Source organism: Capsicum annuum, chromosome 5 (assembly GCF_002878395.1).
Source record: "Capsicum annuum cultivar UCD-10X-F1 chromosome 5, UCD10Xv1.1, whole genome shotgun sequence".
Taxonomy (NCBI): domain Eukaryota; kingdom Viridiplantae; phylum Streptophyta; class Magnoliopsida; order Solanales; family Solanaceae; genus Capsicum; species Capsicum annuum.
The window spans coordinates 193,660,801-193,732,889 of record NC_061115.1 but is presented as its reverse complement, the minus strand read 5'-3'; the positions used below and the strand labels follow the sequence as shown (position 1 = coordinate 193,732,889).

At 35.0% G+C, this 72,089-nt stretch overlaps 2 protein-coding genes and 1 long non-coding RNA gene across 3 annotated transcripts; 1 reads left to right on the top strand and 2 right to left on the bottom strand.

Annotated features, from left to right (window-relative positions):
• The first annotated feature begins 26,681 nt into the window (after positions 1-26,681).
• Positions 26,682-27,611, top strand: LOC107872011 (F-box protein At5g07610). The gene has a single exon (XM_016718839.1). The coding sequence runs from the start codon at positions 26,682-26,684 to the stop codon at positions 27,609-27,611; it is 930 nt and encodes a 309-aa protein (XP_016574325.1).
• Positions 27,612-28,921: 1,310 nt separating this feature from the next.
• Positions 28,922-53,932, bottom strand: LOC107872594 (U-box domain-containing protein 35). The gene is given in 13 exon segments (XM_016719239.2): positions 28,922-29,104; positions 29,284-30,033; positions 30,181-30,609; positions 31,153-31,254; positions 31,523-31,971; positions 32,226-32,416; positions 32,870-32,991; positions 33,075-33,196; positions 33,680-33,912; positions 34,433-34,497; positions 34,499-34,535; positions 53,782-53,832; positions 53,883-53,932. Coding segments are annotated over 13 exon segments (2,784 nt in total).
• A 6,769-nt stretch (positions 53,933-60,701) lies between these two features.
• LOC107871058 lies at positions 60,702-64,062 on the bottom strand. The gene is made up of 2 exons (XR_007056114.1): positions 63,139-64,062; positions 60,702-63,054 (listed from the first exon to the last, which is right to left on the bottom strand). It is a non-coding gene; the product is annotated as an uncharacterized LOC107871058 (long non-coding RNA).
• Between the last annotated feature and the right edge of the window lie 8,027 nt (positions 64,063-72,089).

Sequence of the window (72,089 nt, the reverse complement as noted above, 5' to 3'; positions counted from 1 at the left end):
TGTATAAGTGAGCAACCTAGACATCCCTCAACGTGTATCCAAGGGTACGAATGGTACCCTTGAGTCGTACCAAGTCAAAAAGGTCCAAAGCCTAAGAAATTTTGCAAGTTATTTCAGTTTTATTATTTAGCTTGTCCAATCGAACATGTTAGAGTGATCACCACAGTTTTCCTTTATACCCCAGCAAGGTTTATTAGGCCGTTGCAATGAGGATATAAGTCATCATGCCATTCTCAATAAGGGCTTGAGTCATTAAACTCCATATGGCTCGCATGGTTTATGTCTGTTACGAGAATCTCCCATTGAAAAGAGTATTTTAGAAACTAAGTGTAGTGACTCACCTAGTTTATCAGATTATGCTTTATTATTAATGTTTTATGATATTTTAGATTTCAATTTATTTCAATCTCTTGGTGTGTCTACTTGCACTTAGCATGCATGATTTAAGATTATGATTGATTCAATTTTACTTATTGCATTCACCCCCACTTACTTAGTATATTCCAGAAGTGTTAACCATATATAGGTTTTTGTGGCTACATTGTTTCATAATGTAGGTACCAGTTATAGCTCATACAACATGGTCAAACAGTTCACAGCTTCCATCCAGCAGGTGATGTTTTCCCTTGATTCAAGGCTCGGGTCAACTATAGTTCCAATATTATATGTTTTATTTAGTTTTATTAATTAGAGATAGTTGGGGGTCATGTCGTGGCAACCTATAGTCAGTATTAGTAAGGGATTCAAAGATAGTCAGTCAGAGTTAATATATTCAGTTTTATCTTTCTATTGTATAATCCAGTGATGTAATTATTTCAAACAGCTTTGTATTGAACAATTTTAGCTAATGAAAGCTCTTCCACGTATTATCTCCAGTTTAATGTATTTATTCAGTTGCTCATGAGCCAGTATCATGGGTTAGCTTGGGATCACTTATGGTTCTAAGCACCATGTGATGTTCAGAGGGTAGTCTCGGGGTATTACATCACTACTATCAAAAAAGGGGAAAACTGAAGGGCTAGAACCTAAGGACCTAAAGTGGGAAGGAGTATTATACATAACTTTGACAATTAACTAAGGCTTGAGAAATAGAGTATTATAGGCATGAATTTGTAAGAAAGATATAAACTGAGTACATACATGTCATAATGTGATTTCACAAGTCATTAATGGTGTATCATGAGTTCATGGAGCTGAACCTATTGAGAAATAATGGTTACATGGGTCATGAGTTGAATAAATGGGACTAGAATTTCTAGAGCATTGTTAGGAGAGACATTTACTTCTTATGCTAGGAAAAATAGAACTGAGAATATGCATAAATCTTCATGAAGTGAATGAGTAAGAAGTATGATCATGGTGCTAACATGTAAGACATGATTACAGGGTCATACTAATAAGAGCATGCTGAAGATGTTAAGATAGGAATAAGGCTATACATTTTCTTAATTCTTCTTTAGAACTCACTAACCTTTCTACTCGAATCTCAAAACCTGACTGCTTCTACCCTCTATCATCTCCCCCTTAGATTAGTGCAACCTTTCTATGTTTCTGGATATTCTCAATATACTCTAAACTAAGCCACCTCATCCTACTCTAACTGTCAGGGTACCTCTATACACATAGATACAAAGCCCCTCTAAAAGACTATATCAAAAGATACAAAACCTGAGATAGGATTCCCTTCTATGATATTACTCCATAACTAACTACTGCACATAGTGATCACATAAGACTCAAACTTGTACCACTACAATCACTAGGAAGATCATCAACTTAAATTCGTGCATATGGTAGGTCACCCTACTAGATCCATTGTATAAAACTAATACCATCATCCCTGTATAGTCACTATCTTTATTTTATTTAGCAACCACAATTCAAACTTTGTAGGCATTTGGCTATGAAAATTAAAAGTTTTTAGAATCGGAGTTGAAGTTGGAGTTGTGTTTGGCCATGTCTTTTTAAAAAAAATTTTGTAGACTTTTTGAAAGACTTTTTGAAATATAATTTTGTACCCCCAATTTTCAGAAACTATCAAAAATGCCCAACTTAACTAATTTACCTACAAGAAACAACCAAATGTAATACGAAACAATAATATTGCCTTTGTTGTTGGTGTTGCATAAAGAGTCGCAAGAATGGATGGATTAAGCTTCCATTGTATCATGAGGAGATTTTGAGGAAGAAGAAATAATTTAAAGTTGCCTTCAATTTTGAGGTCTTTATCGATGGAAGTAGGAAGAAGTAGGCAAAGTGGTAGTTAGGCATTTAACACCGGTTGTTGGATGAAATTAATAGGGCATTTTTGTAAAAATAAAAAAATGGGTCATTTGTAACAACAAATAAAGTTGAAATTGAAGTTGGAAAAAAGTGAAAATTAGTAAAACTTGTTTATTACTTTTCCAAATATAATTTGGAATTGGATTTAAAATTTAATAGCCAAACACTCGAATTTTCACTAAAGTGAAATAATTTTTCGAAAAAAAAATGAACAAAATTTTATGGTCAAATGGGTCCATAGAGTCTAACATTAATCATGGACAGCCACTCAACTACTCCAATACTATACCAACCTTCAACTACTAGATAGTGGTCAAGAAACTCTAGTCCACCAAATTCATAATAATATATAATATAATTAACATTAGACAAACCTATCATCTAACTTTAGTCCACACGTACAATCTTATGGAATGGACTTACTAATCTTTCTTACCACCACAACATATACTATACACCTATTCACTCATGTGATGCAATATTCGAACAATTATAATAATGCTTAGAACCATAAGTAATCCCAAGCGTCTAACATTGGGGTCATTCTGCTATAGGATTCAAAGAAGAGGTATGGGAGCATATCATATCTTGGCTCAAATGCATGACTTGTATGAACAAGAGTGGATGCTTTTGAATAACTATAATTAAAAGAATTGATTAGATCCTCTCAATATTGTGGGCAATCACATATATATTTGTAGGTTCTTCTAGAAAATTTGATCAGTATGAAGTTAAGCTTGACTATTTGTATTCCCATAAAAATAAGGCATAGTTAGCGGAGACTGAGAAAATGCTCAGATTTGTATAGTTTTCTTAGAGAACACCTCAAATGCATGAGTTAGGATATGAAATAAAGGGGTTACTAATTCCGTATATCCTCTTAAAGAAAAGTACATCTAATTCCCTGAGAGTACACCCTGAGCGCCATACGGTGCTTACAGTTTTGAGGAACCATAAGCTAACCCATAAGCTGGTACCTGCTGTGAGCACAAAGTAAAACTAATAATGACATAACATAAATAGAATTTAACTGAGGAATGTCATAAGGTTTTAAGTCATAAATATGATAAAATCTATAAGGCATAACTGATAATACTGATAAAATGTTTGACAATGACAACTGAAATTTGAGAAACTGACTAACTATCTAAAATAGTCTGAAAAGCCTCTACTGACTGACTGAGGAGCTGATGGGACAAACCTCCAACTACCTCCGACTGAATGGAAATGACAAAAATGGTTAAATTAATCTAAATTAAGTAAATCATGTCCTCGAAATATGAGGACTCACCACTGCCATGGCTGATAGTCTAAAAAATCTAGGCGCGATCTGGAACTGAGTGTTTCAACCTATGGTATAATACATCATAGTGCAAGAAAAGAGTATGAGATCAGTACTTTGAATGTACTGGTATGCTAAATGAGGTAGGATGATATGCATGGTTTCATGAACATGAATATTCATTATCTAAATATATATATATATAACATGAAGTACTGAATAAAGTGCATGAAATTTATAGATACTGAGGATACGTGAAATCTGTAAGTACTGAGGATGCATGACCAAGCATATAACATGTTCTTAGTAAAATCTGTAAATACTGAAATACTAAAATTTGATAACTAAATCACTAATATCTATATGCTATGGTCAAGTTTCTGAAACTGAATTACTGAACTGATTACTAGATTGAGACTGTGGGAGGTATCATTTAATCGACATGCACCCATCTGAGCTAATCGGAGTCCAACCTGTAACCCTAATTAGAAGGGTGTTAGTACCATACCATGGGTACTAATGCTGGTTGTGTGGATCCACAATACTGATGTACTGTCCCAAAGGACTAAGGGGTCGTTTGGTAGAGTGTATAAGAATAATGCAAAATATGGTGTATTAGTAATGCTTGTGTTAGTAATGCTTATGGGTAAAAAGGTATACCAAACTAGGTACTACTAATTCACATTAAACTAATGCATGCATTAACATTTCAATATACTCTTCCAAATGACCCCTAAGGGTGTCAAGCCTAAACTGACGGGTGACCCTTGCGAGGCAGTCAAGCCTAATTTGATGAAAGACTACTTATATCCAATGCTACATACATAGTTCTGGAGTACAGGGACTACTACAAATGACTCTTCCTATCTGACGCAGAAGCCACCATCCCTTCACTCGCTCGGTACTAAATCCTACTCCCAACTGAATTGTTCTAAGTTTAACTGATTCTGATGACTGACTGAACTGATAATACTTATAACATATTCTAAAACTATTCTGAAGATACTGAGACTAGGTAAACAGCTAAGTTTTTAGGCATTCATAACCCCCAGAACTCAATAGCAATAATAGTAAAATAGTACTTAAGCTTGGAGGACATAACATGAAAGCTTTTATCAAATATTCATTTTTGTAGGCATTTCATCAAACACTTGATATTCATAGTTTAAACTAATCATGGGAATATTATGTAACTTGGCGTAATGGTATGATTTCGACATCAATAATACTTAATCATGATTTAAATCAGTGAATAATAACATTAGAACATGTGGGGTCTGATAAAAAACAATGATTTCAAGTAAACATGATATAGAATTACAATTCATGGTTCATGGTTAAAATCACAATTTAAAATTATTATTACTGGGAAGATCACAATTTTAGATTTAATAAAGGATACTTGGACTTCATGGGTGGAAGGAACCCATGGATGAATACTTAACATACCTGGGTTGATAAATTCGTGAGAGTTGATGGTGAATTTCTTGATATTTGATCTTGAATTTTGAAGGCTAGGGTTTATTCTTTTGAGAGAGAGTGATTTCAATTTGGGAAAAACTATTAAAAGTGATGTAAAACTGGTATTTAGGGACTTAAATCCCGTGCTTGGACTAAATAAGGTGAAGGAAAAATACTTAAAACCCTTAGGAAAATTAAAACTCAGAACTGGAAATCCTAATTTTGACACCCAGTACAATGCGGTACAATCGTGTTGCTCCACTAGAAAAAGGGCAATCCCCATTTTGTCCAACGGCGTGACGTGGTGCTATCAAATTATGCCACTGGAAAGGACAATTCTGAACTGGCATTTTGGTGCGACGTGGCATCATCGCGATGCCTCACTGGAAAATGAAAATTGTGAAATGATCCATCGGCGCGACGTGGTGCTCATCGTGATGGAACACTGTAAAAGGACGAATGCCATTTTTGGGGTCACCACGACGCGGTGCTGTTCGTATTGAGCTACTACTTTCACTAAAAGTGCCATAATTTCTCACACGAATATTAGATTTGGGCGAAATTGGTATCATTGGAAAGCTAATTCAATTTCCCACAACTTGGTGGGTCTTGAACTGGAAAATTATGAGTAGAGAAAAAGATATGCTCATTTGAAGTTGACTAAGGAAACATTCTTATCAAAATTTCAATTGGTAAGGGTTATTTTGATTTGTCTAATAGCTTGGAGTTATTTAAGACCCTAATATACATCAAACTAACTCATAAAACTATTAAAGAACAATAATTTACTATGCATGAGCTTGAAAATGACTCTAGCATTGGTTTGGATTTTTGGGGTATTACAATATCTCCCTCTTGGGAACATTCATCCTCGAATGAGACTGGTTAAGCTAAAAACACTAAGGAACTGAGCTTACATGCTGAATATACATAATGAAAATGTGAGAACATAACTGAGTCTGAAACATGATTCATGACTGAATTGGTTCTGTTAATGCATGACTGACATGAGAATGATATGTAGCTGAAACTGAGTATGGAAAAGAGAAATTCTATGAAGGTTGTTACCTTAAGCTGAGTCTGAGTTTGCAGAGAAAAGATGAGGGTACTTGGTCTGTATATCCACTTCTTCTTCCCTAGTGGATCCCTCAATAGACTGATTTCGCCAAAGAACTTTGACTAGAGGAACTTCTTTGTTCCTTCGTCTATGAATTTGTCGATCAAGAATTTTAACTGGAATTTTCTCGTATGAAGACTGTTCTGAACATCTACACTTTCTAAGGGAACAACTTCAGATGGGTCACCAATACACTTTTTCAACAAGGATATATGGAATACTAGGTGCACTGATGCTAAGTCTGCAGGCAACTCAAGCTCACAAGCCACCTTTCCGAAGCGGCTCAAAATTCTGAAAGGGCCAACATGTCGGGGACTAAGCTTCCCCTTCTTACCAAACCTCTTTACTCCCTTCATGGGAGAGATCTTCAGATATACAAAATCACTAATCTCAAACTCAATATCTTTCCTCCTCACATATGCATATGATTTCTGTCGGCTCTGGGCTTCCTTAAGATACTCCCTGATCATCTAAACTTTCTCTAAAGCATCAAACACTAAGTCAGGCCCTACTAGCGCGGTTTTACCTATTTCAAACCAACCAATTGGATATCTACATGTCCTTCCGTATAGACCCTCAAACGGAGCCATCTTAATACTGGAATGATAGTTGTTATTATTCCTACTCGTAACTAGAGTAGAACAAAATAAGGTAAACATTGGGCATCCTACAATTTGATCATTACAACTCGTCCTAACGACTCATCACAAGTCTTTATGACTACTATTCCCAAGTTGTACCCAGGATAGAAACTCAACAACATCAACTGGACATGTTATGACTGGGTTACATGACTCGTCAGGACACCCTACGACTCGTGGGGTCAAGTCATAACCAAGGCAATAAGCTCAAGGCTTAAGAAATTTTCAAGGGACAAAATTCGAGGTGTTTCTGTCTCCCCCCCCTTTAGGATCATTTATCCTCAGATAACAAGACAAGGCATTTCTAGCACGATTAAAACTCATACATCATTACTCTTACCTTTAAGACAGAAAACAAAATACAAAGGAAATTTTCAATCTTCCTTTAACAAAGATGTCAGGAATACATACATACCTTAAGCACGAATTTCTGGAATAGGGAATAGGAATGAATACTTGAACTTTATGTCCTCTTCATTTTCTCACATAGCTTCCTCAAACTTTTTGGTTCTGCCATAGATTCTTTACTGAATCTACTTCCTTCATCTGAAGCCAATGGACTTGCCGATCCAACATCCTTACCAAGACCTCCTCATAAGACAGGGAATCTGAAATATAAATATTCTTTAAGGGAACAACCAATGAAGGATCGCACATGCACTTCTATAACATGGACACATGGAACACCGGGAGAATGAAACTCATGCTCGAGGGTAATTCCAATTCATATGCAACTCTACCAACCCTTATCAAAACAAAGTATGGGCCAACATATCGGGGACTGAGTTTATCCTTCTTTCCGAACTGCATTACTCCCATTATAGGAGACACCTTCAAGAACACCTAATCTCCAACCTCAAACTCCAAATCTCTCTACCTTACATTGGCGTAGGACTTTTGGTGGCTTTGAGCGGTCTTAAGCCTATCTCAAATCACCTTCACCTTTTACATAGCTTGGTGAACCAAATTTGGGCCAAACATCTCCACCTTACCAACCTCAAACTATCCAATAGGAGATCTAAACCTCCTACCATACAATACCTCAAACGGATCCATAACAATACTAGAATGGTAACTATTGTTTTAGGAAAATTCAATGAGAGTCAAGTGGTCAAACCAACTACCACCAAAGTCAATTACATAAGCTCGCAACATATCTTCCAAAATCTAAATGGTTCTTCCCACTTGCCCATCCACTTGTGGGTGAAAGGCGGTGCTAAGGCTCACTTTAGGCCCCAACCCACTCTGAAAAGAGTGACAAAAATGCGATGAGAACTGAGTACCATGATTTGATATAATCGATACAGGTGCACCATGCAACTTCATGACCTCCTAAGGAATAACTTTGCATAGTCCTCGATAGAATAATTAGTCCTCACTGGCAGAAAGTGAGCAGACTTAGTCATCCTATCCTCGATGATCCAAATGGAGTCACACTGATTTCATGACCGCAGAAGGCCAATAAAGAAATCTATATTAATTACCTCCCATTTCCACAACAATAGTTCAATTTCTTAAAGTAGACCACCAGGCCTCATGTGCTCCATCTTCACTTGCTGACACTATACACTTAGCCACAAAGTTGACTATATCGCGCTTTATGTTATTCTGCTAATAGATTTCCTTAAATCATGATACATCTTCGTCGAACCAGGATGAATGGCATAATTTGATTCATGAGCCTTAGCTAAGACTCTTTCTCTCAATCCATCTACATTGGGAACACAAAACCTCCCTTGGTACCTCAAGATACCATAACCCCCAATCTCGAAGGCCATCATCTTCTACTGACCAACATCTCCTTTAATCTTCATAAAATAGGATCTAATAGGTAACACCCTAAAAATGGGTCTCAAGATGTCACATGGTACTCCAAATATAAGCATGCAAAACACTAAATACTGAAATACTGATTGAACTGGACTGAGTTTAAATGAACACAATGTCAGAAAGTACTTAACTAGTAAATCTGAACAACCAACACTGTAAGACGAAAATGTATATAATAGTTAGACAAGCCTCTAACACTACTAACTAAAAACTGACTAGGACAGACCCCCAGTTGACTTGACCTGACTGAAAACAACTAAATAAAATACTCTATGAAGCTAGAAATCTAAATAACTTGGTCCCCAAACTATGAGGACTCATCAACTGTTGGGATGTAGATAAAGATGCTCGTGGTCAATCACGCTATTGGAACTGAGCACCTAAACCTACATTATTAAATAATGTAGCACATAAACGTATATGTGGATCTGTACTTTTAGAATGTTCTGATCATATGGGGACGAATGCATAAGTAGAACATTAACTGAATGTACATATAACTTGTAAAGAGATGCATGCTGAGTGTAATGGATCACATTGGCTTGAATAATGTAAAAAATGCAAAATATAACATACTGTAGTAATGCATAAAGACAATCTTTGTGAGCCACCACACTTAGTTCTAAAAGTTGTACTTTTACTCTTTCTATTAGTGGAATAAGTAGGACTGAAGTCAAGTCTATTTTCAAATCATGCAGGCTAAGAGTAAAAGGACTCACCTTTATCATCTATAAAATGAAAGCTAAAAGTCTCATAGTTAAGGTATTATGTAAAATAATAACTGAGTAAAACTGTGAGCCTTTACACTTAATTTCTAAAAGTCATTCTGTTATTCTGTATTAGGACTTAGAAATTAGGGATTTTCTTCTAAAAGCTTTTTTGTTATTATTTTCTGTTAGGGAGGTTCTTTTAACTGACATAAACTATGTGAGCTATCATGGAGTCCAACATCTAGTTCCCCAAAGGGAAAAACCTCACGTTGAGGAGAGGTGTCATACTCTTTCCAAGGAGTACAACATAAGCTGAGTGATCGCAATCTGTATTTGCATCCATATAAATGGGAATAATCTGAATTTCTACCTATGTTGGCTCGTAGTTCTGGGGCATGTGAACTAGCACACATGCCCAACTCGATGCTAAATACTACTCCTTTTAATTCGTATGTTCATTCTACAGGAAACCCGCTTTAAAACTAACATAAGGGTTTACAATGAAAACTAGTTATGCATCTGTTTACTTTAAACGACAATCAAAACTATAAAGTGGATTCCATATCTTAGTTGATGATCAAAAGATCAAATCTTGTTCAAAATTGGAATATAAACTAATCATAGGGTGCCTAAAAGCATACTCTACTTGAAATATCAATATTCAAACTAGGGCTTAATAACCCATGTTTCAAACTCATGTCAAATTATCACAAAGTCATGCTCAATAATCAAAATCTTGAATTTCTTTAACAATTCTAGTCAAGATAGTGAAATTCAATTCTCAATGTATATAGAATCACGTCACACGCATAAACATGAAAAAGTAGAGATGCAATTCAACATTTAATCACTTGTAACATCAAAATCTTCAAATAATAATAAATGGGTATAAACCCTAGACTGCAAATCATATAATTTCATGTAAATTCACTTTAAAAATTAGTTTTGGGCGTAAGGATGAAAGAAGTATCCTTGTTCATAACCCCACATACCTCATTTGATTTATTGGATGTAGAAGCTTGAACTTTGAATCCCTAATGATGTTCTTGAAGCTTCTTCTTGAAGTTCTTGAACCCGAAAACTTTAATTCTTAGTTATCTTGAAAAAAGAATGGTGAAACTTTGGATTTCTTAGAGTTAAAGTTGAAGCTTTAGGGTTTCTTGGAGAGAAAGTTTTGTGAGGAATGAGTATATTCTTCTTAGAATAGGGTTAAATCTTCTGTTTTCACGACTTGGGGTGGGGGCAATTGACAACACTACCCTTGGGAAATTAAAATTCGCAACTGAAACCCAGTTCAGACCTTCACTGCGATGCGATAATGTTGTAATCACGATTTTCACCACGACACAGTGTAATCGCGGTGACTTACTAGAACCAGAAAATTGCCAATTTTCTCTTCACCACGATGCTGTGACTCCTCCATCGCTATACTCACAGTGACGAGGTCCAATCGCGGTGAGCTTTTGTTTAAAAAATTCAAACGTGGTTCAAACCTCATCCAAAAAACCTGAAACTTACCTACGACATGCTACTTACACCCCTTGAATAGTAATCAACTCAAAAACCATTGTCTCAGATCTCGGAAGGTCAACTTAAAAATTCTTGAAGTTAAAGGGAGTCAAATGTGACTAAGTCTCTCAACACTTAGTCTTATTTTTAGGTTCTAAGTGCCTTAAGAAAGCACTAGCGGCTGGGCTAAAATATAAACATACGAAGTATTACATAATACATGCTTCTCTTTTATTTTAATACCAAGAGATGACTATGCCACCTTCTGCACAAACACACCACTATCTTTGAGTCCAAAAGGCGAACTGGAAGAGTAGCTAAACGGTGAATGTCCTTCACCAATTCCCGCTTATCCTCATCCACATGAGTTAGACTCACCATGGATATCCTGCTAAGAGCATCAACAACTATATTAGCTTTACTTGGGTGGTAAAGAAGACTTATATAATAATCCTTGAGTAGCTCAAGCCACCTCCTTTGCCTGAGATTTAGCTCTTTTTGAGTGAACATGTATAGCAGGCTCTTATGATTAGAAAAGATATCCACATACACTCAACACAAATAGTGTGATGCCAGATTTTCACAGAGAAAACCACAGCTAACAACTCCAAGTCATGAGTCGAATAATTCTTCTCATACACCTTCAACTATCTAGAGGCATAAGCTACCACCTTGCCGTGCTGAATCAAAATGCAACCAAGCCCCCATATGGGACAAATTGCAATAGACCACAAAACCATTAGTGTCTTCAGTCAAAGTCAAGGTTGGGGCCGAAGTCAGCTTATCCTTCAAACTTTCAAAACTACCCTTACAAGCATCAGACCACAAAAACTTCACCTTCTTCAAAGTTAACTTAGTCTATGGGGTAGCTATAGAAGAGAAACTTTCCATAAACCTCTTATAGTAACCAGATAAACCCAATAAGCTCCAAATGTCAGTTGAAGTCGTGGGTCTAGGCCACTTCTTAACCACCGCAACTTTCTGAGGATCCACAATGATCCCCTCACTAGACACAACATGACTCAGTTAAGTTACAACATTTAACTATAACTCATACTTAAAGAACTTAGCATATAAATGTTAATCCTTTAGGGTCTGCAACACAAGGCAGAGGTGATCAGCATGATCTTCTTTACTCTTAGAGTATACCAAAATATCATTAATGAAGGCAATCACGAACAAATCCAAAAACTGACAAAAAACCCTATTCATCAGGTCTATGAATGATGTCGGGGCATTAGTTAACCCAAAAAACATGACCAAGAACTCAAAATGTCCATACCAAGTGCGAAAAGAAGTTTTAGGGATATCTACTTCCCTAATCTTTAACTGATGATACCCAGATCTAAGATTGATCTTAGAAAAGAACTTAGCACCCTAAAGATGATCAAACAAATCATCTATGCTTGAAAGTGGATAGTTATTCTTTACTGTCACTTTATTTAATTGTCTATTCAATTGTCGGTAATTAATATGCATAAGAAAGGACCCATTTTTTTCTGCACGAACAATACCGGTGCACCCCACGGAGACACATTAGGACGGATGAAACCCTTATTTAAAAGATCCTTTAGTTGTTCCTTAAGTTCCTTTAACTCCGTTGGAGCCATTCTATAGGGGGAATAGAGATAGGACGAGTGTATAGAAAGGATCAATCCTAAAATCAATCTCTCAGAAGAACACCAGGAAGATCATAAGAAAAAACTTTGGGAAATTTATTCATCACTGGGATAGATTATAAGAAAAGACCCTCCGAGCTAGAATCTTTAACTCGAACCAAATGATAGAGATATCCCTTGTAAATCAACATTCGGGCTCAAAGATATGATATGAATATCCCTTTAGGCACTAGATAAAACCCTTCCCACTCAATGGCCAGCTCATTTAGGAATTTAAAAGTAACCTTACGAGTTCAACAATCTAGAGATGCATAGCACGAGTGCAACTAATCCATCCTCAATATGATATTGAAATCAACTATGTATAATTCAAACAGGTCCACAAAGTCTCCCTACCATACTAAGATGCCACACAACCCCTATAGATACTTCTAGCCACCACAGAGTCACTCACCGAGGTAGAAACAGATAGTCCGAAATACACTTAGGACCAAAACCAAAATGCACAGCCACAAATGGGGTCACATAAGAAAGAGTGAACCCTAGATAAAGTAAATAATGCACATCGCGGGAGAAGAGTTTCAGCATACCAGTAATGACATTAGGTATGCTTCGGACTCCTGATAACTAATGAGAGCATAGATTTGGTTTTGACCAGTGTCAGAACTAGATGGTGCACCATTTGGTGCAGGAGCTAATGAAAAGGCAATCAGAACCTTGATTGCCCCAAAAGCAACCTTACCCAGGAGACAGTTTCTAAGAATATGCCTTGGCTGACCACATTTGAAACACTTATCCCTTCTTTCATCATAGAAACCAATATACAATTGACCAAAAAATATACAGGGAGGTTATAATAAAGTTTATTAGGCCCCACTGGCTTAAGATTAGGTACCTTGTTCCCTAGAAAAATCACCACCTTAAAAATATTGGTCACCAGACGGATTTGGGTAGGGAGCACTAGCCGTCGAATAGGAGTTAAAAATTCCCCATCTCTTCTTCTTAAACCACTTTCCACTCCATTACTGGCCTTCACCCTATTTTGAATATTGGTATTTCTTACTCTACCTCTCACCAGTCTTAGCTTGCTTCTTTTTTCTCTTCTTCAACTTGCTGCATATAAACTACAAGCCGAGAGATATATATATCCTTGTGTCACAAGGTAGCCTTACTCTCCCGTATCAAGTCTCGGGACAACCCAGAAGCAAACTTTCTCATCCTGGCCCTCATGCTAGATACCAACTCAGGAACAAACTGGAAAAATTGATGAAATTTCAAGGCATACTTTTTTACTGTGATTCTTCTCTGTTTTATGTAAACCAATTCTTCCACCTTTACTTCCCTCAACTCCAAGGGAAATAAGCTATCCAGAAATGCACTAGAGAAATAATCCCATAAGGAAGAATCACCATCATTGCCTCACAACTATTCCCACTCTTCGTCCTACTGGTATGCCACATCCTTTAATTGATAGGTAGCAAATTCTACACCTTCAACCTCCGAAGCATGCATAACCTGAAAGATCTTCTCTATCTTATCAATGAAACTTTAAGGATCCTCCTCAACCTTAGAAATAGTAAACATCAAAGGATGCAACCTCATAAATTAACCAACTTTGATGGACTCAGACAAAACCATAGTAGCACCAGCAGAACTCAACTGTTGTGACTGAGACATCGCTAACTGAGTCAATAGGTTAATGGAGCAACAGAACTCAGCATTAGCAACCTCCCCTTGAGGCGAATGAATATGAGTGCTGCTCTTCAGAGTAGGATCGGTGGGGACAGGTGGGACTCTATAAGGATATTCAGATGTAGCGACCCTTGACTGAGTTTGAACCCCAAAAGTTAGATGATCTCCGTCCACATTGTCCTCAGACGGGATGGAAAAAGTTTCATGGACATCAAATCTTCTTAAAGGCATGATCTGAAAGATAAATAAATAAAAATTAGACAGATCCAAGACCTTACTCTATAGCCCAAAATTAAGATAACAAGAAAAGAAAACATTCTTAAATGTCTCATAGCCTCTTCCTTATAAGTATAGCATGCTACATACTCATAAAAGAGACTATACTTGACACATCTTTATGGACACCTAATTGACTATGAACCTAGGCTCGGATAACACCTTTGTCACTACCCAAACTAGGGCTTGGTCGTGAAAGGTATCTCAAGTCCCACATAGACCAGAGATCACCCCCTTCGCTTAACCAAACCAAGGCAACTTCCCCAAATGTCAGATGAATTCCGAACATATAATAAGATAGTGTATAATAGAACTAATGATAATTCATGATATGTCTATACCAACCACAGGTACCCGAACAACCATCCGTCACCAAATAATCAACCAAACCACCCAAGTCTATAGTAATTCGACAAAGCCTCTAAAAAGTCGAAAGCCAATAAAATGTCAGAAAATACCCCAACAATATCCAAAACCTATATCCAAAGAGATAATCAACAGATAAAAAGGAAACTACAATATGAAATAGGGCCTTCCAAAGGACGAAAGCTCATCACATCAATATGACTCACTAGCTGATCCCGAATCCAAGTCACTGAGCAGGAGATGTTGAAGTATGTTCATTTTCTGTATCACATAGGGATACAACATCCGGGATGATTAGCGGTTTGAGTGTTAGCATATAACTCAGGGATAGAGGAACAAAATAATTCCACGATAATAGTTAAAAAACAATACAACATTCAATGCATAATATCACATGAGCATACACACACACACACACACATATATATATATATATAATACCACATGTTGGGGTAAAGAGTAAGGCTTAACATGAACTTCAAAAATCTTAACCTGGACTATGTAGCATAACTGTCATAAAACAAGGCACCTATGGACTATATGAGCCCAGCTCTCCCCTAGCTGGAAGGGCTCTAATGCATGTAATCGCATGAACAAGAGAATATCCATATCCGTATATGCTTTTATGGGGGACTAGAATCTCCCGCCATAATTTAAGGAGACTTAAGCACCAATGTATACAAAATGAGGGACTCGAACCCCCCATTCATATATTCAATACAGTGGACTCGAACCTCTTGGTCAGTTAGACACCTGGACTAGCTAGCATAGTTTCCAGTGTTAGTTCTTCGGGACCTCCACTTTCATGGCCCGATTACACATCCCGCTCTTAAGACCAATTTAAAACATTTAATATACATCACTATTTATTAACCCATTATACATATAGGCACTCCGTGGGTATCATCATACCAATCCACTTGCAAGCATATAATATGCCTTAACATTAATCTCATCAATTTAGGACTCGAACCCATTGTCTAAATAAGGATATCAAATTAATTCAACATTTGGGACTCGAACCCATTTAGAAAATCAAACCACAAGGTTACAATCTAAATTAATTTATGGCCATTAAGGCTTTCGTAAAGTCGTTCACATTTATTAACCCTCTTATACCAATGCATTAGTTCAATGCATAATTCAAACTTACGACAAGATTATTCTCATTCACAATTTCACAAACATGTTGAGGGCATACATTATCAAGCCATGATTAATGAAAAAATCATCAATTTGGGGATTAACTATGACCCCTTAGTTAAATCACCATTCCATGCACCCACATGTGAAAAACCTATAAATAAATCATGGAAGATCATAATTAAACCATGGGAAAACATTATTCAACAATATACATTCAAAGCCCTCAACCCTTGTTTCAAAACTCATGCCAATGACTCGTGAACAAAACTTTAAATCACATGCTTTTACAAAATTAACAATGAGGGAAGAGTCATATGCCTAAATCATAAGGATTTAAGGAGAGAAATCGACTCTTGGGCCCTTAGATGACCAAATTGGTAAAACCCTAGCTTGACTTGCTTAAGAGGATTTAGAGAGAGTAAAGAGAGTGTTTAATCTGTTAAATTGTTGAATGAATGCCCCAAAAGTTTTCTGTGGATATGGGTCTAAAGGTTTTTAAATGGGAAATGTCTAAATTTCCCCCTAACTTAAAAGCTAGATAAGCATCGTCTTTGTTTACGAGTCATCCATCTACTTGTAACATTACCTTACGAATCGTCACCACGAGTAGTAACTGGGACAGTCTCCAAGATCCCCAACATTATTGACCTTACACTCAACCAACCAATTCATAACATGACCTTACGACTCATAAGATCCTACTCATAACTAGAGTGAAACCAAATAATGTAAACACTGGGCATCCTAGGATTTGATTGTTATGACTCATTATGAGTTTTTACGACTAGTGTTACCAAGTCATAACCAGGATAGAAACTCAAAAACATCCACTGGACACCTTACGACTGGATCACATGACCTGTCAAGACACCCTATGACTCATGGGATCAAGTCTATCCAAGGCAGTGAGCTCAAGGCTCAAGAAATTTTCAAGGGCCAAAATCTGGGGTGTTTTGGATAGAATGTACTAAGCATATGGAAATGCACGCCTGATACATAAGGAAAATAGAATGTTACGACCTGAATCGGGACCTAGGCTATGATAAGCACCCCTAGCCTACCAAGGTTTGAGATAAACCCTTATCCTTTTATTATAAGCACAGTAAAATAAGAAATATGTGAAAGATAACCCATTATATATAAGGAGTTTGATAAATAATAAAATGAAGTTTGTAAGTCAAAACTAAATCCAGAAAGCAATAACCCAAATAAAGTAGTGTCCACGTCTTAAGAACAAAATTCAAAACAACAATCCACACCATCTACCAAAGACTAACTCTAAGAATATCTCCAAAGTTGGGACATGACTTTGACTACACCATAAAATCAAGAAATACCATTATAGAAACTTATATGAAAAGTACAAATGTCTTTCGAATGATAGAGGACTCAACATTTCTCACCAGCTACCTAATAGGATAAGAAACAACCTATGTTGCACAGGGTCATAAGAAAAGGCCTCAGAACGTACATCATGAAATGATGTAGCATCCGGGGATGGTCAGTACAATGAGTACTAGCATCAACCCAGGGAAAGGGATAAATATATACATTTACCAAAAGCCAGTCATAAAACACATGCATAAAAATCATAAATGTAATAGGATGTCGGTATAGGGGTCAAGGAACATGAGACATGACCATTTAAAAATTTAGTCATAAACTATGTAACTCACACCGACCTCCAAGCATCCATGGGCTATATGGGCTGGCTCTCCCTGCCTGAAGGGCCTAGTCCATATTAGTTGCATGGACCAAGGAATAGGATAAAGTAACCGAGATAATAACCTTTCAAAACTATAACTGTGTACCAAGTCAGTACACAGTGGTCATCCATATTTCAGGACAAGACCTCCCAACGTCGGTAAAGGTGGTTTTTAGTGTTGGTCCCTTTGAGAGTACACTTTCTTGGTAAAGCTATATAATTTCCTTTAAGCCCAATTAAAATATTTTCACATACCATTAACCAAGAAGTCTTTTATTAATGCATTCCCAAATTGGTATCGCCATATACCAATAGACTTGCAAGTTATTCCAAGTATGCCATATCGTATCTAATTAACCATTTAGACTTTAATTTCCATTTAAAATCCATAATCGCAGCCTCCAAGGGAATTTTCAAAACCTTTTCACCTTTGTACCAATTAATGTATGCAATTTTTTTAATGAATAGTTTAGACACTATGAAATTCATATTTAAAAATTGAATTATGATGTGGGTTGAGGTTTATTCCATTATCATGTCAAAATCCATACAAGTTGTGAAACCCAATTATCAAACTTCCACCATTATCATAAGACACAATTTTAGTTCACAATCATCATTTAAACCATGAAGAAAACCATTAAAACAAGAGAAAAATAATGCAAGTGTATAGCAACCGAAAACCCTCAACCCTAGCTTTTTAAAGCATTATTTAAAACATAATAATGCCAAGAAATTTCACAATTTAAAGATAATTAAAGTAAGGAAGTGTCCAACATTCCTTTTTTATGGAAGAAATTCAGAAAAAGCTTGAATCCTTAACATTAAAGCTTGAACCTTAGCTTGAAATCGATATGAAGACTTGAATTCATATTCCATACCCTTAATGATGGAATTGGTGAGAATACATTAAGAATAAATCATAATCTTTGACCATTCTTGAAACTTTAGATTGGGAGCTTGGGGTTTCGTTTGGGAGAGAAGAAGAATTAGGGATTAGAGAGTGATTATCATGCTTTGGAACGAATTTTGGGATTAAAAATGGATTAGGGGAGTTATATGGGTTGAAAGGATAATTTTCCCCTTGATTTAATGGGCGAAAAAACATGTTTTTATGAAAAGTAAGGTGGGGATCGCGTCGCAGCTCCAATCAAGGGGCAGAAGCTTTGTCGCGTGTGGCCCATAGCGCACCTCGGACAGTGTCTCACTAAAACATCCATAACTTTTTACTCTAAACTCGGATTAACAAATGATTGGTGGCGTTGGAAAGAAGATTCAAAATACTTTAATTTGGTATATAGTAGGCCACCTAATTCGTTGTATTTTAAGAGTTATAGTCATTAGAAGTTTATCCAAGTAAAATATATACTAAAACTCAATCGGTAGAAAAATTCTCAACTCAACTTTGAACTATGAGATTTTTGTGACCAATTAATATCAAAATACGTTTCCACACTATATAATTGACTATCTCACTTATTTTTAGATATAAATCATTGGGTTTGAGTCTATACACGTATGAAGGACGTTTCAAACTCTAGCCCAAAAATATGGGGTGTTACACAAAAGTAATAAATCATGCATAGATTTGAAAAATATGCTGACAAGCATAAATGGTTCACAATTGTACATGAATGACCAAAATAGAGTAAGAGTAGGTATGATAAAAAAAATATGAATACCTATGTCGTGAACTAATTATACTAGTTTAAAAAATTGTGCATAAGATTTGGGTATGCTAATGAGTATAAATGACTCATATTAAGCATGAAGTAAACTATAAAGCATAATAAGAACTAGAATGATGCTTAAACATGAAAATCATAGTTCAATGAGCCATTTTATACTTCGTTAAAATCTTATCTTCCTGTGGGAGATTCTTTTAACCGACATAAACCATGTGAGAAACATAGCGTCCAACATATGCCTCATTAGAAGGCAGCAATATACCTTGTTAGGGACATAAATTCATGACTGGTGTGATCACTAAACTAAGCCCATTTGAATAAATATAACACCTATAGTGGCACGTAGCTATGGGACTTGGGTACGCTGAACCAATGTCTGCTTGGTGATGAATATTACTCCCAAAATCATACTATTTTCTCATAATATACAAAATTCATCATGAGAAAAAAACATGTAATAAATTTAATGTGAACTTATGATCGTAGTCCTGACATGTTGAAAACTAGTCATATTTTTTTAATGTTTCATAGATCATTGATGACATGTCTACATATCATACTACATAAGCATTGATGCCATACTCGATTTTCATACTAATCATGAATAATAAACTTGAAAATTATAAGTTCATGATAAACTGAGACCATAAGGTCAAATTATGTCAAACTCATGTAATTCATGCTAAATCTTGAAATTCATATCATTTTTTGCAGTTTATGTTAATTTTTGAGGTAAAACCTCCCTAAGTCTTGTAACTTAGGCAAAAGCACAGAAATTTTATGTAACTAGGCTTATATCATGTACATGTTTGAAATTCATGCTTGTTCATATTAAATCATTCTAAATCATGCTAAGTTATGCTAAATCATTTTAAGAACATGAAAATCCTTGTAAATTCATATTCATGTCATGCACTTTCTTGACATTTAAGCTAAATCATATCAAAGGAATGAAATTATTTTCAATTTATGATTGAAATCATGAAATCATATTAAGGAGATCTAATTCTTGCAAATTGGAAAGGTTCAATACCAATTTATATCAATTTCATAAACATTCCCTCAAAATTTTAAATAGGGGTTTGACAACATGTAAATAAGAATGCAATACCATGGGAGTTCATGAATATTATGAAGCATGAAAAACTCATAAATAGTACATGGGAATTTGAATTGAAGGCTTGGGGTTAAACCCTAACACAAGAATACATATTTATGAAAGTTTAAAATTTCAGTTTGGGCACAAGAACGGAAGGATTATCCTTGTTGAAGCCCCACTTACTTGAACTTATTGATTTATTAAAGGAGATATCGAGTTTGGGGCCTTGGAGTTGAATTTCTTAGATAAATCCTTTTTTTGTGTTCTTGAGAGTTGGGAGAAAAATCTTAATGTGTTGTGGTAAATAGGGTTATATTAAGTTATAAGAGTATTTACGGGTCAAATTATCCATTTACACTAGCAAAAGTAGAGGAAAACAAAAGTTGGGATGCTTGGAAGCCTCCAAGGGTGCACGGAACCATCCCAGAGCTTTAACTCCATGGCATGGTGGCAACTACAGAGCATAAGTTTTGTGGCATGGAGATATTGCGGAACCCTACTATTTTGGGTTCCTTAGTTTATGCCACTCAATGTAGCATAGACCCTCTCTAGTAAATAGGTGATAACATTTTACTCTGGTATTGTATTAAGGAGAAATTAGATATGTTAAAAAGAAGACTCAAAGACCTTTCATTTTGTGGGTCTTGAGTCCCAAAACTCTTCATAACCTAGGAGTTATAATCATTTGAATTTGAATATAGATAGATTCTATACAAGAATCCAACCGATAATAACACATTCAACTTGGCTATGAGCTATGAGTTACACGAGGCCTTAATTTATGTCTAAAGCTCTTCATACACAAAGGAATTCATCTTAACACCTATGTACAATTAAGAATCATTAGATCTTGGCCGACACACATTCGATGAATGAGTCAGTTCTTAGCTCAGAAATTTAGGATTTGACAATATCTCTCCCTTGGTAACATTTATCCTCGAATGAAGGCCAAATCTATAATGGACATATAGATGGAGTAAATCAAGATTTACTTGTGCTATCTATACCATTTATAATAGCATGAAGTAAACTATGTTAACAAAAGGGTTCTAACTATCAATACTAAGAGATATAGAAGCATGAGCTATTAGTGCAAGAACTAGCATAGGCATGAAGGACATCAACAAAGATGTGAACTTGGCCTCTATAGGCCTCCATAAGATATGGAAATGGAAATTTTATAACATTTCAAGGAAAGGAATCATAGGAAGTATTAATGTAAGACATATGACATAAGTTCATAAAGTATGAATGATATAGTTTCAAACATAGGCCACACACTCTATGAAGCTACATGACATGAAACATGGGTACCCTAAACATCAGGTAAAAATAGGGATACCACGCCTTAAGCTATATGATTGACTTCTTATAATCTTAGCAAAACTTCCCAACTATGCTTATCCTCTTATATATTACACTTACTTAGATGCAACTTATAACTTTACAATGGCACATGTGACTACTACAGCTTAAGTGTGAGTCAAACTAGATGCTCTCACCATGTTAAAGCCTAACTTGGAGTCATAAGGTACTATAGATAAAGAAACAATACTAGTCTAAACTATGGGACTCTGTATCCTGTGTGTTTTTAGGGATCTCATCTTAATACTAATACTCCTTAAAACTTCAAAAACTAACTCCGAACTCTAATTAAGAATTCACCAGTGCATAATGTATTCTAATCCCACTATCGATAACAATTTCATAAACTATCACCAAAAAAGAGCACACTAAAATTTCTCAACTTTTACATATACCGAAACTTTCCCTCGATCTCTCTCTACACCTATAGCTTAAGATAGGATAAGTAAACAATAATATTACAGAATAAGGAACATCTATTCTCGCTCATCTAAACCATGGCATAACTATTTTCATCACCACTATTAAAAAAGGGGGAACTGGAGAATAGAACATAAGGACCTAAAGCATGAAGAAATTTTATACATAACATTGACACTTAACTGAGGCCTAGGGAATGGAGTATCATAGGCATGGATTTGTAAGAGAGATCTAAAATGAGGACACACATGTCATAATATGATTTCACAAGTCATTAAGGGCGTATGATAAGTTCATAAAGCTGAACATACTGAGAAATCATGGTAACATAAGTCATGAGTTGTATGACGTGGGACTAGAATTTCTGGAGTATGGCTAGGACTGCTGAGATAGACATTTAATTCTCATGCTAGGAAAAATAGAACTAAGAATATGCACAAATATTCATGGAGTGCATGTGTAAGAAGTATGATTATAGCGCTAACATGTAATACATGAGTAGAGGATCGTACTGATAGGAGCACGCTAGAGATGTTAAGACAGGAATAAGGCTATGCATTTTCTTAATTCTTCTTTAGAACTCACTAACCTTACTACTTGAATCTCAAAATCTAACTACTTCTAACGTTTATAATCTCCCCCTTATATCAATTCTACCATTCTATGTTTTTGGATATTCTCAATATAGTCTAAACTAAGTCATCTCATCCTAGTATAACTATCAGGGTACCTCTATATACATAGATATAAATCCCTTTTAGAAGACTGTATCAAAAGATACAAAACCTGAGATGGGGCTTCCTTCTATGATACTACTCCATAACTAACTACTCCACATGGTGATCACATAAGACTCAAACTTGTACCACTACAATCACTAGGAAGATTATCAACTTAAATTTGTGCATATGCTAGGTCACTCTACTAGATCCAGTCTATAAAACTACCACCACCATCCCCACATAGTCATTATTTTTACATCATTTAGCAACCACAATTCAAACTTAGAGTCTAACATTAATCATGGATAGCCACTCAACTACTTCAACACTATACCAACCTTCAACTACTAGATAGGGGTCAAGAAACACTAGTCCACCAAAATTCATAATAATGTATAATTAACTTAGACAAACCTCCCATCTAACTTTAGTCCACACGTATATTTTTTTTTTATGGACTTACTAATCTTCCTTACCACCACATAATGCACTATACACCTATTCACTTTTGTGAACTACCTAAAAGTGTCAATATTCTAACAATTCTATAAATGCTATACTTTTAGACTCATAGTTCTAACATTAGGGTCATTCTGCTGTAAGATTTAGAGAAGGGATATGGAAGCATATCACACCTTGGCACAAATCCATGACTTGTATGAGTGAGAGAATATGCTTTTAAATAACTGAACTTAAAAGAATTGATTGGCTCCTCTCAAAATTGTGTACAATCGGATATATATCTATAGGTTCTTCTAAAGAACTTGATCAGTATAAAGTTAAGCTAGACTATATCTATTCCCTCAAAAAATAGGCATAGCTAGCAGAGACAATGCTCTTATTTATATACATTTCTTAGAGAAAACCTCTACTGCACATGTTGGGATATCAAGCTTACTACTGCTTTGATTGTTGCAAGCTTCAATCACAGTAATCTTGATTATTCTTTGTAATGATGTCTAACAAAATCCTAGTGCTGCACCAGACTATGAGAATACGCCTACCTACATCGTGAGATGATACAGGCACCCGAGGATGATCAATGCGTGGAATGTATTGGTATGTAGAGCAATCCAAAACAACATATTCTTTATATAAAATAGACAAGAGCATAGCAAAACAATTTATAAAATAGAAATTAAAAACACATGGGCATAATTAAAGGCTTCAAACAATCTCTTTAAAACATAGACTCAATTTTTATCTTTAATTTTAAGTTAGATGGTATCCCGACATTCTCTTTATCCCACGAGCTATATGGGTCGGCATTAACTTATCAGCCAAGCTCCTAATTAATTCAAGTTTGAAGCAAGGATTGGAGCCTCTATATACTAGTATACCAAAAGCAAAAAGCAAGTATACCATGATTATTCATATTTCAGGACAGGATCAATTCCGCATCAGCAAAACAAAATTTCAGGCAATGAGACTTTCAACTCATGCCTTCTCACTTAACCATCTAACTCTCTTTATGCCCATTTTAGTTTCTTAAAAACATTCACCATTCTTGAAAATTCATCTCTTTCTCATTAAGGGCGCTATCTTATTTGGTATCTTCATACTAAGACTTGCAAGTCATATAAATCATATCTTTCTTCTCTTTAGCCCTTTATTCAAAATATATCATTGACCCAAAATAATTTAAATATCGAACAAGAGTTCTCTTTTGAAATTCGTGTACAAATTAGGTACATAACTTTCTTTTAAGACATCTCTGTAACTCTTAAAGATGTTCATCTTCTTCATAATTTCGTATAATTTTCATGAAAAAACAAGAGCATTTAGAATACAATAAAACACCCTTTGAATCCTTATAAACAACCAATGCATGATTTGATAAAAGATACATTTGAAACTCAACATTTTCATCATTCATTAAATAATCCACAACACTAGTTAAACGCATAATTCTCATCATAAAAATTATATATATATAATTTAGAGTTTAGTAAAACATGATTTTCAAGTCCATGAGTAGTAGGTCATTCTACATACCTCTTAGCTGAAGGAATTGACGTAATTTGATCTTTAAAGCTAAAGAACCTTGAACCTTTGGTAATTATTTTCTCTATTGATTTAGGGATGTTTACAAAGTGATTTTGAGTAAAGAGAGTCGTTCTTAGAGACTTAAGGCGAATGGGAAATGTTTTAAGGGTGTAAAAAGACCCAAACACTCCTGAAAATATCATTAAAATGATGTTCTATCAACGAATGGATGAGGGTGCAACCCCTAATGCTGGGAAGCAGCCTCGCAGTATGGGGCCCTCTATGTGGGTGATGCAGTGGCTTCCAGCAGCGGCCCATGCGGCACCGGGCTAGCACGTGGGATCTCCCATTCGACATATGGCTCGTTATCTCATAAAAAATTACCCCCAACACTTCTGAACACATTCTAAGGTGGTTTATAATTGATCTAAGGGTCACGGAGGCTCACTCTTGGCTCTATTTTTGTGTCGAAACACTTGGGTCATTACAAGTTATCTTGAGAATGAATATGGCTGTCACTGCAGTTGCTCTATCTTTTTCATAATCATTCAGAATTTAGTAGTTACGGCTTTCTTAATGAATGTGTCAAGTCAATGAAGGTCAACTAATATAAAATGGAGGGAGTATATACTAAGTGGAGAAAATTAAGTGGGAGGTGACAAAAAAGTCTTTAAATTAAAAATGGTGACAACTTTGACCAGATAAGGTCAAAGCTTCATTTAAATTGTGATTAAGTTAGTTGGGGTGTAAAGTGTAATTTCTAAAAACTTTTAAATTTTTTAAAAAGTTCTCCAACTCCAAATTTCAAATTTTAGAGTTCCCCCTTTCATATTTCAATCTTTCAATCTTTCTTCTTTTTTTTTTCTCCCATCTTTTTTTTTCTCTCTCTAGATTTTCCTCTTCTTCTGTCTTCTTTTCTTTCTTTCCCTTTCATTTTGTTCTTTCATTTTTAATTTTCATGGACTATTTAAAAAAAAAAAATTAAAAAGTTTGAAAAGAAATTTTTTTATTTCTTTTAAAAATGAAGAAAGAAATAATTTAGTAAATTCAGTAACTACGACAGTTGCTTCAGCAATTACGAGAGTTGCTTCAGCAACTACGGTAATTGCTGCAACAACTACTATTAGTTGTTCTGTTACAATAATTATCGAAGTTGTTGTATCAATTATCGAAGGTGCTGCAGCAACTATTCAAGTTGCTGCAGCAACTTCGATACTTACTTAATTTCTGAAAAAAAATCTGATTGAAAAAAGCCACGAAAAATGATATTTATGGTAAAAATGGAGGTGGTGGTGCTGGTAGTGACGCCGAAGAGGAGGTGGTGGCAGCAATAAAAAGAGTGTGGAGGAGGAGCAGTGGTGATGGTATAGGGATCTTTGTGTAAATATAGGGTAAGGATCTTTGTATAAATAATAAAACTTGAAGATTTTAAAATTAGTGTCATTAACACTAATTTTAAAATAATCACCTCTACTCAATATTTAAGGCTTGTGTCATGCTCTTTTTTAGTTAAGACTTGAACAGCCGTTTCTTCATACAAACATATCAACATGTCTCTTAACGCTGCTCCAATACTGTCTGATCTTATTGCTGAAAAAATTGAAGGCAGTGATGACCTTTTATCCAAGATTTTACTGCTCCTTCCTGCAAGACCTCTCTTCAGGTTCAAGCTTGTTTCCAAACGGTGGCTAACTCTCATCTCTGATCCCCGGAAGCCTAAATCTTTCCAAAGTGCACTCATTCTGGAATCATCATATGCTTTGCATGACCCTTGTTACATTCCCGTCAAAGAAAAAACAAACACTTAGATTCTTGGATTTTATCAAAGTCGACCCCGCTGATGCTGTTGAAGTTTTTAATTCCTGCGATGGTTTAGTTCTTTGTCGCAATCGCAGCGCCAATCGCATCCGTGATAATTACATGGTGTGTAACCCAACTACATGGGAATTCAAAACTCTTCCAAGCCCAAAGGTAGGCTCACCAAACTTTACTTTGGCCTTTGACCATTCAATATCACCTCATTACAAAGTTATATGTGTTGGGCTCCATTTCTTGGGTCTCGAAGAAGGTGTTGAGTTGTGTTTCCCTATCGAAATACACTCTTCAGTTACCAATTCCTGGAGGCTATCTCAAGCCCAGTTTCCCAATACTTATGGAGACTATTTGTATCATAGTAAGCGAGTTTTCTTCAATGGAGCTGTCTATTGGATATGTAAAGAGGTAAATAGCTTTTGCTATTTTGATATTGATAGGGAAATTATCCAATCTTCTCAAATCCCAGAAATGGATGAACAGTACTTTTGTGGGTGTATCCATGGGAATTTACATCTGGTTGGATCTTCAGTTGGACAGATATATCGTATTAACATCTTCGTGTTGGGAAATGACTACTCCTCTTGGAGCCTAAAGTATCGCATTGATCAACATAAACTAACTTTACATGGATCTCGGTATATGGTTTATGGTCCAAGATGTACAGGAGATTTTTCATTTCTTGATGTTTCATTTACCGTGCTTTCTCTTCTGGCAAGAGAAGGGAATCAGGAACCATATTTGGACCTCTACCAACCGCATGAAACTAAACTTTTCAGATTAAAAGATAGAACTTATTGGAAGTTGCCATTTCCTTCGGTTCATCAGTTGATTGAGAATCCATTCTGGATAGGAAGCAAAATGAGTAACATATGCCAGTAGTTATATGGGGAATGTGTCTGATGCTTTAGTTGCTTTTTTCTTGTTAGTAATAAGTCATCATGTTCCACCGAATATTATGTTTGACTCGAATTAATTTCCTTAAGATGGCTGTCACCTTTTTTATCCTCCTGAGTACAAAATGGTCAAGATTATTTACTTTGAATTATTGTGGCGGTCCTGTCCGCTTTTCCATTTCATTATGTCTGCAGTTGATGATAATTGATTCCTGATGAACAATAAGTTTGATTTGTATGACTGGTTCTGCTTATTTCATTGATAAGATTCTATTGTCTGCAAAGGGATATTTTATCAGTGCGGATGCTAGTAGAGCATTTGTTGGTTAGGTAGATGTTATCCAGGAAACGGCATGCACTGTTACAAATAAAAATTGGTGTGGCCAAAAGGAAAAATCTTCATATTATTGAACAAGCAAGCTGGCTTTATCTGCGAAAAGTGATACCTCAGAACTTCTGTACAGAACATTTCTGCTTGTCAATATCTTGCACTTAAATTTGGTTCCTTGGCTGCTAGGTGGTTTCTGATTGTGGTTAACACTTAGGTTGAACTAGTCATTGTTCTATGCCTATCTCATAGTTCGAGTTGATTGTTAGCCATGTTGTTGTCTGGCTTCATCTGTAAACAAGCAATCATATTCTACCTTTCCCTCCTAGTTTTACCTTTGATTCTTTATATCACAATGCCCTTTCTGTTATATGTTTCGTGAATGAAACTTTCTCATACATTATACCAGTAAAATTTGAGGATCCACTTCTGAAAAGCATAACCTTTCTATTAGTTACGTCTTCAAGAAGTACTATATAATGGAAGTTGTATTTCTCTAAGAAAGGGCACTCGAATAGAAACCAACTGATCATCTGGCAATGATCAAATGAATTTTCATCTTTTTTTCTTATTTCAAGCTTCAGATGCTGTTGTATCTGGTTCTTCAAATTAAGTGTGTATATATATATAAGAAGTTTCTCCTATTGTTAAATAGGGCTTGTTGAAGCACAACCTATGAATAACTTGAAAAAACATGAAAATGAGAATCCAATCATGTACATTTCTATGTTTATGTCAACCTCTAGTTAACATCTCAAGCATTTATTTGGGATTTCCTTGCCAAAAAATCTTTTCATTGTAGGTCATCGATCAGTGATCTGAATTTGCCTCGATTATTAAATTTCCAACCAGTCGTTTCAAAGACTGTAGAGGAATTCCTGTGGGGAAATAATGCAAAATGAATGTTTCTACGAGATTAATCTGTCAACTAACACTAAAAATTGCCTATACAAGCATAGAGATTTCTGTCAATGATTCCCCGACTTCCATTCTTTGATGGCAGAGAGAAGTGCATAATTTGGAAGCAGGTGCTTATGTGGTAATGGTAAATTCGTAACTGGCGAATTATCATTGACCATGAGCCATGACTCTATTGCCTTCCGGTCATAAGTGTATCCATCAGCTGCAACATAGGGGTCCTTAATCACTTCCTGTAGCAAAACTTTCCTTTAGTAAACAAAGCATAGAACAGGAAGTAGACTTTGTAAAAGCATAGAACAGGAAGTAGACTTTGTAATATGCTTAATGGTGTAACGTAAATTACTATGAACAGATTTACGCATTCAGCTAGTTTCAAAAGTAGAAAGATTTTAGAAATGTATTAGTGTACCTTGAGTAGGGGGCATTTGAAGTGACTAGGAGGTGGAGGTTGACTATATTTCAAATGTCGAGCTCTATCAGCAACCTCTTTCAATCTCTCCAATACAGGGAGAACTTCATACTTCAGGTCAGGTCTGTCTCTACGTCGAAGTTCAGTGCATTTTAGAGCAAGTACAGCCAATTCCTTTGTCTCTTGAAGAGGCCATTCACCGGCTTCTTTATCCAGCAACTCCACCAGGTTATCCTCTTCGATAGCCATTTCTACCATGTGTGCTAAAGCTATTGCTCGTTTTGCACTAAGCAACTGTAGTATGACCATTCCAAAAGCATAAACATCAGATTTTGTAGAGACTAATCCTGTCCTTTGGTACTCAGGATCAATATAGCAGAGTGTGCCAACTGGGCTCGTGTCTTTGAATGTGGTCATTGCCGAGGAAGAGTCTGACTGAACCATAGTTGAGAGGCCAACATCTCCAATTTTGCTCACCAAGTTATGATCAAGGAGTATGTTAGCTGGCTTTAAATCACGGTGTATGATCGGTTTGGGCTTCGTGTTATGAAGGAATGCAAGAGCGGAAGCAACTTCCCAAGCTATGCGAACCCTGTCAAACCATGGAAGTGGAGGTGTGTTGTTTTTCCTTGTCAACCTATCCTCCAAACTTCCGTTCTGCATGTACTCATATACTAGGCAACCACATTCAGGGCACGCACCGAGGAGAAATAACAAGTGAGGATGATGAATTTTGCTCAATACTTCAAGCTGTGGATATAACCAGAAAAAGGAGGCAGTTAGTCCAACTCAAAGCCAATATGAGTGGAGGCTGAATCTAATGCACCATCTACGTTACTCAAAACTTTTTTTAATTATTCCTTTTAAATTCTTTCTTCGTTCAGAAATTTCTCATACCTCTTGTTGAAATTGCTTAGTTCTATGAGCCTCAGCACAATGCAGAACTTTAACTGCTGCAGTTGTATGATGCAAATAGCACTTGTAGACCATTCCATATGATCCCATTCCTATCTTAAGATCCTCGGAGAATGATGAGCTAGCCGTCACAATCTCTTCCCACGTGAATTCCTGGTAGTGACGCAAAGGTAGTACCAACAATTTCTCTAGCTTTTCTTTAGTTCTAGCCTCCCGGTTGGCAATGCTCTCTGCTGCTCTTCTTTGTTCAGCTTCTCTTTCAACACATTCCATTGCATAATCAGCTTCCTTCTTTGCTGTTTCACATTTTAACTTCTCTTGTTCTGCCACTTCTTTCGCTTCCTCCGCTTTAAGGATTATCTGCTTAAGTTTATTTGCTTCCTCTACTCGAAGCTTCTGAAATTCATTCAGCTGAGAGAAAACACATTATAAGCATATTTGAAAGCAATGAGAACGGAATTCATATTATAAGTTGCCACATGAGATCATGACAATGCGATTCTATATGTAATCTCATGTTGCTTTAACTTATCATTAATTGACAATATGTATTTTAGGATACTGCATTAAGAAAGAAAACGACTTTTATGTGTGCGCATCCAGATGTTCCCCCATTATACTGCTTGATTTGTTCAGTATCCTTTGCCAAAATAGTTCATAGTGGCTATGATTAAATTGCTCTTTTCCTGATGATCGACATATTTGGAAAGATAAGTATGAGTTGGATCTAAAAGAACATTTTTACCTATAAAAACATACAGATGGAAGTTCTCAAATGCTTTAAAGAAAAATTGTATGTGTTTTGACGAGGTAGAACACAATTGTCTTTGTTGGAAATTCTCCAATATGTGCATGACAGCGGCAAGAATGCTTATGGATTACGTACTTCTAATAAAATAGTAATAGCATTTGGCGGTACTATTTGCGACACATTCAGTTTGAAATGAAAATTACCTTCTGAGAAGCATCTATTGCCTCAGTTTGGGCTATTGCATACATTCCTTGAATATGTCTGAGCTCAATTCTCAGCTTTTCTAGGTCATAATTGATGTTAACCTGCATATGTGCAAAGACTTTAGTAGCAATTCATGGAACGATGGACAATCTTTATGTAAGTCCCACAGCATTATATGGTACCAAGAATATCCTGTAAGTTCCTTATTCCATAACTAATAGAACTCCGCTAGTGCCTTGAGTTTTTGCAAAGGATGTTTTAGCATGAAAACGCATCAGGGCATGCTTAAGTGTCATAACAAACATAACTGAATGTTTGCTGCTGCATTTTAAATGAAAGAAAGCATAATTCCAAAAAGAATATGATCACCTGACTTCCAGTTGAAGAATTTGTTGGAGCACCTGAGGTGCAAGACGGACTTGTTGACCATGTTTGGTTGTCTACTTTTGCTTTTTTGAAACTTGAAGCACGATTGTAGAGATCAGTAATTCCCAAGCTACTGAAATAGCAACTATTTTCATCCTCAGCTTCTCCAATAGCAACAGATAGAGCTCTTGGATGGATGACTTCATCCAAATTTTCTCTTTTATGCGAAGGACTATTGCTTTTAATTGAAAGGGTTTGAAACGCTTCTCCAATGTCGACAGATGAACTTATAGATTGGATGTTTCTGCTGAATTTTGTTCTTTTATGGAGAAGCGTCTGGAGGGCCTGCTGTACTGGGGATTTAGCTTGATAACGTTGCGGTTGATTAGTAGGAGAGTACAAATGAGAGTAAAAAGCAGGTGCATTTGAGTTGTGGTCCCGGTCCGTCCTCTCTGAGAATTAAGGAACGAGATATTACAATTATGACAATGAAACAAGGGGAATATCCTGCATATGTTTTGCTTTGCTCCAAAGATTTGTAGGTATGACTTCTTTTGTTTAAGATTTTTGTTTATGACATATACAATAAATCTCATGTTCCAATTTCAATCTGATATTTGTCGTCTTTGGTTGCTTCTCGATTATCACTTGTTCACATTATTTTAATGTAAGAACGTGAAGAAACAAGTGAATAAGAAATTTTTACCTGTTTGTGAGCTAAAACTATGGCCTGTAGAATTGTTGGATGAACTACTTGTATCACTGCTGTCATCGACAAGGAATCTGTTGTTTTCTGTAGTCGAGGGGCGCACTGATGACAGTTTTCCCTTTGACACAGCATAAACTGTGCAAAAGGTTGGAGCAGTATCCGAGATACTTGCAGATAAGTTTCTTCCCCTGTGAATCATTCAGTAAGTTATCACATCATCATGACACTTAATAGTATGCTAATTGCAACAAGGAAATGTTGAAACGCTTCTTTATGCAGATTTTGAGTTATTGCTATGTAGAGGTCCAAAATATTAATTTTTCGTGGCTTTTGATGCACACATTTGGTATTAACTGCTGGTGGCCCTCAAAATAGAAATTTTATAAAAGCCGTGGCTCTTTCATCCTCCATGGTGAGTTCAAGTGGCAAAGGTGGAGTGACCTGTGACGTAGGTCACAAGTTTGAGCCTGCACCATGCATACTAAGCCTAGTACTTGAGTGGAGAATTTGTGAAGGGGTGAGCCCATCAGTCTCAAGTTTTAAGGCTGTGGTTGGTCTTAAGGATCAGCCCCAGACGGATTTCCCGGTCATCAGAAGAGAAAAAAAAACAGGTATGAATCGGAAGGAGACACAATTGGTACCTTGAAAATAGGCCAGGGGTTGAGGTTCCGATAACAAGCTTGTTGATAGAACATTTGGATACTACCCCTGCTATTGCATTTATAACATCATTTGATTCAATTTGAACAACTCCTACTTGAACCTGCATTTAGTTAGAGAAAATGAGCACTCTTAACCTAACTGCAATTCCTTAAGATTTTCAGGCACATAAGATATAACTCGAACCTGTCTTCGACTACACATTGTCTTGTAAGGAAGAAGCTTTTCACTTGCTTGCAATTCAACTTCCTTCCTGAAGGCATCAGCTACGTCCTCTCTTACTTGTGCAATAGGAATCAAGTTCCCCACTAGAACAAAAAAAAAATGCAGCAACTTGTAAGTTTAGACTAATTACAAGGCATGTAACAAAACACACTTTGCTCTAACTTTTCCACATTGAAAATTAGGACAACCAAAGGGGTTTATATCGGTATCTTCACATATTCCACCCATTGCCTTAAGATTTTAGTTGGAAAAACTTGTTCTCACTTCAAAATCAGGTGAAACGTGTTGGAGGGTGTTGAATAATGAAGTTTTCCATAAGGTACGATAGAGTATCTGAAGGAATTTATACAGACATTGTTGATTACTCGTCCATTCCCTTGAGGTTTTGGATTGAATATTGAGATTCTTTCACAGGAACAATCCATACAAGAAGCAGAACTACTTTTCAACATAAATGTGTCCTATAATTTCTTCTTTAGCTGATTCCATAACTTGAACAATTGTAGGCTGGTTTCAAGAATTCAATTTCTTGATTAAAGAGCAGACGAAAAAAGATAAAAATTTACTAGGAGTTGGAACAGCAGTGATCTCAGGGCGGACATGTAGCAACATGAAGCGCGTCTCTCCCTCTGGAATAAATTTATCCAATGCCCATTTCACCACATATCTGCTATTCTTGTTCCCAGTTATGGCTATTGCAACAACTGAAGAAATCGGAGACTGCATTGTTCCGTGCCCTTCCATTTTCGATATATCATTCTCCTCCATACTCTGCCACTCCTCTTCAGTAATGGAAGTTCTGCAACAATCACAAAAATGTAATTAGATCAACTTATGAAATGAACTCATTGCATTCAACTTGATTTATGTATCCAGATTCAAAAAATTATTGAGAATGGGTATCTGTACATATATATGAGAAGATTATACTCATTCTTTACTGACTAACTCTAGATTATGGATTCACATCTACACGCACATCATACAACCTTGGAAACGCGCAAGAACATGGGATTAGTTTTTATGGTTCAACTCGAACAATGTGTTCATATCAAAAGCACTTCTTCTGTACCGACTGACTCTAGATTATGGATTGATGCCTATACACACATCATACAACCTTGAAAATGCGCAAGTACATGGGATGGGTTTTTATGGTTCAACTCTAACTATGTGTTCCTATTCAAAAAAACACTTCTTCTGTACTGACTCACTCTAGATCAAGGATTCACACCTACATGCATACATCATACATTCTTGAAAACGCCAATTAGATATAATATATGTTTGCACAAAATAAGAAACAAAAGAACACTAACTCTTTCCAACTTTGTGCTCTCTTGATGTATTTTGGACTTCTTTTGTAGTTAAATGGACGCATTAGTTATATACTTTGGACCAGATGAAATTGAGTTTCTTTCTCTGTATCATACTAAATAAAGAAGGAAACATGGTTAAATATATAGGTGAATCACAAAACCTTTGACATGATCACAACATTGACTATCTCCTATCATTTGTTGCAAAATGGAATTAATTTTTAATTGGAGATTAGCAAACATGCATTAGCACTAACAAAATTAGTGAATAGTAAATTGTCTAAAATTAGGAAATCTTGGTATATTCTTGTGATCATTGCATACGAATTATAAACCGTTAGGCCAACCTCGTGTATTCTATTTTTGACTTAATAAATTTCAATTGCTTGTTTAATTAAGTCTTGATCAAAAAGATAATTGGTCTAACACTTATCTTCAGTGCACCTTTATTATGAATTAGTCGTTATATTTGTGATGGATTTTCTTGTATTATAAGAGTTAGTGTACTTGTAATATTTAAGCTTTTGACTAAGCATTACAGAAATAGTTGCATACACGTCGTATGAGGTAAAGTTTTCAAATTTATACTCCCACCTTAGTCGTTACTGGTCATTTTTTTCTAACTTGGCACATGTTAAGAAAACAATAATTGGCATAGTGATTTTATCATATTGCCTCTATTAATTAATATTTAGCAATAGATATTGAAAATTGATTTGAAGATTAATTAAGTAATTAATATTAAAGCTAAAATATGAAAACAAATAATTTTCTTTACTTGATATGTCAAAAGTAAAAATAAAAATCCATTTAGAAAATAAGTGTCTAGTAATTTTGATTTTGTGTGTACTAAAGGAATGTTACTTTGGGGGGGAGGGGGAGGAGTTTTGCATACTATGAAAATTGTATTCTTTGGGTTTCTTATGAATGTAGATTTTAAAATCATTAGTATTGCTTTGGGACTTTGGTCTAGTAGTAAGAATGCAATGCATGATATATTGTATGTTCATTAAGCACACAATTATATTCAACAATTTTAATACTGTGTCCCTTCTCTAGGGCGCCAAGTTGGTCTAAGAAATTGAACTGTCTTATGACTCTAATCTGATTAGAGAACTTCTTCGAAACAATTCACGTTTCACTTAGATCAATAATATGAAAGGTTAAGAACATACAATCTACTAGTTGAAAAGAGGAGCTGTTGAAGAGTTTATGGGAATAGTCCAACCTTTTCCAGTATCAGGTGTCCGTGCAATATGAAAGTGACACGGGTTGAAAAGTCGAAACCATTATCCATCGAGTTTAAAACTAAAGCAAATCAAAAAAAATTTACTCACAATTAACACATACAAATTCAAATTAATTTATTAATCTAATAATATTATATCACTGAAATATTTCTAAAAATCATATGGTGTTGACTGAAGGTAATGATGGATGGTGGTTGTGGTATGTTGCGCTAGTAGTAGTGGTTAACGGTGATGATTGTTGGTGGTAATTTATAACTAAACATTGTGGTGAATGATCATGATAGCTAATAGTGGTGGAGAATGATGATTGATAGCAATGATTGACGATATATTGTGATGGTTGATGATGGTGTTGATAGATGTTATGGTAATGATATTTGATAGAAATTGCAAATGATATTTTGTGTGTGATAGTAACGATTGACTATGGCGATTGGCGATAATGGTGATTGCAGATAGATTGATAATGATGGGCGACATCGGCTAATATGATCAAGTAGTAGTGAAATGGCATTATTTTGCAAAAATTCTTGGATGGGCATCTTAATAAAATATATTTGTTATATGTCTTAATCATTCAAATCTATTTATCCTTATTAAGTGGTTGTAAAATAAAATTAAAAATATACTTAACGGGGAGATTTAAATGATTACATTTCAAATTTAAAAAAATAAATACACTTAGTGGTTGAGAATTTCTTAAGGAAACATTTCATTTATATACAAAAAAAAAAGTAAATAGGTTGCATCAAAAATAGTCAAAATTTTATTTATTACTAAACTAATAGTTTTATAAGGCACATGCTAAGCTCGAGCCCAAACTCAAGAGGTTTAATATTATTTTATAATCACCTGATTTAAAATATGTAAAACAATTACAGTTCGATTAAAAAAAAGCATAAATTTATGCTAAATAAATGTGATGATTTAAACTTAGTTTTATACAAAATTAAGAAAAAAATAAATTTATTAAAATGAACCTCAAACTATTAGTTCTTCTTACAAAATGTATGGTAAAGAATATTAATTTTTAATTAGAAAAAATATTTTTAAACAATTTGGTAATGCATGATACCACTACCTTGGTTTTTAATGTCATCAATAATATGCAATGAATAAAATAGTGACATGCAACTATATGCAATGAATAAAATTGCCACAAAAATTATATGCAATTCATAAAAAATAGTTACATGAAAATCATGGTTAATTTAGCAGAAATAAAATACAAACTTGTATAATCACAACGGTTCAGAACAATTTTAACTGTTTTTATTTTTCCTCTTCTTCATTCCCTAAGTATTTCTAAAAACCTCTTCCATATATATATATATATATATATATATATATATATATTGTAAAGAATGATTATTATATAAAAGATTTTATCTAATTTTAAATATTTTATAAATAATTATTTTATCAAACTCGTGAAAAAGTAGGTTTTAATAATATATAAAAAGAACATAAAGTAAGTGCATCAACAAAGAGTAATAAACAAGATAAATTCTTCAAAATACATAAAATAAAAATGTGTGTATAATATTAATTTTTTTAAAATTATTTTAATTCTTTGAAGATAAATCAACATGCTAAAGATAGTTTTAAATTAAAAAAATAATAATTTTGTCATCGAATAAGTACCGCCAAAATTTTGTTCAAATAATCTTATTGATAGATGTGTTAATAAAAGTCATAAAATATAAGTAATTTAATAGATTAAATTATTGAATATTTGATTTTTATATTTAATAATCTTATTGATAGATGTCTTTGTGTTTTATCATAAATTGAATATTATAATGAAAACTTCTAAGAAAATTAATTGATTTGTCAAATAATTAAAAACACAAAGACAAACTCAATAAATAAAGCAGTTTATCATATTGTTATGATATACCAAGTGTAAAAGCCAAAGTGGAAAAAAAGAAATGTGTGAAAAAAATAATTTTATCTACTACTATCATAATTTTAGTTGAGGAAAGCAATTTTATCAACATGTCATTTAGAGGGAGAAAAAGAATTTTATCAGCTACATGTCACAATATTAGATGAAAAACGTAATTTACCAACCACATGTCACAATTTTAGAGGATTTTTAAAAAATAAAAATTACCACAATCTTATCAACTATATGTCATAATTTTAGAGGAGAAAAATAATTTATCAACACATGTCTCAATTTTAGAGAATCTTTTTTAAAAAATTAAAACTACCATAGTGCTATTGTTAGCACTATCAAATTTTAGTATCCTTCCTTATATATAAGTAGGAAAAATTACATAAACTATCATACTTAAGACCTTAATTACAATAAATAACAACACTTTCTCAAAATTACAAGTTATAGCAAAAGTAGCAATATTTTAACTATCACATTGAAAAACACATGGGTTTCATCCATTTTTTTATCTTTCTAAATTTCCACTCCACTTTTTCAATTCCCTCCCATATATCACTTCACTTTTTCAATTTCCTTCCTTTTTTTCAAAATTGTGCTCCATCAAATAAGGTATGTTGATATTTACAGTATTTGCAAGTTATCTTTTCATATAATTTATATTTTTTTATTTTTCATATTTTTTTCTTCTTCCGTCTTCTTTGGTTTTTTTTTCTTTGGGGGGGGGGGGGGGTTGTGATTTTTTTTTTGTTGAAAGATTGTAAAGGTCTGCTATAATGGAGGGATATTATTTGATGGAGGAATGCTATAATTTTTCCTGCGTTATTTGATGGGGTTTTGTGATTATTTTTTGTTAAAAGATTGTGGGGTTTTGTGTTAAGTTGATTTCTACTCCTATTCAGTTGAACAGAGAAGTTGGCATAAAAGAGGTGAGATCGAAGCATTGACGAGCCGAAAAATATTAAAAAATCATGAAATGAAAATGATTGAGAAAACCTTCATCTCCAAAATCCCAAAAAGTGCAAAAATATATGAAAAAGAGGAAGTCAAACGAAAAGTAAGAATATGTATTTTTCCAGCTGTGCATATGTATTTATGAGTAATGCATGTCTTTTTTTCAGTTATGCATATATATTTATGAATAATAAATATGTATTTATGACTAATGCATATGTATTTTTTTAGATATGCATATGTATTTTTGAATAATACATATGTATTTTCTAGTTATTTATACGTTTTATGGGGATGCATGCTATATTTATTGATTTGGAAATATATTTTTATTTCTACTTAGGTTTTTATAGATGCATATGTATTTATGAATAATACATATGTACTTTTTTAGTTTGCATATGTATTTATGATTAATGCATATGTATTTTTTAGAAATATATATGTATTTTTTCAGTTATGCATATCTATTTATGAATAACGCATATGGATTTATGATTAATGCATATGTATTTATGGATGATACATATTTTTCGTCATAATAATATTTTTGATGTCTACATCATGAAGAAGAAATGTATAGTTCAAGTGCAATTAGGCAAATGTATTATGTCACTTTTTGTTATAGAGATTTTGTGTTCTATATGTTTATATATACATATGAGTCAGATATATATTTCTGTAGATACATATACAAATATATATATATATATATATATATGTTCTGTACTATAAATACATACGCAGATCTGTATGTCTATGAATATTTTTTGAATATGTATAAATGATATAGATATGTGTCTTTTAAAAATAAAAGCAAGAGATAGAAGAGTAAGAAAACGAAAAAAAATAAAAATAGAAAAAGAAAAAAAGAAAAAAGAAAAATCCAAAGAAAAAGAAGTGAAAAAATAAAAAAAATAAAAGAAAAAAGAGAAATAAAAGCTAGAAATATAAGTGTAAAAATAAAAGCAAAAAGAAAAAAATAAAAAAATAAAAAAATAAAAAAATAAAAAAATAAAAAAGAAGAAGAAAATGAAAATAGAAAAAGAAAAGAAATATAGGAGAAACGAAAAAAATAAGAAAACGAAAAAGAAAAAAATAAAGAAAAATGAAAAAGGATAAAAAAAGAAGAGAAATAGAAGAGTCGAAATAAAGTGAAAAGAAAAAGAAATCAAAATAAAAAAATAAAACGATAAAAAACGAAAAAGAAAAATATGAGAAAGCAAAAAAATAAGAAAACGAAAAATTAGAAAAACACAGAAAAGGATAAAAAAAAGAAGAGAAATAGAAGAGTCGTATAAGGAAAAGGAATCTTTATAGTAAAATGTAGCATGAATTAAGGATGGTTACTTCCCTTATTTAACTCTAATTGATGGGAGTTAAAATATGAACTATTATTCAATTTGTATATGTATTTATATAGCAACATTTTACTTAAATACAAAATACAATTTGTTATTTTTCGTAATTATGAAACTGTTGCTATATAGTTATAATTATAGTTGTTAAGTTGCTACTTTTGAAAATTTCACTATAAGTATACTAGATGGGCAAGGCTCATTTGGAAAATAGAAATATACCTTTTTCGTGCAGCAATCAATTGTGGCATAACAAGACGCCTACCAGTCCATATCCATTATAACATCAAAATCTACCATTTCTAACTCCACAAGATCAGCCATCGTATCACGACTATAAATAGTTACTATGCAGTTTCGGTAAACCCTTCTAGCTATAATAGATTCCCCAACCGGTGGGGACACTTCAAATGGCTTAACTAACAGTTCGGGTGTTCTTTCGAACTTTCCAGCAACCAATGGAGTAACGTAAGATAATGTAGAACCGGGATCAATTAAGGCATATACATCGAATGAAAAGATAGACAACGTACTCATAAATAACCACATCCGGGGAAGCCTCTAAATTTTGTGCCCAAATTGATTTTTTCTAGACCTTTGGAACTGTGGTGGGGCACTAGCTGCAGAATAAGAAGATAATGGCCTAGGTGGTCTAGCAAAAAACTGTGGTCTGAACCCTCCTTGGGATGCCATGAACTGCCCTGTAGATCTGGCCCTCTTGGACTATCCTCTTTCTAATTCCTGTGTTCTTCTCCTCTGCCTCTGATCTTCCATTTTCTGTGCAAAATCTTGGATCCTCGCTATGTCCATATCTTTGTTCAAAGCGACAATAGTTCAATCTTTAACCAGATATTGATCCATCCTATCCACATATTGATGAACTCTATCATCCATAGTAGCTACAACAGTAGGAGCATATCTCGACAAGGAATTAAATCGAAGACTGTACTCCCTCACGCTCATATTCCCCTAACGAAGATTTAAAAATTGATCTGTACGGGCCTGACAAATCTCGAATGGAAGATAATGATCAAGAAATGCCTCTTTGAACCCTTTCCAAATAGCTGGGGGTGCATCAATACCCCTAGATCGTTTCCAGTCCTCGTACCAATATATAGCCTCCCCTTTGAATCTATACGCCGCTAACTCCACTGTCTCTCTACCCGTTATATGCATAATATCTAAGGCCCTTTGAATTTGATCAATAAAGTCCTGTGGGTCCTCGTTAAGATCTAATCCAGTAAAAGTGGGAGGATCCATCTTAAGAAAATCCTGTGTTCGAAGGCTAGCCGCCCTATCTGGACCACTAGGACCCATGGTAGGAATAGCTTGCCCTTGAGCTTACCCAGCAACTATACGAGTCAAAAGTTGCACTGCATTTCTAAGATCTTAATCAACAACATTAATAGGTGGCTCTGGGTATATAGTTCTCCTCCCCCTTATTTCTTCCGGAGTGGAAGAAGTTTCTGATCCATGCTTAACTGCAGCCTCACTTTGATTAGCTAGTATAGTGGGTGACTTACTAGTCCCCTCTCCGGCAGCCACATCTACTTGTTTACAGGTATTCTAGCTTCTGGTAACCGGCATCATTACTATAATAAGAGAAACAAACGGATTCATTGGTTAACTATGACTTCATATACAATATAGGCTCTATCGCACGATCTAAGACATGAAGAAAAGAACCAATTCCTAAATGTCCATAGCCTCCTATTTATAGATGCGGTGCACGACACACCGATAAACAAGAATCTACGTAGACACTGCTTTGTAGACTCACTAGGACGAACTTCTCTGATACCACTATTGTCATGCCTCAAATCCTATTGGGGCGGACTGGCACTCGTAACCAAGAAGGCCCGGGAGAACCAGCTCATCACCTTATACTTCCCATGCATACCTCTATGACAACCCGAAATTCGAACAACATTATGTCGCATATAAAAGGAAATAATTACTTGTATAAGCTCGAGCACACACATATATATGTATATACAATACTTGGCCGTTGGAGACATCATGTCTATTAACAAAACACCACCTTGATTGTATATTAGGTCTACAAAGCCTCTAAATAATACACACAGTTTAACTAAGGTCAAAACACACCCCGCCATATAACTAACTTCTATACACTACCAAAAGTGACTGGATATGACATGGAAAGCCCCAAAGAAAACTAGATCTCACCAAAAGCAGTTAAACATTCTGGCTCCTACTTTTACGGTGTGTGAGCTGAGGTACCTGTGCCTGCAGCATGAAATGCAGGTCCCCCGTGGGGGGACGTCAGTACAAAATATGTACTGAGTATGTAAAGCTGTAGATAATCACATGTGATATAGGAGCTTAATAAAAATCAAAAACTAGTGAATAAATCGTAATAGGAGAGAACCATACTTACTAGAACTTGTGACAACCTGTACATTATATTTATTCAATCACTTTACCTTCGTTCTTATCATCTTTGTAATCATTACTGTACTGTACTGTGACCATTAGGCTGCCTCTAGTACATATCAACTGGGATCAATCCATGATAGGCTTAGGCCCCTGGGATACCTCCCATAAACACATAAATAGGGATCGACCCATGATAGGCTTATGCCCTTGGGATACCACCCGATAAGAGAGAATTTCCATCACTTAGTTCAATTAATCTTTGAGATTATTGTTTTGGTCACCACCGTATTTTTGATACTTTGAAACAGTGATACATCAATAAGAGACATATAAATAGACCATCAATGCAATAACAATGAAGTAAGAACTCATTGGCACATCAATGAAGTGTTTTGGAGTCGTCAATGTCATAACAATGAAGTAGGAACTTATTAGTATATCAATGAAACGTTTTGGAGTCATTAATAGCACATGGATCTTGTTTGAGTAACCGGATACCTTCTGACATTCATTAGTGAAATAAACATGTAATATTTGGAAAACAAGTAAGTATTGGAATGTCTTGACATCTTGTAGGGTGGAAACAAGTTAATTGGTAATGTAGGACATCATACAAAACCATTATGGATCACATGTTATTGGATAACTTTGGAAACTTTCTTAATAGAACAATTGTTCACTTTCATGCCAAAGATATGGTATAGAGTATGCTTTACATACCTGACTGTCAACCTTTAATACTAGTCCCAAATGGACTTTCCGTCTTTTCAGATTACTTATCTACAATGAACATATATAGCAATCTAGTATTAGCAACCAAACGTCACAATTCAATTATTTGAATTCACCAAACTAGTGGTTAAGTTTTAAGCCTTAATTACACCATAAAGGGTGTCACTTTAACCCTCTTATACTCTAATTACATTCACATGCCATGCATATTCATACAACATCCTCCAATATCAAGTTTGGATTCATTTATTCTTGCAACCAATCCATTAAATCAAATTGAGTCATAGACAGAAATAATCATCAATTCAATAGTATATCACCATATTCACCTTCCATAACTCAATTACCATATCCACCTTCCACAATTCAATACAACCAAACCATGCAAAATAGTCCATAACCCTATTTTCATCACCTTTCAATAACAACCAATACATATAATCCTCTATCACACATATACATATGGAGAAGAATAAAGGCAAGCAACATTCATACCTTAGAATTCACCTCTTGATTGTGCAATCCTGTTTTCACAAATAATAGGTGCCTTTCGAAGCTCTCGAGATGACAAACGCAGTTATCGAATTACTTTGGAATTTCTACGGTTGAATCAAAAGTAATTTAAAGGTTAAATTTGGCTAGGGTTTGTTCTTTCTCAATGATTGATGATGAAAATGAGTTTTTGAACTCATATACATGTATATATACACATATTTCCGTCCATAATATAATAGGAAATGACCAAAATGCCTTTAAAATTTAAATAATGTCAAATCTGTCCTTTGGTGGACTATTTTGATAAGCTAAAGTAGATCGACCATAACTCTTTACTCCGATATCTGATTTGGGTGAAATTGGTATCGTTGGAAGGATAATTCAAAGATATTTCATTTAATATAAAGTAGGTCACCCAGTTCGTCCTGTACAAGGAGTTATGGTTGTTTGAAGTTGACCCTAAAAATATGTTTTGATAGGCTGAAGTAAAACGAGTATAACTCCTTACTCAGATGCTGGATTTGGATGAAACCAATTGCATTGGAAAGAAGACTCAAAGATCTTTCTTTTCATAGGCCGAAGCTCTCCCATTTCATTATATTAAGGTAGTTATGATCATTCGAATTTGACCCAAAAATTTGGTTGGCCTCAGTAGTTTGTGTGCAGGAATTTTTCCTGCATATTTACTATTCCCAAATATCCCGGCCACCGTTTTATAGTTTCGAACGTGCTCGATTATATTCGAAACCTATCCGTTTTTGGAAATCTGTATATTGTTAGAAATCTTATTCAATAACCTTCGCATGGAACCATCGACGGGCAAATTTCGGTATAAATAAAAAAAAAAATTAATTCCATATAAATAAGACCAATACACGTACTTGAATATGCCAATACACGTACTTGAATACGGGGTGTTACAAAAGGGGAGGGGAGAAAGTACAGGATTTAGTCCATTGGGCCCAAACCGATAAACCCTGTCCTAATCTAATGGGGTGTTCGGCCCATAACCAGTCCTAAACTATTTTCCTCAAACCTTTGGCAAGAGTTTTGCTTCACTTGTATTAAGTACAACTTTGGCTTCGAGAACCAAATCAATGAATAATGAAATGAAGAAATAAATAAAATGACAACAATAAATGAGTAAACAAAATGCAAATAATATAAAAATGAGACTTTTGAGTCTCTTCGCTACTTCAAAAATAAGACTTCGACTCATTTTCCTTCTTTTGACTTCTTTCTTCAAAAATAATCTACTAGCAGAGATAGGCCTCATTAGCCCGTCATGAAATGCAATAGGGAGAGAACCCAGTTGCGGTTCGAACACGTTGTCCCGAATTTATTTCACATGCATCAAACAAAATAATAGGGATTAATTATCAATTTATGAAATTAAGGGAAGAAGACAAGCAATCCGATGAACTTAACAGAATGACATTCCAATTTTAAACATGAACGGGATCAGATAAATAAATAAAAAAGGGAAACCGAGATTTTTGACCAAGAGAGAGAAAATCTAGAACAGGGGAGGAGGTGAGAATTCATGAATATACTTACTAAAAAAATAAACCCAACATAACACTAGGGAAGGGAATTTTACTTAGAATTGGTCTACTCGTGTCACAAACCACTGTAAACAATACATGCTTCACTTATTCGTAAACTCTATAATCCACATAACATAACCCACATAAGTTCAATCAACATCAAAGACGAAACTATTTGAAGCGAAGGTCTAGTAAGGCTATAACTTTCAAAAACAGAACTTTTCACATATAATTCAACAACGGCAAAGCAACAACACTTGTTTAAAATTTTCAAATCAAGAGACTCTCAAGAGTGAAGGCTGATTATGACCCTTTAGAGATGCAAACACATCACAATGAGGGTGTATTTCATTTCTAGCCTCTTTTACCTGAGGATCACAAGCAGAGATAAAAGAAAAAAGAAAAAAAGAGGGAAAAGAAGTGCACTACTACCATTATCCAGAAAAGCGCAACCAAAATAAAAATAAAGGAGAATTGGCTTCTAAAAATGGGTCCATAACGCCACAAGGAACCACGGGAAGGTTATTGTGACTTTACTATTTCGATCATACAAATGGAAGGTGAGAATAAGCCATGGTGTAGTTTATTTCACCTTCTTCATGACAGAATTAGCTTAATTTTGTCCATACAAGTTAGCAAGATAGCACATTAGGTCACTATTCAAATGTCAATTAAAGAAATCAATCTTCATTAAGTCATTTTCACTAATCATTACTGCAAAGACTCCTTGTAACATCATTTTAAACAGACATCCACTACAACACTACAACAAAACAAAATAAAATAAAATAAAAACAAAATAAAACACTAAAGCAGGATATCAAATATCTCAGCAGCAAAACAGACTTTTGTAGATCACAATTAGCAACTTTAAAGTAACACAACACTCAATACACCTATATAAAATTCCAAAATGCTATGTCATCGGATTTATAACACTGTGAAACGGTAAGTAAACAGAGAAAGTAAAGATTGAAGATATCACGAAGTGAAGTAGACGAGCAAAGAAAGGGAAGAGAACAACACATTGTGACCAAAAAATGCCCATAGAAAGATTTGGATTAAGAACTTTCAAAGACGAGAACATATCATGAATGATTCATTTTTAGTTTTGTTTTCACAAAATCGCGAGTTTTCAATTTCGTTAAGTCTCTTAGACATTGTAAACCAAATAGACTTAACAAAACTCTTACTTCAAAGGAAAAACGACAAAACTGATTTCAACGATTTCTCAAAGGAATAATCGAGAAGAAAAATAAAAATAAAAATAGGAACATGAAAGTAAACCCCACAAACAAGCCCAAGTCGACACTATCATTAATCAAAGTCAACAATCTGTAGGACTCGTAAATGAAAGCCTTGCGTATATTCCCATAACAAATATGTATGACCAGGGAACTCAAATAAAAAAGGGAACAACAGAACCTCCAAACCAAAAATTTAGAGCCAATAATGTCCAAATAGAAACGAGGAAAATAAGACTAACAACAACCTTAAAAACTACAGCAAAGACGACTGTTATTCCAATCCTTCTCCTCATTTTGACAGATTCAAACGAAATGGTCGTTGAGGAATCCTAGGACCTTCTGATATGCTTTTGGACCTTGCTCATTGTCATTTTGGCACATGAGAAACCAAAGGAAATCGAGAGGTAGCTTTGCTAGCAATGTTGTTAGCTCGATAATTGTGACACCATCCAATAGTAACAATAGACAAAACACCATCAAATAACAACTACGAACAAAAGAATCATCGGGCTAAGACTATTAAACACAATCAAAGCAACAAACTTTAACTTAGAAAGCAGTTATTCAAGCCACAAGTATACAAAATAAGGCATTAGGTCAAAAATTAATCAGTAATGTCAAGAGTAGATGACAAATTATGAAATCGAAAAAAAAAAGACAATAGAGACTAGATACAAGATAATCAGAAGAGGAATCAATCCTCACATAACAATACATCCATACATCTTTCACTGAAATAGTAGCCTATGGTATTTAGGACCTCTACAATATACAACTCAGCACACAATATCACTAAAAAAAGAAACTTACAGCTACAGAAGGATGAGATGAAGCAGAATACAATCAAAACTTAAACGAAATGGGATATTACCTGTTCGAAAGTAGCAAAATGGGACTATGACCTAACGTCGGACTCCACCACCACCAGAAAGTTTGATGTCGTGACTCCGAAAGCTCCCAGCAGTCATCGACCTTTGAACAAAAGAACTTATCTAAAAAAAAGCTATATTTCTCCTTATTAAGAAATTCTTTTTCCCTTTTCGAACCAAAAATTTCCAACCCCTTTTTAGCTCTAAGGAGAGCTATTTATAGAAGGTGAAAAAAAATCCCCTTCAAAATAGCGCTGAACTGATGTCGAAAAGATTGAAATCGGGGGTAGTTTAGGGAATTTTTTTAAGAGGGAATTCAAAATTTGAACCCCAAATAAGGTTTTCCATCAACTATTTGTACTAAATTTTGATTATCTTGAACAGATTTAAAAAACAAATCCAATAGAAATTGAGGGAAATGTATAATTCCCTAAAAACCAATGAGATTCAACCACCTATGTACGAATTCGTACCTGTTTCTCCCAAATTTACAGATTTATCCATTAGGGGGAGACTCCTAAGCACTTCTAGATAATTTTTGAGTCCTCTTCGTATAAACCATATGAGACCAGTGGTGGAGTCACAGCCGACGAAGGATGTCAGATGAACACCCTTTGTCGAAATGTTTTTTTGAGTATATAGGTTAAATATAGATATTTATGGTTATATACATGTTGTTGCACACCCTTGACAAGCTAGAGAAGCATAATATAGTGGTCAAGAGTGTGCATTTCCGTATCAACAACCCGGGTTCGAACCTTGGCAGGTGCAGTAGTGCTTTATTTTCTTTTTTTTAAACAGTTCTTTGTCCAAGGGAAAATATGAACACCCTTAACCAAAACTCTGGCTCCGCCACTATGTGAGACACGTGTGGAGAAGGGTTGGGTCAGTCTTGTTCTGGGTTTGCGAGACACGGGTCGGGTTATCGGGTTGATGTCGTGGTTGATGGAATTCAATTTTTAGAGTTGTTGTTTGTCGAGGCTCAGTCTATTGTTGTTCACCATGTTGATGTCATTTTTTCATGCTATGTTGAAGAAAGAGGAGGATATATGGATTGGGCCGGGTCAGGCTGCCAGTCTGGGCTAATTTGATTGTCCTGGGTCGTTGTTGGTGGGTAAAAGGGAATGGGGAGGTGCAGTTGGTCTGCTAAAATAAAAAGGGAATATGGTTTAATTGGTTATTTTGGGGTTATTTAGAAAATAACCCCAATTAGATTTGTGGTTATTCAAAAAAATAATTTCAACTCTAATTTAGCCCATTCTATTTAAATTTAAACCAAATTGAAAATTAATTGGCCAATTACATTGAAATTATAGCCAATTAGATTTCAATTACGGTCAATTTTAATAGATTGACCAAATTAAATTAAAATTCGATAGGAATTGATACTTCTTTTAATCTCGAGCTTCTTGATTTAATAAAATCAACGCATATTTATCTAAATAAATTATTTTGATATTTATGTCATGTCATCTTGTCCCATGCTTTATTACGGATTTATTTATTATTCCTTGTCTTGAGCCAGGGGTCTATCGAAAATAGCCTTTCTACTTCTTCGGAGGTATTGGTATGGACTGCGTATATCTTACCCTCCCCAGACCTCACCGGTGTAGGAATACACTGGGTTTGTTGTTGTTGTTGTTGTTGATAATAAATCATATTAAAATCAAGATTTTAATCATTATATTTATTTTTAAAATAATTCTTAATTAAAATCCGATATTTCATAGAATAAATATTTAAATAATCAAATTATATAATCTCGTATGATTGAATACGATAATATATAATCGCTACTTAAATTGACAAAATTACGTACAAAAAATATTTTGAAAATTTTTTATTTAGATGAAATAAATATTTTGATTTTATTAAAAATCGAAGAAATTCAAAATTAAATTTAGTCATGGAGGGCAAAAATTAGGTGTCAACACCAAACAGTATTCAATCAATAGAAACCAAATGGGTGGAAGCACCGATAATCATGAACAGAGGATTAACGTACAAGGCATTCATTCGGAAACAATTACTGGGAACAATATTCCAACTTTAAAGAAACAGGAAACTAAAACCACCGAGAGAGAATCAAGCACAATAAACTTTTACAAAAAAGAAAGACGAAACCTGAAATTGAAACACATCAACACGTTAAAATCCATCATCTTCCATGACTAAACCTAGGGACTTCAAGGCCATCTACAACTACTCTCAGCAAACAACATCATCGAAACATAACTACAGAATACCGAGACAAAGCAGAACTAATCGGAAATAAATGAAACAGAATGTTACCTGTTTCAGAGCAGCAAATGGGACTTGAGGCTTCGATAGTATCTCGACCACCACCAGAAGATTTACCGTGATTCTGAAGACTTCGAACAATACCCGATTTTATGGAAAAATTTTCTTACTAGGATATAAACTTTTTCGTGATCATTTTTTTCAACATTCAAGACTTGTCCCCTTTTTTGCTCAATAGTGAGCCGTATATAGAGAATAAAAATGGGGGTCGATCTTTGAGCTCCACCGATGTGGGATTAATTTGAATGGGGGAAATTTTAGGATTTTTAGAGTAAGATATTTTCAACACTTTTTGATGATAATCGAATTCTCCCCTGATTTTGTCTTATTTTTTTGAATTTTTCCAAGAAAATTTGAATTTTTCACATTGGGGAGAAATAAATTCTTTTCTAACCAATCAAAATTGGGCGTCTGTGTACCTTCAAGGTACAATTTCAACAACTTGGAATGGATTCTTGACAGCTAATTATTTTTGGAACGTTGATGGTTGCCACCTAGACTCTTGCTAGAAGATTCTCACAATTCTTGTACGATTTTGCGTGGAAAAGAACGCGTTGAAGAGGGAAACGGTCGGATTGAAGCTTCTCTGGGTTGGGTCCAGGTGAAATGGTCAGATTCGAATATATTTGGATGGATTTCGGAGGGTACGAATTTGGGTCGCGATGGTTGCTAAAGCTGTATGCGATGTTGGGTCGAATTTTCATCGGATTTGGGCTGAGTTGGTTGAATTGATGTTTGGTTTTGTCGTTGAGATTGTTGGTTGAAGCTGTAGCATATTGTCGATTTTTGTTGTTTGTTGTATCGGTTGTGTTGCTGTTGTTTTGTTGAGGTTGAATAAGGAAAAAACGGGTCGGGTTAGGCTATTTGTTGGACTGGGGGATGGTGGTTTAAGGATTTTGGGCTGCTGATTGTGTAGTTTTGGGCCAATTGGGTGGCTGGGCAGATTTGGGTCAATATTGGGATTATTTTAAAAAATAACCTCAATTAAAATTAGGAATTAGCTAAATCTTTTAAAATTTTGGCTGAATTGAAAATCAATTGGCCAATTGCACTGCAATTGGAGCCAATTTGATTTTGATTATAGCCAAATTTAATAGATAGGCCGAATTAAATCAAAATTTGATATGAATTAATACCTTACTTAATCTCGATCTTCTTGATTTAATAAAATTAAACAAGTATTTCTCCAAATAAATTATTTTCAGAATAAATCACATTAAGATTTTAGCCATTTGAATTAATTTTTAAGATAAGCTTTGATTAAAATTCGATATTCCATAAGATAATTATTTAAGTAACAAAATTATATAATCTCGTATAATCGAATACGATAATGTATAATCGCTACTTAAAATGACAAAATTACGCACAAATATATTTTGAAAAATTTTTATTCGAAAGAAATAAATACTTTAATTTCATTAAAAATCGAAGAAACTCAGTATTGAATTTAGTCGTGGAGGGCAAAAATTAGGTGTCAACAGTTGCCCCCTACCTTTGGGTAGGATGGATGAAAGTAACCTTGGGCAAAGGGAGGTTGATGTTCCTAATTTTTGTCCGACCACTAATTTGAATCTTAAAGAGGTTGGTTTCCGCATGAGTTTTAGAGTTATGGCCGGACCTTGGTATCAGGTTTCCTACATATCTTAGGTTTCATAAGAATTTAGGCCACTTGTAGTACATAAAGCTTGATTTAAAGCTCGATTTTAAAAAAATTCACAAGCTATATCGGTTTTGGAGTTTTTTATGAAACCGAAAAGCTAGAGAATAAAGGGATTTAGGGGGAGGTTGGAATGCAGTCGGGTTTTCTACATAGAGCCCTGCCTAGATATCTCCGAGACTCATGGAATCAGACTGCTTGTAGTTTGACTCAATCGGTAGAAAAGAAAGTCTTTTATTTCAGACGATCTCTGGCTCATGATGAGTGACAAGTTGTTCGAGTTATGAAAAAGAGTCTTGTAAACTCTTAACCATGAATGTGGAGCTCTTCACATCCATAGGTAAGAACTTACCTAGACATAATTTCCAAAACTCTCGGTGCCCTATCACTCGAATTTAAAAGAAACAGAATTTTATCCTCGGTGTAAGTTTAGAAATATCCCGAAGGTGAAGCTGAAACCAGAATATCCCAAAATTCCCACACGCCTTCTAATAGGGGTATGGTTGGATGGTGGTGGCGATGATCCTTTAGCTCGCGTCCAAAGAGTTTGATGTCCCTCTCTAGACTATGTCCCTTTTTGCTGCTAACAAAGAGTTCCACGTTGCGTTGCGTCCTATCTGTGGTCGTCCGCACCTGTGGTTTTGATTTGAGATTTTCATCCTCTCGGATGCTCTCGATATGTTTTAAACAAAAAGTGTTAGTGCTAAACATAATTCACCAAAGAGGTATATAGTTTTTACCATATCTCCACGTGAGTTGTTGCCTGAAAAGCGAAGTCATTCCTTTCATGTACCTATTTGGAAGGAAATATCTTGCAATAATAGACACAACAACCCTCTTGGTTATTGCGTAATTATCCTATTTGTCGGTTGAATATGTCTTCAAAGTGGGGTGTCCCTTCGGGCACCGACAATACTTTATGCAGAACAGTCCCTGCAACCATGTAATCTTATATTGATGCAGCAACCCTTTTGGTCACCTATAATGATGGTTGTATGTGGAATAATAACCTCTCTAGTTTCAGAAAATGATTCTTGCGTATGACATCGGGTAAGTCTTGCGCATCTTTTATATCAATCCGACTGATAGATTCTCCTTGAATTGTCAATCTTTGGATAATCTCACAGATTATTTGATGTTGGATACGAGGCGACTTACAAATATCCTTTGAATTTCTAGCCATTAGGTATTCCTGCACATCATCCGACCTTGGATACAATATGACTTATAAATATCTCTCAAATCTGTAGTCTTTGGGTAATCTTGCACATAATAGATCTTGGATATAACGCGGCTTATAGAGAACCCTTGGACTTATCAATTTGATAATCTTGCATATTCTCCGGTAAAGATTTAGTTGTGACTTATGGATAACCTTCAGACTATCAATTTTTGGGTAACCTTGCACAATATCCGATTAGGATATTATTGCGGCTTACGGATGACCTATTGGCTATCAAATCGGAGGTAATCTTGCACACTATCTTATTTCAAATGATATAATGTATAGATGGCCCTTAAATTGTCAATTTCTAGGAAATCTCATATATCATCCATCTTCGAATAGCGATTTAAAAGCGTCCCTTCAAATCGCGTGCTTTTGATGCATTTAGATATTGATTCATATAATGATGAGATATCCTCGACGCCAGCATATGCTATCTCGCGTGTCAATAAATATTGATAACGATGATATCCTCAACGCCAGTGTATGCTATCTCGTGTGTCAACAGACATTGATGATGATGATATCCACGATGCCAGCATATGCTATCTCGCGTGTCAACATATATTAAATACTGATGATATCCTCGATGCCAGCGTATGCTATCTCGCGTGTCAACAAATATTGAATGTTAATGATATCCTCGACGCCAGCTTATGCTATCTCATGTGTCAACAAATATTAGATGCTGATGATATCCTCGATACCAGCGTATGCTATCTCGCATTTCAATATATATTAGATAATAATGATATCCTCGACGCCAGTGTATGCTATCTCGTGTGTCAATAGATATTAGATGTTGATGATATCCTCGACGGCAGTGTATGATATCTTGCGCGTCATCAGATATTTAATGCAGATAATACCATCGATGCTAGTGTATGATATCTTGCGCGTCATCAGATATTTAATGTAATGGCCCTCTTGGCGATGAAAATAAGATAGAATGGACCTCTTGGCAACGAATATGGTTTCACCTGAATGTGTTTGTCTGCCTTTTTTCGTTATATGTGTACCAGAGGTAAATGGATGGGCAAAATCCCTTTTTGGGCTTATTCAAATACCGTTTGCTTTGCTTCAAGGCAAATTTTGAGGATGACTTTCCGCTCTCTCTCCTATTGAGTGGTCCTTTTGATTGTTATATTTATTGTACCGACTCCCTTGTATGCACCTGCGCTCAAGGTAAATATTTAGTTAACACGAAGCCGCTTTTGCTAGCGACTATATTTTTTTAGAAAAATTCTAAATACAATATTCGTAAAGAAGATAAGGCGCCTTTGTTTGTCCTTCATGGTCTCAAGAAATGAGATATACAATTCGAAAGGTCCTCGATAAATAGGTATTAAACCGATCCTTGGGGCTATCCAAAAATACCGTTCTTGAAAATTATATGCTTGGAGTGGCTCACAACTTGCTTGGGGGGTTTCTGAAAAAGGTTTTCATCTCTGTGTATTGATCCCTGCATCCACAGAAAAATAGTTAGTTTTAGGTGAAACTACTCCGTGTTGCCTTCTCCGATCCTTGGTTTGCTCCTCGCCATCTTTTGGATACTCCGTCATGTTGGGACTTCCACCCTGACTCCTCGTTCCAATAGATGCCTAGGCAATCACTAAGTAAAAGATTTGTATAGATTTATGAAAGTACCCTTAATTTTGGAAAACAGTTTCAAATTTTTTTGTAAAAACTCTAGAAAAATCTTTGTCAGTCATGTCATGAGCCCGTCGAATGTCTTCCTCTTGGTTCTGACTATGTCTAACGTTTGACGAAGGGTTGCTAGGGATTCAACATCGTATAGTCTCTCTATCAGAGACATAGTCTATCTAGATTTTATCGCAACTGGTGATTTTCAAAACATGACTTTGACCTCTGGTGCTGGGGGATTTGAAATATATTCCAGTGTTTGGTGGAAATTTTGAGGTCTTCCTCAAAATTTTTTCCCTAGTTTAAAGTTGTTAGAGATAATCTCAGCTAGAGAGGATCCGGAGTCCTTATTGGTCTTTGTTCTCTTTGTGGGATGATGATCTTCCTCTTGAGAATTTTTTAGATTCCTTCTCAAAATTCTTCTCCAGTTTCCATTTTCTGGGGTTATATAACCGAACCGTTGGGGCGCCTACGTATCTCGTTGAAGCAGGAATTAGGTCAAACATCTCGTTGAAACAGGAATTAGGTCAAACATAGTTCAGAACCACGCTAAAGATATATAGAAAAATCAAATAGGTTGACCGAAGCCGACATAGGCTGCCTACGTATCCCTTTCTTGGAAATTCAGGTCATCACGTAGTTCATACATGAAAGAAAAGGATAAGTTCTCCTAAGGGGTTGACCGAAGCCGACATAGGGCGCCTACGTATCCCTTTATTGGGAATTCAGGTCAAACGTAGTTCGTACATGAAAAAGAAGGATAAATTTTTCTAAGGGGTTGACCAAAGCTGACATAGGCCACCTATGTATCCCATTCTTGGGAATTCAGGTCAAACATAGTTCGTACATAAAGGGAAAAGAAATTCTAGGCAATTATACATCATAAATCAAATACTACTATAAAGGCAATTACAGATAAACCGAGGAAACAAAACTAAAACATCTTTCAAACATAGTATCTTTACAGCATTGGAATTGATTAGTTTGGTCCACTCCTGACCATCCATCTCATGTAGGATTAGGGCTCCTCCAGGCTAGGTGTCTCTCGATTTTCAAATTCCTCTATATCTACCACTAACTGCTCCTCATCACCTTCTTTTATTCATCATCATTCCCTTCGCTTTGTTCATCTAACCCTTTTCATGACATAGCATTGGCAGGTTTTAAAATTATTGCTACCAAAATAAACCATGTTAGATAATAACAAGATAATAACAGATAATAATATAATTATACTTCAAAATAACCTCTTAAATAAAGGGAGGCCTTTTGAAAATTAAATAAAAACTATGGCTCATGACCCACGCAAATGCGGGACCATGCCTTTTTGAAAGCTGTAAAACACGAAATAAAAATTTGATACATAAAAGGGTGGATCACGGGGCCTCCTCCGGATCATCATCGATTTTTAAAACTACTAGTAATTGCCCTTTCATGTACCCCGATAGATGATGGATTATGAGTGGAGTGGAAGTCCAATTTTGCAAAGCCTCTCCTGGTGTAACCTTCCTCACCTCGTCAGACTTTAGGAAATCCTCTAGTATATCATTTCATCCCTTGAACAGATTTCTTATCCCATTCCTAAGACCATCATCTTCCTTTCTTGGCTGGTACCATATCCCACGCTTAAATGCTTTTCCTGGGACCATAATAGGCTCAATAATTCCTTCCAAATTCTTACTCAAGACACTCAAGGCAGCCACGACTTTCTTTATCTTTTCCACTCCTTCTATCCTTTTGGAATTTTGTAAATATACCTTAGTAATAGTCTTGCTAGATACCCATTAGCCTACTATTTCGATCAGCTAACTGTGGCTCCTTCGTGATTAGGCAATGAATTACTGGTGACATTTGGTGTCGGCGCCTGAAGAGTGATGATCTTCTGATCAATCAAGTCTTGGATCTTGTGTTTCAGATTGATGCAATCTTCAGTATTATGCTCGGGCGCTCTTGAATGATAAGCACAGACTTGATCGGCCTAAAAAAATCGAGAATTGAGATTGGTAGGCTTTGGTGGAATAGGCTGTAAATAACCAGTTTTCATCAATCTTTCGAATAGATGGGTACGACTTTCAACCAATGGAGTGAATTTTCTAGGAGGCTTCTTTTTTAGGTTTACACATGGGGGGTTATACTGATTTTAATTAGCAGGAGGAGGTACTTGAAGATAGTTTGGAGACGTTTGGACATTTATTTGGTTATTTGGAAGAGTAGCTTGAACATGAAACTGATAATTTGGCTGCGGAACTTGATGCTGGGGTAAAATATTTAGAAGTGGAGCTTGATATTGGGGTTGGGCATAGAATACAAGCTGAAAACTTGATGACAGTGGTGAGGAAAGAATATTTCTAGGCTTGAATTTTCTCTTCAATTTATCAACAGAATTAGTAGAGACCACAGTGACATCCTCTCTTTTCTTCTTTGGAAACATGGAAAACCTAGATGATGTCGGGGTTTTAACAATATTTCCTGTTTGAATGGCTTCCTCTAGCGATTCCCCAAACTTTACCAAATCTACGAAAGTTGCTCAAACTGCAGATACCATCCTGGTATAAAATTATCCCTCCTGAGCGAGAGAAAAAACTGATACCATTTCTTCCTCAAACATAGGAGGTTGTACTTTAGCAGTTTCTTTTCTTCAATGGAAGGTATAGTCTTGAAAACACTCATTATTTTTCTGTTTGATCCGGTCTAGTAAGTATCAGTCAAGGACTATCTCAATGTCAATGCTTCGAAAGTGCATCGGAGATCCATCACATATCACTTGTACTGAGGATGTGCAAGTTGCGAAAGATCTTACCTATAAGTAAGTGCATATTGCTATTCTAGATCGCCAAGTTAAGAAGATGAGAAATAAAGAGATAGCATCTGTGAAAGTACGTTGGAGAAATCATCAAAAGGAAGAGATTACATGGGAAGCTGAGGAAGCAATGAAATCTAAGTACCCTCATTTGTTCAAAGATGAAGAGGAAGTTCAAGAAAAGGAGTTAGAACATTAACAAGTAATTTTTTTATATATATGCATATTATTTATGTGATGATGTGAATGTTAATGATGGACTTGAACTTGTTTCGGTTGAATAACTACGCTAACATTCGAGGACTAATGTCCTAAAGGGAGGAAGAATGTAACACCCCGTATTCAAGTACGTGTATTGATCTTATTTATATGAAATTAATTTTTTTATTTTATTTATACCAGAATTTGCCCGCCAATGGTTCTATGCGAAGGTTATTGAATAAGCTTTCCAACGATAGAAAGATTTTCTAAAATGGATAGGTTTCGAATATAATCGAGCACGTTCGAAACTATAAAATGGTGGCCGGGATATTTAAGAATAGTAAATGTGCAGGAAAATTTCCTGCACACAAACTACTGAGGCCAGCTGAATTTTTAGGTCAACTTCGAACGATCATAACTCCCTTAATATAATGAATTGGGAGAGCTGCGACCTATGAAAAGAAATATCTTTGAGTCTTCTTTCCAATGCAATTGGTTTCATCCAAATCCAACGTCTGAGTAAGGAGTTATACTCGTTTTACTTCAGCCTATCAAAATAGATTTTTAGGGTCAATTTCAAACGACCATAACTCCTTGTACAGGACGAAATGGGTGGCCTACTTTATATGAAAAAAAATCCCTTTTAATTATCCTTCCAACGATACCAATTTCACCCAAATCTGATATCTAAGCAAAGAGTTATGGTCGATCTACTTTAGCTTATCAAAACAGTCCACCAAAGGACAGATTTGACATTATTTAAATTTTAAAGGCATTTTGGTCATTTCCTATTATATTATGGATGGGAATATGTGTATATATACATGTATATGAGTTCAAAAACTTATTTTCATCATCAATCATTGTGAAAGAACAAACCCTAGCCAAATTTGACCTTTAAATTACTTTTGATTCAACCGTAGAAATTCCAAAGTAATCCGATAACTGTGTTTGTCATCTCGAGAGCTTCGAACGGCACCTATTATTTGTGAAAACAGGATTGCATAATCAAGAGGTGAATTCTAAGGTATGAATATTGTTTGCCTTTGTTCTTTTCCATATGTATATGTGTGATAGAGGATTATATGTATTGGTTGTTATTGAAAGGTGATGAAAATAGGGTTATGGACTATTTTACATGGTTTGGTTGTATTGAATTGTGGAAGATGGATATGGTAATTGAGTAATGGAAGGTGGATATGGTGATATACTATTGAATTGATGATTATTTATGTCTATGGCTCAATTTGGTTTAATGGATTGGTTGGAAGGATAAATGAATCTAAACTTGATATTGGAGGATGTTGTATGAATATGTATGGCATGTGAATGTAATTGGAGTATAAGAGGGTTAAAGTGACACCCTTTATAGTGTAATTAAGGCTTACTACTTAACCACTAGTTTGGTGAATTCAAATAATTGAATTGTGACGTTTGATCGCTAATACTAGATTGCTATATATGTTCATTGTAGATAAGTAATCCGAAAAGACGGGAAGTCCATTTAGGACTAGTATTGAAGGTTGACAGTCAGGTATGTAAAGCATACTCTATACCATATCTTTGGCATGAAAGTGAACAATTGTTCTATTAAGAAAGTTTCCAAAGCTATTCAATAACATGTGATTCATAATGGTTTTGTATGATTTCCTACGTTACCAATGAACTTGTTTCCACCCTACAAGATGTCAAGACATTCCAATACTTACTTGTCTTCCAAATCTTACATGTTTATTGCACTAATGAATGTCAGAAGGTATCCGGTTACTCAAACAAGATCCATGTGCTATTAATGACTCCAAACCGTTTCATTGATATACTAATAAGTTCCTACTTCATTGTTATGGCATTGATGACTCCAAAATACTTCATTGATGTGCCAATGAGTTCTTACTTCATTGTTATTGCATTGATGATCTATTTATATGTCTCTTATTGATGTATCATTGTTTCAAAGTATCAAAAATGCGGTGGCGACTGAAATAACAATCTCAAAGATTAATTGAACTAAGTGATGGAAGTTCTCTCTTATCGGGTGGTATCCCAGGGGCATAAGCCTATCATAGGTCGATCCCTATTTATGTGTTTATGGGTGGTATCCCAGGGGCATAAGCCTATCATGGGTCGATCCTAGTTGATATGTACTGGAGGCAGCCTAATGGTCACAGTACAGTACAGTAATGATTACAAAGATGATAAGAACGAAGGTAAAGTGATTGAATAAATACAAAGTACAGGTTGTCACAAATTTTAGTAAGTGTGGTCCACTCCTATTACGATTTATTCACTTGTTTCTGATTTATATTGAACTCCTATATCATATGTGATTATCTACAGTTTTACATACTCAGTACATATTTCGTACTGATGTCCCCCATGGGGGACCTGCATTTCATGCTGCAGGCACATGTACTTCAGCTCATACACCACACAAGTAGGACCTAGGATATCCAGCTGCTTTTGGTGAGCTCCAATTTGCTTCGGGGCTTTCCGTGTCATATCCAATCACTTTTGGTATTGTATAGAAGTTAGTTATATGACGAGGTGTGTCCCGACCTTAGTTAAACTCTGTGTATTGTCTAGAAGCTTTGTAGACCTAATGTACAGTCAAGGTGGTGTTTTGTTAATAGACGTGATGACTCCAACGCCTAAGTATTATATATACATATATATGTGTGCTTGAGCTTATACAGGTGATTATTTCCTTTTATATGCGACATGATGTTGTTCGAATTTCGGATTGTCATAGAGGTATGCATGGGAAGTATAAGATTATGAGCTGGTTCTCCCGAGCCTCCTCGGTTACGGGTGCCAGTCCGCCCCAATAGGATTTGAGGCGTGACAAATACCCCCTCTAGTATTGGGTCGTCCTAGGCTTATGCCTAAAATAGGGTTTTGGTTTAGCTTTATCCTAGATGTCTAGAGTGGGTTTGGACACACAGGTTCCCAAGCGGACAACTTGAGTTTGAAAACACGAACAGTCTCCGACCGCCTAACGTGCCGGTAAACTATCATGTTTCTAACATTTTATTTGGAATTGAACAATAGGGGCTGGGACATCCACGAAACCTCAAAACAATATAATAATCAATGCAGGAACATGCCATGAAATGCAATAATTAAATTTCGCAAAAATTGATAGGGATATAAATACGTAAAACAGTTAGTCAAAAGATGAAATCAAACATTTGGTTAGAACTTAGTTAAATATCCCCATCAGAGTCGTCATTTCTGTTTTGCAGAAATTTTGACTTTTGAAAGTCGCCACTTAATTTTGAAAAGAAATTAAGAAACCTTTATCAGATACTTTAAACTATCCAAAACAGAAAAATCATTTAAAATTTAAAGATTCTGAGTAAGCTGTTCCTATTAACGTTTTAGAAAGGTTTAAGACACCTAAAACGTCCGCTAACTTGCGTTTATCTGGACTGTTTGAAAATATCTTTTGACTAACTTCAAAAAGATTGATTGATTTAGAAATCGATTTGTTTAAAACAAATTTGGACGACTTAGTAGAGATTTTTAACTAAGTCTAAATAAATGAAAGGTAAACAAATACATAAAAGGTGAAAGGGAAGAGGAAGTAAAAGACTTAGGCCGCTGGGCCCAAATCAACCTGTCCTAAACTAATTTGGGCTTTCGGCCCAATTTTTATCTGTCCTAATCTATGTTTTTGAGCCTTTTGGTCCAAAATCTGCTTCACCTATATTAAATTTATAATTTTTAGCTTCGAGGCCCAAATAAATGAATAATGAAATAAATAAATAAATAAATAATAGTAAAAAGACAATAATAATGAATAAATGAGACTCTCGGGTCTCTTTGCGGCTTCAAATATGGTACTTTAACTCATTTTTTCTTCTTTTGACTCCTTGTATCCATGCATTATGTAGTCGATTTTTGACTTATCCTGAATCTTGACTCGATGGAGGTGGCGGGCCTCATTGGCCCATTGAATGCAAAAAACAGGAAAGTCTAATTGGACCCCGAATGGATTTTCCATGCCAAAGAAAGAAGAAAGAAAGTAATTAACTCGATGGAATAAATAGAAAATACAACCGATTCAAACCAAAGATAATCATGAACAAGTTCGTATTGTATAAAGGGCGGTCTTTTCACGTCTCAAGTAATCAAAACAAGATTGGGATCTTTAATCCGCAATACTAACGATGCACTCCAACAGAAATGAGAGGCAAAAATATGAGGAAAGAGCTAAGGTAAACTGGAACATGAAGTTAATCAAACAACTCATTATTTTAAACTATCTGATTACAAATGATGCAAACAGGGCCGTTATTATTATAACATTTCCAACAATATCATAAAATATGACAAATAAAAATAAATAAAGAAATCACATAATTAAATATACATAAATTACGATAATTAACTATTTAAACAAATTTATAAATTGAATCACAAAATTTAAAAAAAAAAGTGCCACAAATTGAGACGGTGGAAGTAGTAACACTCCATGGGTCATTCATCTTTCAGTTATTGTAGTAGTATTAAATAACGAAGAAGATTCAAACCTATAACTTGATCTATTTTATTTATTGTAGTAAAGACCAAAGAAGAGAAGAGACAAAAGTTTAACTGGTATTCTGCAAAATTTCATGGCCCATATTCATATCACTGACAATTGACCAAATAAGTGTTTGATTCATTCATTTTCATGCATAATTTTCATTTGATTGAAAACTTAAAAGATTTTATAATTCATAAAGAAAACTTTTATCTGTTAACACTTCTTCAGCTAAACTTAAAACACCAAAAGCTATGTTTTTTAGAACGCCTATGTTCTACTCATGACCTTTACACTAGGACTAAGGCAACAAAATTCTCAGCACATAAGTCATCAAAAAATCATACTTATTTGCTTCGGGAATCCTAGATATAATTCAAAGAGTCACAAGATCATAAACCACAAAATAAAGAAGAAGAAAGGTATCACACTCTCACTTGATTGGCAAATTAACCCATTCTTTACAAGAAGTTGGGCAGGTACACTTGCATTAGGCTTGAAATGTAATACTTAAAACCAAAATAGCATAAAAGATTCTTACAAACTCACTAACAAATCTCAAGTCCACAACAGTTTTCTTAGAAAACTAGGACTTTTTGAAACTTCCTGGCAAGTTCTATAGTGACCATTCAATTCTAAATTGTGGCAAGAACTTAAACAAAATAAGAACAAGATGGTTAACTCTTTACGTGATCAATATTAGTAATCTAGTAAGATGAACATAACCTCATCCCTCCTTTCTAGATGTTATCGATCAAGAAAAAATCCCCGGGAATTCTCAGTCTAAGCATAAATTGCACACATAACATAATGACAACTAGAGTTGAGATATTCTCTACTAAACCGGCGTGCTCGAATATCCAGCATTTTACAAAACACAATTACATTTGCCCTTCTAACATGATCACATACCAAAAATGAATTCAAAGGAAAATGAATCAAATTTTCAAGCTCTGACACCAAAAAGCACACTCATCAGACTGCAGAAGAGAATTGACAGGACATACTACTCTCATCCTCGTACTCTTTCGACACTCTTAGAATAGATCTACAAGAGTCCAAATGATTTTTAAGTAGTCATTGCATTGATGGCCTCGTCATGATTTATCTTCTAACATTAGCGCTGAATACTAAAAACACTCAGACTACAAATAACACACCAAAAGTGAACTTCGACAAGCACATCCTTCAACTAAGCAGTAGTCTAGGAACATGGTGAGAACAAGAATCAAAATGCCACACCAAACAGTATTCAATCAATAGAAACCAAATGGGTGAAAGCACCAATAATCATGAACAGAGGATTAACGTACAATGCATTCATTCAGAAACAATTACTAGGAACAATATTTCAACTTTAAAGTAATAGGAAACTAAAACCACCAAGAGAGAATCAAGCACAGTAAACTCTTACAAAAGAAAGACGAAACCAGAAATCGAAACACATCAACACGTTAAAATTCATCATCTTCCACGACTAAACCTAGGGCCTTCAAGTCCATCTACAGCTACTCCTAGAAAACAACGTCATCAAAACATAACTAAAGAATAGTGAGACGAAGCAGAACTAATCGAAAATAAATGAAACAGAATGTTACCTGTTTCAGAGCATCAAAATGGGACTCGAGACTTTGATAGTATCTCGACCACCACCGAAAAGCTTTACTGTGATTCCGAAGACTTCGAACAGTACCCAATTTTATGGAAAAATTTTCTTACTAGGATATAAACTTTTGCTTGATCTTTTTTTTTCAACATTCAAGACTTGTCCCCTTTTTTGCTCAATAGTGAGCCTCATATAGAGAACAAAAATGGGAGTCGATCTTTGAACTCCACCGATGTGGGATTAATTTGAACTGGGGCAATTTTAGGATTTTTAGAGTAAGATATTTTCAACACTTTTTGATGATAACCAAATTTCCCTTTGATTTTGTCTTGATTTTTTTGGATTTTTCCAAGAAACTTCGAATTTTTCACATTGGGGAGAAACAGATTCGTTTCTAACCAATCAAAATTGGGCGTTTGTGTACCTTCAAGGTACAACTCCAACAACTTAGAACGGATTCTTGACAGCTAATTATTTTTGGAACGTTGATGGCTGCCACCTAGCCTCTTTCTAGAAGATTCTCGCGATTCTTGTACGATTTTACGTGGGAAAACACATGTTGAAGAGGGAAACGTTCAGGTTGAAGCTTCTCCGAGTCGGGTCCAGGTGAAATGGTTGGATTCGGGTCGATTTGGACGGATTTCGGGGGTTACGGGTTTGGGTCGCGATGGTTGCTGAAGCTGTACGCGATGTTGGGCCAGCTTTTCATCGAATTTGGGTTGAGTTGGTTGAATTGATGTGCGATTTTGTCATTGAGATCGTTGGTTGAAGCTGTAGCATATTGTCGGTTTTTGTTGTTTGCTGTATCGGTTGTGTTGCTGTTGTTTTGTTGAGGTTGAAGAAGGAAAAAAAACGGGTCGGGTCAGGCTATTTGTTGGGCTGGGGGCTGGTGGTTTAAGGATTTTGGGCTGCTGATTGTGTTGTTTTGGGTCAATTAGGAGGCTGGGCTGATTTGGGTCTGTAAAATTACCCCAATTAAAATTAAGAATTAGCTAAATATTTTAAAATTTTGATCGAATTAAAAATCAGTTGGCCAATTGCAAATTGGGGCCAATTTAATTTTGATTATAGCCAAATTTAATAGATAGGCCGAATTAAATTGAAATTTGATACGAATTAATACCTCACTTAATCTCAAGCTTCTTGATTTAATAAAATTAAACAAGTATTTCTCCAAATAAATTATTTTTGGAATAAATTACATTAAGATTTTAGCCATTTAAATTAATTTTCAAGATAAACTTTGATTAAAATTTGATATTCTGTAAGATAATTATTTAAGTAACAAAATTATATAATCTCGTACAATCGAATACGATAATTTATAATCGCTACTTAAAATGATAAAATTACGCATAAATATATTTTGAAAAAAAATTATTTGAAAGAAATAATTATTTTAATTTCATTAAAAATCAATGAAATTCAAGATTAAAATTAGTCGTGAATGACATAAATTAGGTTTCAACATACGTTGAAAGAGGTTGAGAGCCATAGTTGTAGATTTTAGTTGCTCACACGTGGAGATGAAGAGCGTTTACACTTGTGATATAGCCAATCACATTGAACCAAAAAGGGCCACAAACTGTGAAGTATTGTTGTACACATTTGATTGCCTTTGGTACAATAATAGAATGTTGTGATAGTGCTTGGACTATTGGCTTATATAATAGAGTAATATAAATCGGCCATTATTGATTAAATGGTCATTTTCTTTGCCTTTTTTTGAGCAATAATTTTAAAAATTAACTTTGTTTGTTGTTTTCTTTGCAGTTTTTTTTAATTATTAAAAAAGTTATTTTCATTTTTTTCAAACTTTTTTCGTGCAACTCTTTTTTATGTAACAATATTATATAAATGGCATATATATATATATAGTGAAACGTGCATCGATTGTATATGTAATATATCGATAGTGAAAAATTAGATTAATTTTTTTAAGAAAAATGGCAGCGAAAAAAAAAGTTAAAAAAAAAAAAAAAAAAAAATTTTTTACAAAAAAAAAAAAAAATAGTGCAGCAAAAGAAAACAAAAGGCGGTTTTTTATTTTTTTAAAAAGGGCGAAAGGAAACTAGAAAACAAGGCAAAATGGCACCTACCATTATGGTTGTAATTTGTTAGGCCAAACGGTCTTTTTGGTTAGAATTTTAGCGGAAAGGCTATTTTTAGTAAATAATGTTAAGTGAGCTATTTTTATGTAAAAATTTAACACGATGGACATTTTGTAAAATTTTCCCTTTTAATACTGTGTGAATTTTAATTGATTGTGACCGGTGAGACATGTAATAATCAATTAAATACTTAACAACATTACAAAAATAATCCATGTAGCATGATCTTAAGGGGAGGGCTTTATACAATAGCCAAAAAGACTTTGGTGGCATAATCTTTTTAAAAAGAGACATATTGTAGGAATATCAGTATCTCCTAGGAATATGGAAGTTGACTCACACCAAGTCCAAAAAAATTTTCTTCCTCTTGGCTTAAATTAATATTAGCCAATCTCATACAAAAATGAAAAAGAAATAATACATGCTTCGCAGCTTTACTCGAATCTAGAATAAAACAATACCACCTAATAAATGTTGCACAAAGGAATTGGATTTAAAAAAAGTTATAATTGTGGTGTCAAATTAGTATACATATCTTAACTAATGTTATAAATATTTATTATCTGTTACCAACATAAATATCAAATAATTTATCATCAATATTTGAACAAATAGAAAAAAAAAATTTTTTTTTAATCAAAGTTTCCTTCATAGGAAATTCAACAAATAAGTTAAAGGAATATAAAAAGGGCGACATCTGACCGCTTTATTACAATACGAATTTCTTACATTCTAACCCATAAAAAAAAAAAAAGAGAAAAGGAAGGAGGGTTGCTCCTCAACAGATAAGTTCACAAAAAAAGTTCTAATAATCATAGAACTAGGAGCAAGCCAATAAAGTTTAGTCGGGGAAATATATGACGTTGCCTTTTAAAGTTTTAAGGTCAATAGGAAAAAGACACTGTAAATGAGCAAAAATAACTCCTCTGCCCCTTAAAAAATGTGTGGATATACAAAACATGAAAGCCAAACATCTTATGTTTTTGTTGAGTGTTTGTTTTGATTTTCTTTTTATAATTGGGGTTTTCTTTATGTACTATAATTGAGTTTTCTTTTAGGAAAAAAATATATATTCTCCAGATTTGACTAATTTGTGTTCTCGTAGGAAAAGGTTATAGACTCTATAAATATCCTTTCTTCTAGCATGGTAGCATCCACCATGTAGTACTAGGGATTTTGGGTGTTGTTTAGGGGGAGAGAATTTGTGAGACAGAAGTGTTAAGGTGTCACTCCTGTGAACTTTTATTTTGAGTGAATTGTATGAGGTTATCTCTCGATTTATATAGGATTGCTCGTCTCTTTTTGTGAATGTAGGTCGATTGACCGAATCACGTTAAATTATTGTGTCTCTTTTGGTGTATTTCTTACATTCCTTCTTATGTGATCTCTTTCGAGGTTTACTTTGCTAGCTTCTGCATGACACCTGATTATTTCAAGCCCAACAACTGGTATTAGAGTCAAATTCAGCAGGATTATTATGGGGATGTGGTAGAGTGATGGAGTGCGGGGATCGATTTGCTTACTCTTACATCTTGAAAATACACTCACAAAAAGAAGTTAGTTGCATATTTCGGTTTCCATAAAATACTCAGGCGATATGAGTGGTTCACAGTGAATCTTAGTAATCTATGGATTATGGTAATCGGACACATGAAACTTAGTTCGAGGAAAAGATTGTTAAGTATCTCGGTTATCCGTTGATCTTGGTAATGAGCCACGTGAAACTTAATTCGAAAGAAAGATTGTTAGGTGTGTGAAAAAAAGTCCCACATTGATAGCTAAAAAGATTGGAAATCTACATATAAGGTGTAGGATCTCTTAATGGTATGAAGTCTTTTGGGAAAAACTGTGTAGGCCAAAGCAGACAATATCAGACCACGTAAGAGTGTCTTTGGGCTGGTTGAAAATTTTGGTTTGAGAATTTTATCAAAGTGTTACTATGTAGGGACAAAAATTTAATGGAGGATCTTTTGAAAATGGAGATTGAACTTGTTGAAGACTACGTGAAGAAGGTGGAACAATTTTGTTTTGTTAGCAATTCAGACCAAGACAGAGATTGTTGAGTGTTTGTCCTGACTTTCTTACCATAATAGAATTTTTATTTAGGAAAAAAAAAAACATATTCTCTAGATTAGGCTAATCTTTGTTCTTGTAGGAAAATGGTAGCATCCACAATATAGTCCTAGGGGTTTTGCGAGTTGTTTAGGGGGGGAGATCTGTGAGACAAAAGTATTACAGTGTCACTTGTGTGAACCTCTTTTGTTCTGAGTGAATTGTGTAAGGTTGTTGCTCTCAATATTTTGTACTCTCTTTTATACAATGGATTGCTCGTCTTCTTTTATGGATATAGGTGAATTAACCGGACCACGTTAAATTATTGTATCTTTTTTTATATACTTTTTGTATGTCTTCTTATATGGCCTCTTTCAAGGTTTTCTTGGCTAGCTTTCGCATGACACCTGATTATTTCGAGCTCAACAATTTTTATTCAAGTTGAGTTGCTCAATGTTTGAGAAAATAAGATTATACATTTAAAAACTGCATAAAACTAGATTAAAGTGATATACTGTTTTGAAATACTACATACATGGCAACATACACAACTACCTGTTCCATTGGTGTGTAATATTGATAGGAGTAGTTAGTTAGTTAGTCAATAGCTGAGTCAGCTGTAAAGGTTGTTGAAGGTTGTTAGAGGTTGTTATACAATGATTAGTTAGTTACAATGAGCTGTCAATGAGCTGGATACATGATTCACTTCTTAGCTCATTCTTAGCTCATCTTAACTCAAGTGTATAAATAGACTCATAACTGTAATCTTCAAGTGACAATAATAAAAATTTAGTTCCGAACTATCTTCTTCTTCTCCTTGATTGCAAGCTATCAAGCTGCAATCCTTCTATTTCACATGGTATCAAATCCACAAGCTCAACACTAAGTGTGTTTTTTTATCGTATTTTACTAAGTTCTCTGCACAATTTGAGATCTCTGTTTCAGTACATTTTCGATCTCTATTTTCCAGTTTCTTCTTCTTCATGATTTAGATCTACTTTGCAGTTACATCCTATCAATCATGGTGCCTAAAATTGATCAAAGTGATCCACTTTTCATTGGTGTATCTGATAGTTCTAGTGTTGTACTTGTTCCAATCAAGTTAACTGGTTTAGAAAATTATAGTTTATGGAGTCGATCGATGCATATTGCTCTCTTAGGGAAGAGAAAGTTTGGATTTATCACTGGAACCTGCAGCAAGGAGTCGTATAAAAAGAAGCTTCATGAGCAGTGGGAAACATGTAATGCAATTGTGCTTTCCTGGATTATGAACACTGTGAGTGAAAGTCTGTTATCTGAAATTATTTATGCCACAAATGCTTGTACAGTTTGGGAAGATTTCAAGGAAAGATATGACAAGGTGAATCGTATGCGTATATACCAATTGCATCATGAAATTAATATGCACTCTTAAGGTACAGATTCAATCTCAGCTTATTTTACCAAATTAAAGAGTTTATGGAGTGAGTATGATGTACTAGTGCCAAATCCTAGTTGTGATTGCCCTAATTCTAGAGAGTACTTAGATCATATGTGTCAACTTAGACTCTTACAGTTTTTAAGTGGCCTAAATAAGTCATATGATCAAGCTAGAAGACAGACATTGCTCAAAGGAGTGACTCCTACTCTTAATCAAGCTTATGCCATGCTTATAGAGGATGAAATCCAAAATTCAACTTGTATGATGACTGTGAATGGCAGAAAATGTGATTATTGCCATCTCTTAGGTCATACTAAGGAAACTTGTTACAAGTTGGTAAGGTATCCAAATAACTGGAAGAACAAGAAAAAACAATGATACAACTCTAACTTCAGGTCACAGAACACTGGCAGTAACAATGGTGGTAACAATTTTGTCAACACTAGTAACAAATTTTCTCAGGCTCCAACTATGGTAGCTGGACAGGTTGATGCTGCTAGTTCTATTCATGAAGGGACTCGTGCACCACTGGCCAAGTCTCACACATTCAATGGGAAGGAGTACACTTAGATTATGACCATGTTGAGCAAAGATGCCAAAGATATGAAACAAGTAAGTATGACAGGTATTACTACTTGTTTCTTGTCCAAAGCCTATCCTGACAGTTAGATTGTAGACTCAGGTGCTACACATCATGTGTCTGCACATAGACACTTATTCAAAAGTAGTACCAGATTAGACACTAAACATTTGGATAAGTTGCACCTCCCAACAGGTGATGAAATGACAATCTCACACACTGGAGAAACCTACATTTTTACAGATAATGTGATCAAAGATGTCCTACTTGTTCCATACTTCATACTCAATTTGTTTTCTGTTGCTAAGATAACCAAGGAACTTTCATACTTTGTATCCTTTTATCCTGATTTTTGCATCTTTCAGGACCTCTTCAATGGCAAGGTAAAGGGGATTGGTAGACAAGAGGGTAGACTGTATGTTCTTAAAGGTGATTGGATAGGAAATACTAATTAGTCAGGATAAAAAACATGCAAATTCATTGCAGAAGTCTCAACTTCTAGTTGCAGTTTATGGCACCAAAGACTTGGACACCCTGCTTCTCAGGTTCTCCAATGTTTAGACATTTTGAAGAATCCTAGTGATATAAATATGTTGAATAAATGTACTGTGTGTCCACTAGCTAAACAGATAAGATTGTCATTTCCTACAAGTACTACTAGATGTTTTACTTATTTTGAACTTGTACACATGGATTATGGGGTCCATATAAGACTTCTACTTTTGACAACAAATACTATTTCTTGACTATGGTAGATGACCATAGTAGATACACTTGGGTAAACCTGTTGCAATTAAAGTCTGAGGCCATAGTGGCCATTAAACATTCATTTTCATGATTAAAACTCAATTTGGAATAGTGGTAAAAACCATCAGATCTGATAATGGAACTAAATTTATCAACTCTCAATGTAAGACATTGTTCCAGTCCCTAGGCATTCTACATCAGATCAGTTGTCCTCACACCTCTCAACAGAATGAAGTTGTGGAAAGAAAGCACAGACACATATTAAACATAGCTAGAGCCCTCAATTTTCAGTCTCACTTGCCCATTAAATATTGGGGACTATCTGTAAAAACTGCATTATATATAATGAACAGGTTGCCATCTTCAGTTCTGAGTGGTAAGAGCCCATTTCAGTTGATGTTTTCCAAGGATCCCAAGTTGTCTCATCTCAGGGTATTTGGATGCTTGTGTTATGCAACTATCTTACCAAGAGGTGATAAATTCACAGAAAGGGCCAAACCTATAGTATTGGTGGGATATTTATGTAACGCACCAATTTTCTGAACCGAAATACTACGCGGTGCTCATGACCCCGGAGGACCACAAGCTAACCCATGACTAATATCTGTACCTGTAACTGCATAATATACATATAAAAATGCAAAAACATGAACTAAAAGGCCATAAGGTTCAATCTTGAACAATAAAACGTCTGAATAAGGTGGTATCATAGTACCAAAACAAGCTGAAAATACAAAAGGCTGAATCTAAAAACTCTGTAATCATCTGAAAGACTCTAAACTATCTGAATAAGGAGTTGAAGAAACATGTCTCCAACTAACTCCTTAAACTGAAAATAAACTGAAATACTAGAATAATAAATGTAATGATCATGTCCTCAAAAGATGAGGACTCATTGCTAACTGAAATGCTACTGTTGGTTTGGAATCTGCACCCCAGAACCTATGGTGTAACATAAAAGAAAGCACCACAGCACGAATGCGTCAGTACAACTAAAGTACTGAGTATACATGGGGGTAGGCTAAGTGCATATGCATGAATATGCTGACTAATATGAATGTGAGAATACATGCATACATACATAACTGCTACTGAAATCGTGGAGATACTGACTACTAAGTTTGAATACTGACATCATGACTTTACCAATACTGAGATACTGAATAGATTAATGACTGTTTCTGACAGTTCAAATTATGAAGAACTGGTTTGATTGACCGTGTCTAACAGTCCTGAAACTAAATACTGATAACGTAAGCTATGACAACTGATTTAACTAATATAACTATGATGATCGGCCTAACCGATGTAACTGATACTGAGTGACTGTATTTAACAGTCTAAATCTTCTAATAATGATTAAGAGTGACTAAGCTTGAGATCAAGCCTAAATAATGGGTGATCTCTGGAACTAATAATAAGAATACTCAACTGAATCTAAGATTGAGATCAAGCCTATCTGACGGGAGATCTCTAGAAGTACTGATACTGAATAACTCATTGAGAGACCAAGCATATATGACGGGTGGTCTTTAAGTCTGTGGAACTATCTAAGTTCAGTCCTGATTTCTGATTTCTACTCTGAAGACTGATACTGAAACTATAACTGTGGGGTGTATTCATATAACTGACATGCCCCATGCTAAGCTGACTGGGGTCCAATCTCCGCCCTGACTGGAAGGGTATCAATACTGTGCCACCAGTAAAGACAGTTGTTGTGGAGTCAGTCCTAATCTAGTGGGTGACTCCTGGGATCAGTTCTATACATATAAATGTGCTAACGGGTGACCCCTGAGTATGTCCGTCCTATCTAACGAGTGACATCTCGTACCTACGCTGGCTACGTAGTTCTATCTTAGGGATTTCTTCTAAGAATCTCAGTCCTCACTAGAGAGTGAGTCCCCATCCCTAGGCTCGCTCGATGCTGAATCCTACTCTCATCTGAAAGACACTGAACTGAACTGATTAACTGAACTTACTGAGTTCCGTGATTGATGGAATACTACTGAGTTCATGAGATTTCTGAGAGTACT

Bases quoted from the DNA above. Each gene is read 5' to 3' on its own strand.
- LOC107872011 (XM_016718839.1), top strand. From the start codon at position 26,682: ATGACCCTTGTTACATTCCCGTCAAAGAAAAAACAAACACTTAGATTC.